The following is a 59571-nucleotide window of genomic DNA, read 5'->3' on the forward strand; positions in this document are numbered from 1 at the left end:
AAATTTCAAATGCATATGTAATCATCACTGATTGATTTTCAAATTTAATATGATTGACCATATATCCTCAGTTTGTTTCCTATAATATGGCAAAAAAATCGCACGCCTTAATAACAAGGTAACTAATATATTCAGTATCAACTTAGCATTACGAATTATCATAATGGCGATTTATGATATCGAATATACCCTGAACCTAGGCGCCTTGCATACATTGATGGTTTTTCTCAAATTGTCTTTGAGCCTAATGGTGTTCCAGAAATCGATGCTTTCAGAATGAGATAATACATTTCGTTCGCAGATTTTGTAAAATAATGTGTTTAATTTCGTATGGTGATATATATTTTTATTTCGCATAACAGGATTGCAAACGAAGAGTTCTGAAGACAATATTCACGATAGTTGTTTTTCTCAATTTTTATTTTAATTTTGTTTTCTTATATTTTGTTTCTTATATATTTTATTACTCTATTGCTTATGTTGCGTTTTATCTTATATTTATAATTTATTCTATGAAAACAAATATTCTATTGCCTATGTTTCGTTTTATCTTTACTTTATAATTTATTTTATATTAGCATTTGCTTACTCTTATTGATTCACTTCCATGAACTATACTTCAATTAAACAAAACTAATACACATGTTTTAAATAAAAATTGAAGCTTAATTTATATTCACATACTCAATTTCGTTTAAACACTTATTTTATAACATGTAGTATTTCTTTCTATCACTCTACTTTTATAATGTCTATAAATTCAAAGTAATAATCTATTTAAATCTACTCACTCCGCGCATGGCGCGGATTATCACCTAGTAAATTACTCCCTCTGTTTTTTAATGTTGCATATTCTAGATTTTTCACACATTTTAATAAAACACATTAAATTTGCATATTTTTTTGTGTTTATCTTTGTTTCATAATTTTAAACCAATAACAATTCAGTAAATGCAATTAAGTTTTTTGAAATTTGCAATTATAAAACATGTCTTGAAAATGTAAAAAATTGATCTTTTTAAAACAATTTTTTTTTTAGAATATGTAATATTAAGGAACAGAGGGATTATTAATTAACTTGATTTATCAGCTAGTACTAGACCGCTGGCTTGCTATTTATAATCTACAATTATTACATTTGGACCATCGCTGAACAGATATCAATAAGAGCAAGCTTTTGTCCAAATACACAAGCTTTTTCCTATTAATAGCCCCAATTTCTGTCTTTTTATACCTTTTTATATCACGTGTAATATGTATATAGAAATCTACCTTCTTCACACCAGTTTTGCGGTAGTATCCCCTGTGGGCCTGTTGCGTGTGATCCACATAGCTATCCTACACCTTCGTTGGTTTTTCGGTCATCCGTATTTACGCATGATGAGTCGTTAATTGGACTTTTAAAAGAACTGTAAAATATGTTAGGGATTTTGAGTAATACTACTTTTTAATAAATTAGGGATATATATATATATATATATTAACTTTTATAATTTTGGGGATCCAAGAATAATCCTTCACTTAGCTATGTCTCTAACCGGCCATGGTTACGGAAGAGACCAAAGATCATACCAACCAGATCTTATAAGTTGTTGAGCTTGATAGGATCAAGAAGTCTTGGTTGTATTTGGTTACAATTTAATTGCATCACACATGCTCAAAGATTCTAGCATGAGATTCTTTAGTTAAGTAGTTATATCGCATTTCAATGTAACCTAGCTGACGGATTAGATTATAGTAAATGGATTACAAATGTCTAATATGTCTACGTTTATCTTTATTATAATTAACACTGGACGATTTGTTGTTTTAATATATTAACCATAAGAAATTAAATCTATTGCTTTTAAAAAGACTTTGCAATTTGAACCAAACATAATCAAATCGAATAATCTTAATTAAAATAAAGTTGATAGAATTAAAATTTTGAACCAATCCTATATACTAAATATAAAATCAACCGAAATGAAAAGAGTTACAAAATACATTTAAAATTTATTAATTAATTAAATTAAAATTTAAATCGAAGAGACTGATTTAAAATAAATTTTGTAAAGTGATCAGTATGAATATACATATATCCTTGAAACAATCCTAAACTAAATTTAAATCACTGAAATGTTTTTTTTTTATCAAATCCATGTAAAATGGTTTATTGACTATATGAAATATATTTAAGTTTTCTGTTTTATAAATATAAGAGAAAAGAGATTATAAATCTATTAATAAACCATTTTATCATAAATAAACCAAATTTCAATTCAAACATATTATTTCAATTATTTTTACTCTTTTCATTTTACATTAAGTGTCATTGCAGAATAAATTTTTGTTACAAAATAAGTGTTATTTTTAGAATTTCAATGCAATTTATATCATTAATTTATCTATTTTACATTATAAATTAAGAAAAAAAAATTCAAAAATTAAGTAAGGGAAAAACAGAACATTTAACTCTTTTCTAATTAGCGTGAAAAAATCTAGAAGATATCAAATTTGAAATGGACAGAGTAGTATTTATTATGAACAAGATAAAATGAGAAAAAATAAAACCAAATGTCTAATCTCTTTGTTGTAAGCCTATAGCTATTCTCTTTTAACAAAAAAAAAGGCCTAGATATTCTTCAATTAAATAACTTTTTGTGGTATGTTACATGAAAGCACGATGAACCATTCCATGATAGATTCCACAACAGAATGTGATATACGTAGCAAGTTGAATATTCAATTAATGCGTTCTGCTTTCACAGAGCAGAGAGTATTTACTTCTCTTATGAGGATGTCATCTAAATACTACAGCGACTATAATTCCCGGTTAATTAGATCCTAATATTTAACCAATCCTATATGCAATCACACTCATGCTGGCGATACGTGTTTCGACATAGACCCTAATATTTATGTCTTTAAAGCCGCCTGTTATATTAAAAAAAAAACTAGTATGTTTGAGATTAAATACACTATCTCAGTTGTTTTCTACGATTAAAATAAGTACTCAATCTACTACATCTAAAAATACTTCAATAAACTGGTTAATCCTGTCTTGTCTGAAGTCTACCACAAGTCCACAGCATCTCCACCACGCAATGCATATATATACATGTGTGTTTGTCTATATATGAACATGCCTGATGACATAGAAGAAAAGTTTATATAATTTTCTCTCTTTGTCTTGGTTCAAAGCAAACATTTCTTATATTAAAATCTTCTTTTATTTTACGTTACAATAAAGCAAATATGAAAGACAATACAAGCTGGTATTGTTTTTGCTTTTCACGGAAACTATGCTTGTTGTCCGTTCTCTTTCTCACTGAGACACTCGTCGCCATAAAGCTGCCGCCAAACTTGACGTTTCCAGCGCTAATAGCTTTCGGTGACTCCATTGTCGACACCGGAAATAATAACAATGTCAAAACCGTAGTTAAGTGCGATTTTCAGCCTTACGGTATCAATTTCCAAGGCGGCGTTCCCACCGGGAGATTTTGCGACGGACGAGTCCCTCCCGATTTGATTGGTTCATTCTCGTGATTCTATTAATTTCTAAATATTCTACTCGTAGTTTTTTCAGCTCTAATGAAAAAAAGAGATGTCAACTGAAACATAGATTTCTACATTTATATTACGACTTATTCGGATATGACCGGGTTTGAAATTTTGAGAACAATAAGCATTTACTAAAAATTTAATAATTAAAAAAAAAAAATTAGAAGTCTATACTTATTATTTTCAGAAAAAATTGGAAACCAAAACTGACTGAGCTATGCCGAGATTTGATTAGGACACAAGTGATGTACATGTTAGTGATGCCTGCAAATCATTTGAGCAATCATTTGTTTTTTCTTTTTGTTCATTTCTGGACAGTAGTTAAAGACAAGGCTAGAAACATTCACTCAATATGCATACCAACTTTTGTTAGGATTAGGAAAGCTAGTGTTCCACGGAATATTGTTTTTCTTTCTTTAAAGTTGAATGGCGCTATTTTTCTTTATGCTTTCTTCTTATTTGCAGCCGAAGAATTGGGAATAAAATCAGTTGTACCTGCATATCTCGATCCAAATTTAAAGACTGAAGATCTTTTAACCGGTGTATCATTTGCGTCGGGAGGTTCTGGTTACGATCCCTTAACACCCAAACTCGTGGTAATACTATATATTATACGTAATCAGACGATCATATAGTGTTCTTTTTAATAATTGTAAGCTAACTCCTATAATATGGAAATATTTGATTTGATATTTACCTATCTAACTTGGTCTTGTTTTGTATTTATTGATGGTTTTAGGCAGTAATTTCATTAGAAGATCAATTAAAATATTTCGAGGAGTACATAGAGAAAGTGAAGAATATAGTTGGGGAAGAAAGAAAAGGGTTCATATTAGCCAACAGCTTATTCTTATTGGTCGCAGGCAGCGACGACATAGCCAATACTTACTATGTTCTCCGTGCAAGACCTCACTACGACGTCGATTCGTACACTACTCTTATGGTCAACTCTGCCTCCGATTTTGTGAACGTAAGCTAGCTTCTCTCATATTTTAGGTATTTCTACATATATATGTAGTCCACTATTCCACAATATATGTAGTATACTGTGGCTAGTTTTATTGAAAGAGTAAACAAAATAACCATTTACAGTTTACTGCATGAGTCAAAAATAACGTAAAACATAACCTAAAAGTAGTAAGAATCTAACAATGTGTTATTATTCAGTGACTAATAATTCTATTTATGTTATGTAATCTTTTATGCGACGGCTCAGAATATTTGTAGCGTACGGTCTTTTACAGCATGTGTAGTGTTTTATTTTTTCAAAGAACAGGATGTATAATTCGAAAGAATTATATAACTATGAGCATCTTACACTACAAGAAAACATAATCTTAACGAGAGCGGTTTTCCTCGCTAATTCGTCGTAAAAAAAGCTTTACGACGAATTAGCGAGGAAACGCGTTTGCTCGTTACACGTCTGTCGTAACACATATTTCCTCGCTAATTCGTCGTAACTTAGCGAGGAATATATTTCGTCGTAAAGACGAAGTAGGACGATTCGTCGTAAAGACCACGTCAATATTCCACGTAAGGACGTCGCTATAATACCTCGTAAATACCTCGAAAATAGTTCCTCGTAACCTACACGTAAATACCTTGAAAGAGTTTCCTCGCAAAATACACGTAACAACCACGAAATGATTTCCTCGTAAAATGGTCGTAAACTTTTCCTCGTTATTTCCTCGTAAATGATTCCTCGTAAACTACTCGTTAAATGTTTTTCGTCATTTCCTCGTAAGGTTTCCACGTAAAGACGTCGTACATTGGCTACGAATTTACTTCGTTTTTATTATTTTACAGAATTTAAAAATATAATTAAAAAATATTTAAAATTATTATAAATTAAAATTCATAATAAAAATAAATCAATATGAAAATATTTTATATATAAATAAGTTTTGAATTTATATAATACAACAACCAAAAAAAAAACTAAGGGTCGTTCATCGCCCGGTAGAATTCATCACTCCTCCTCGTAACATCCGCCTCGTTATGTACGTCGGATGACTCGCCTTGAATGAGATGTTGTTGTCGCATGTTCCTCAACATGGACTCCCATTCCGGATTTGTGGCCGCAATAACGTCCAAGAAGCCCTCGACTCCACCCATACGAGATTTTGTCGCGGTCAACTCGTTACGCAGCTGAGCGGACTCTCTACGCAGCTCCGTGACTTCATCATCCCGTCGCTGACCATAAGACGATGTCGCTCTCGGAACATCGTTGACGGAACCAATACCCAACGTCCGTCCCTTTTTTTAGGGACAACCTTAAAAACAAAAAATAAATATTGTAAGTAAAAATTTAAAGTTAAATTAAATGAATAATTAAAAATTAATTTTTTTGAAAATTTACCTCCTCGTAAATCTTATCCACTTCAAGTGTGGATAAGGTGACGGGTAATCCGTCGGTAGACTGCTGGGTCAGCTGAGTCTGGCGGTCTTCAACCCGAGCAACTACGTCGTTGTAGATTTGCTCGGACTTGCCATCTACAAATACGCCCGCCTTGTTCTTGTGGGTCCTCTCGTAAAGTTCCATAAGAGACGGGAGATGTCCCGTCTCTTTGGCCTAAAAAACAGTTAAGAAAGTTAGAATAAATTAATATATGTATTAAAAAAATTATTTAATAAAATATTTAATTACCATTTCCAAACGGACACCGGCGTGGGGTTTTTGGCCCGTAGTGTGAAGCATCGGCCCGTTCCCGTGCTCATCGACCGTGTTACGGGAGTTAGAGCAAGCCTGGGCGATTCTAATGGAATCAGGAAGGCGCCAATAACGGATGAGGCCATCCCACACATCCGTGGTGAGCTCAGCGGGTTTGCCACGCTCATACCCCTTCACGATCCAGTCACCCTTCCAGTTGGAGACCGTGTCCAACAAGCGAACTTTCGCTTTCGCGTTAAACTTCTTCCTCACCCTCTCAGTGATCCCCAAGGCCCAATTATATTTTTGCTGTTGGAAAAAATAAATTAACAATTAGTTTTTTAGAAAGTATATATATAAATCATGAAAAAATTAAAATATATATAATTAATTAATAGAAACTTACAGCGTAAATTTTGAACCACGTCTTTCTGACGTAGTGAGGCGTCTTACTCCAGTTTGGATGTGCCATGGAGAAGTAACCCTTGATCGTGTCGGTTACGTCCGATGCAAGACATCCGTCAACCCCCCACCTGGAAAATACAAATTTAAAATATAAATTATTTTAATGTTATAAAAGAAATTTAAACGAATTAAAAAAAAATAATGCAACATATCACAACGTTCCGTCCGGTCGGTCTGGGTCGATGACTGGTAAACCTTCTCTGCCTGGCAGACTGAGAATGTCCTCTACAGTGTACTGCGAGTAAGGAGCACTCGGAGGCACCATCAGATCAGGATGAATATCGGCGACCATCGGAGGTGCCATCGGAGGAGGCACAGGAGGAGGCATCGGAGGAGGCACATGAGGAGCCGATGGTGCACTAGAAGAAGTAGACCCAGAGACTCTCTGAGTGTACTGAGTCTCGGGGACAGTCTCCTGGCCCGAAGAACTGGGAGCGGAAGAAGAGGCCGGGTCTAAACGACTACCCGGCTCACCGAAGATCTCTCTGTAATGGGCAGTAAGTCTTCCTTTTCGAACCTGGGAAAAAAATGAAATTTTTAAAATTAACATCAACAATATATTTTCCAACATTATCCACCTAATCAATACTAAATAACATAAAATCCGCAAACCTATCTAAATTCCCTATACTAACCACCTAATCTATCCTAAACTAACCAAATTAGAGAGGAATCAGAGACGGTTTGCCATTGCTACGAAATGGAGAGGAAGTAGAGAGGAAAGAAAGAGTGAGCGCTCGGGTGTATATATAAGATTACACATCGTCGCAAATTCGTTGTAAGTTTACGACGAAATAGCGAGCAGTTACAAATGCCCGTGTTTTTTTTTACGAGGAAATTGCGAGGAATCACAAAGGCCCGTGTTTTTGTTTACGAGGTATTAACGACGATTTTGCCTACGTGAAATTAACGAGGCTTGCTTTCCTATAAATATACCCACAACTCTCATTCTCAAACCACACATAAACTCCCAAATCACACACCTATCTGAAATCACATTCCTCAGCAAAATAATATTCAAATTATAAATATTTGAAAAAAATAGGAAAAGGATAAGTTATTAGAATTCATGTGGGCGAGACTTACGTATTATAATTGCTGGAAGTCTTGCCACATGTTATTCTGGTATTTTGATCCTTTTCCCTTTTTTCTAGTTTTTACACTACGAGGTATTTACGACGATTTATGCTTACGTGGAATTAACGTGTTTTATGTTTAAATCTTTTTACGTGGTCTTTACGACGATTTCTGGTTACGTGGTCTTTACGAAGATTTATGCTTACGTGGTATTTACGACGATTTCATCCTACGTGGAATTAACGAGTGTTATGTTTAAATCCCTAGAATCCGAAACCCGAAACCCCATACCCGAAATCCCATACCCGAAACCCCAAACCCCAATCCCCAAACCCGAAACCCGAAAGCCCAAACCCGAAACCCAAAACACAAACCCCCATCTTTAATTTTCTACTTCATATATTCCAAACCCCATATTTAATTTTAAGTTTCGTCGTTATTCCTAAACCCCAACCCCCAAACCCGAAACCCGAAACCCGAAAGCCCAAACCCGAAACCCGAAACCCCAACCCCGAAACCCGAAACCCGAAACCTCATACCCGAAACCCCAACCCCCAAACCCGAAACCCGAAGTCCAAACCCGAAACCCAAAACCCAAACCCCCATCTTTAATTTTCTACTTCATATATTCCAAACCCCATATTTAATTTTAAGTTTCGTCGTTATTTTTAACGAGTGTTATGGTTAAATCCCTAGAACCCCAAACCCGAAACACGAAACCCGAAACCCGAAATCCAAAACCCGAAACCCCAAACCCCGAACCCCTAAACCCGAAACTCCAAACTCGAAACCCCAAACCCGAAACCCGAAATCCAAAACCCGAAACCCGAAACCCCGAACCCCTAAACCCGAAACCCCAAACTCTGAACCCCTAAACCCCGAACCCCAAACCCCAAACCCCAAACCCGAAACCCGAAACCAAAAACCCGAAACCCCAAACCCCATATTCCTTATTTTCTACTTCATATATTCCAAACCCCATCTTTATTTTTAGGTTTCGTCGTTATTTCCTCATTGTCTTACGTTGCATTTACGACGATTTCATCCTACGTGGTTTTTACGACGAATTCATCGTACGTAGTATTTACGACGATTTTGTCCTACGTGGAATTAACGAGTCCCGCGTTCTGTATTTTTATATTTCCTCGTTATTTCCTCGTTGACCTACGAGTCCTTTACGACGATTTTTTGTTACGTGGAATTAACGAGTGTTATGTTTAAATCCCTTGAATCCGAAACCCCAAACCCCATATTCCTTATTTTCTACTTCATATACTCCAAACCCCATCTTTATTTCCATTCCAAACCACAATTCCCACATTTGCTTATTCATAAAACAAACTCCCGGCATTACCTTATTCATAAAACAAACCCCACATTATCTTATTCATAAAACAAACTCCCTCATCTTATTCATAAAACAAATACATCAATCGGATACATCGACATTCTCGTCATCACTAGAAACATCATCATTTTCATTAAACTCGTCTTCAACAGCTTCGTCTGTGGCATCATCGGTAAGATCTTCGTACTCGTGATTATGCGGATCAATGAGAAGGATGTCATCAATTTCTTGTTCAGGTTCCTCAACTTCATTTATCTGTTCTTCTTGCAATGGTGGTTCTTCTCCACTGATGATTCGTCCTCGAGGTGTAACTTTGATCACTGCTAACCAATTTATACCTGAATCTCTCATCCGAGGGTATGGAAGGAAGCTAACTTGGTCTGCTTGTGAAGCTAAGATGAAAGGCTCGAATTTGTTGTACCTTCGTCCACCGTTGACATCAACTACACCGAATTTGTTAGACCGAACACCTCTGTTGACGACGGGGTCGAACCATTCACATTTGAAGAGGACGCATTTCAGCTTCAGTATCCCTGGAAATTCGACTTCAATAATCTCCGTCAAGATCCCGTAGAAATCTGTTTCCCCTTTCACACATATTCCATAGTTACTGGTCGCCCGCTGTCTACCATAGTCATATGTATGAAAAGTATAGCCTCGTGTGAAATACATCTGTGATGTGGTGACCTTTACAAGTGGAGATTGAATTACTTCGTGTAACCACTTAGGATAATCTGCATCGTCGTCGTCATAATCAACCTGCAAAAATAAAGAGAATGTTAATGAAATACAGATAATGTATGAAAAAAACGTTTTAGTTAATACCTGATTCCGCAACCACTTAATGAAGTGTTGATCTTTCCTTTTGTCTACGTCACTTGTGGATATACCAGGAAATGTTTCTTCGACTTGAGAAACAAATAGGCTGTAAAATCACATTTTATAGGAATGAATCTCTCGCAATTATACAATTAATTATACTTATATGTGTTTCGAAGTGTCAATATATGTTACCTTTCAAAATAACGCATCAATGGATCTTCGCAATTGAGTAGAATATAGGTGTGTGCACTATGAGCGTCTTCTTCACTCGACCACCAAACCTCTTTAGACTTCCCACCGAGTCGCCCAATCTGGCTAAAGATGTCTGGAACACCAGCAACTGCATATGTTGGCGCAACACCACCATCATCATATCTTCTTGGAGCTCTTCTCCGTGTACGTACTTTTGACGCAAAGTAGTACGATGTGAAGTGAGAAACTTCTTCCGTCAAACTTCCAGCAATTATAGAACCTTCAACTTTGGCGAGGTTCTTTGCTTTTCCCTTCAAATATTTCATGGCTCGCTCATACTGATACATCCATCCGTAATGTACAGGTCCACGAAGCAATGCCTCATATGGGAGGTGGACAGCTAGATGCTCCATGACGTCAAAAAATCCGGGAGGAAATATCTTCTCCAAGTTGCACAATAAGATGGGAATGTTCTCCTGAAGCTGTTCCACAACTTCTTCTTTAAGAGTGCGTGTGCTCAGATCCCTGAAAAATGCTCCAATGCCTTTTATATTCAAAAAAAAATTAAACACATTGTTAGTCATATATTATTTTGTACGTACCTGCAAGTGCTTCATGTACGTTTGTTGGAAGTAGCTCCGTAAATGCAAAGGGCAGTAGTCGTTGCATAAATACATGACAATCATGACTCTTCATCCCGGAGAACTTTTGACCCTTTTCAACACATCTAGAGAGATTCGAAACATACCCATCGGGGAACTTCACTTCTGATGCCATCCAGTTGAACAACACCGACTTTTTTTCTGAAGATAATCTGAATATCGGAACGGGAACTTGTCCATTGCTTTTAATATGTAACTCGCTTCTTGAGCAAATATCCGGCAAGTCCAACCTCGATTTTATGTTGTCTTTTGTCTTCCCTGGGATATTCAATATTGTATTCATGATGTTCTCAAAGAAATTCTTCTCTATATGCATCACATCGAGGTTGTGGCGCAGAAGAAGATCCTTCCAATATGGCAACTCCCAAAATATACTCTTCTTGTGCCAGTTGTGATGAACACCGTAAGAATCTGGCATATTACGAGGGACATGCCAATTACCACCCCAACGAACTGTTTCGTTAGCTCCGTAGTAGTCGATTTGCGCTTCAATTTGTTCTCCAGTTAGATATGGAGGAGGAGTGTCTCTCACAACCCTTTTGTGCCTAAACAAATTCTTGTTTCTTCGGTAAGGATGGCCAATGGGAAGAAATCGACGGTGACAATCAAACCAACTTGTCTTCCTACCATTCTTCAGTTGAAACGCATCTGTCGTTCCATTACAATATGGACAAGCTAATCTCCCATGTGTAGTCCATCCAGACAACATCCCATAGGCAGGGAAATCACTTATGGTCCACAAAAGCATCGCTCGCATCGTAAAATTCGTCTTCGTTGAACAGTCATACGTCCTCACCCCTGTTGACCACAAATCCTTCAACTCTTTTATCAGTGGTTGTAGGAAAACATCCAGGGACCTTTTTGGATGGTTCGGACCAGGTATTAATATGGTCAAGAATAGTAACTCCCGTTGCATGCACATCTCCGGTGGCAGGTTGTATGGAGTAAGAAAGACTGGCCACAATGAATATTGTCTCCCTGACATTCCGAACGGACTAAATCCATCTGTGCATAATCCGAGATACACATTCCGGATATTGCTAGCGAAATCTGGATGTACTTTGTTGAAATGTTTCCAGGCTCTTGCATCTGATGGATGAGTCATCTCACCATCCGTCTGAGTATGCTCGGCATGCCATCTCATCTTTCCAGCAGTCTGCTCTGATTGATACAATCTTTTCAATCTGTCTGTAATTGGTAGGTACCACATCCTTTGGTACGGTACCCTATTACGTCCCCGTCCTTGCGGCTTGAATCGTGGCTTCTTGCAGAATCGACATTCTTCTAGCTTCTCATCATCTCCCCAATAGATCATGCAGTTGTCGATGCAAACATCTATCATCTCCGAAGGCAACCCAAGACTATAAACCAGTTTCTGAATCTCATAATAAGAATCAGCAGACACATTGTCTTCCGGCAAATACTCTTTAAACAAGTCCGCCCATTCGTTCATGCAACTTTCAGGTAGATTGTGATCAGTTTTAATATTCATCATTCTAGCAGCTAACGACAATTTAGAGAGACCTTCTCTACAACCACTGTAAAGTGGTTGATTCGCCGCGTTTAACATTTCGTAAAACTTTTTTGCATCTATATTAGGTTCTTCATCTTCATCATGAGCTACGAATGCATCAGCTACCATATCATGAACCCTATCATAATCTACCATCTCCTCCTGATGGTAACTATGTTCATTATGCAAATGATGATCAACCGGTTCTTTTTCCTGAAAATTGCTATTACTACTACTAGCTTCATTCTGATCATAATTAAAACCTTCTCCATGTTGAAACCAGATATAGTAATTTGCCGTGAAACCTCTATTTATTAAATGCTTCCAAACATTTTCACGGTTTGCCAGTTTCGAATTGTTGCATTTCCGACAAGGACAGAACATCTTACCACTTTCTTGGGCGAGCGGTGTTGAATCTGCTTGATGCATAAATGTCTCCAGACCCGCAAGGTATTCTTTCGTCACTCTCCCGTTAGCATCTCTATGCATATACATCCACTTCCGCAACTCGTAAATAGTCCCGGAGCCAGCCATTTTTTTTCTTTCACGTTTTTTGTTGTTGGTGTGTTTAAAATGATGTTCAAACATCCATATTTATAGGAAAATTCGAATCTGGTAGTTGTAATTTTGCTATGAATTTACGACGAAAATTAATTAGGTGGGCAAAAAAAACGTGTAACACCTATGAAGTTGGTGGATTCAAAAATTTCCTCGCTAAATACACGTAAACTATTCTCTCGTAAATACCACGCAAAGTTTACGTCGTATTTACGAGGAAATAGTTTTTCCTCGTAAAATACTCGTAAAATTACATCCACTTTACGACGAAACAGTTTTGTCGTTACGTTACGAGGAAATAACGACGACTTTAGTTTTTCACGTAAATTCGTCGTAAACTCGACGCAAATTTACGAGGATTGTTTTTCCTTTTTAATTTTCGTCGTTAAGCATGTGTTTTCTTGTAGTGTTAAAATTTAAACTATAATAAATTTTACTAAAAATATCAGATTTATGGCCACCTACTAAATACTCTCATATTTCATATCACTATTAATTTCTTTTAAGATGTTCAGACATTTTTGTTACCATGAAGGACAATCAGATAGGAAAAACAAATTACCAAACCAAATATTTTATATTTATTCGTGACGTATAACTTTCATGACATTAATACTGGCTGTACCATGTACAGATTGATCATGTGTCTAATTTTTTTCATTCTTTCATCTGTGCTAGAATATGTAAATATATGTGGATTGAGTTTTCTAATGTTATTTAATTCTTTTTGGATAAAAGTATAGTAAAGGGGTCATAGGAGAATGGAACCGTGAATCTTAGAACTAAGATGGGGCAATGTCACCCGTATGAGCCAAATAACTTGTTGTTAATAAAATTAATATTAGCTACTCACCAATCATAATGACAGAAACTATACGGATATGGAGTGAGAAGAATCGCTGTGTTTGGTGCACCACCACTTGGTTGCGTACCATCACAGAGAACCGTAGGAGGAGGTCTTTTGAGAGAGTGTGCTGAGTATTACAACGAAGCAGCAAAGCTTTTTAATTCAAAGATCTCCACAAAATTGGATTTGATGCATAAAACTCTACCGGGTATCAAACCGGCCTACATTAATATCTATGACCCTCTTCTCGATATCATCCAGAGTCCTGCAAAATACGGTAACACCTTACAATTTGTATTTAAATCTCTTGTACAGGATTGTTGTCTTTAGTAGAAAATATGTCTTAACTCTGAGTTGTTATAGGATTTGGAGTGTCTAATAAAGGATGCTGTGGAACCGGAGTCATAGAAGTTGCTGTTCTGTGCAATAAAATCACATCTTCTGTATGCCCCGACGTGTCTAGCCATGTGTTTTGGGACAGTTATCATCCCACAGAGAAAACTTACAAAGTGTTAGTCTCACTGTTGATTAGCAAATTTGTTAATCAGTTTGTCTAAATTTAAATCCAAAGTTCACTTCCTAGTAGTGATTGATTATATTTTATCATGTTTTGTCTGTATTATTCGGATAATGTATTCGTTCAAAATAAAATTAATATATATACTGGTGTTTCGTATTTTGGAGAAATCTGATAGCGTTATTCATAATAGTTAGCGCAGTTTCGTATATACTGCCGAGCTTCGGCTTCAGCTTTATCACCGGTTTGTTATCTTGCGTAGCGGTCTGTAAGGGGGCAGAAGATGCAACAGAAATTACCATGTGTTGTCTCGCAGGTGAGGGCTGTCCCTCAACGTCACATTATGTGACTAAGTCTCAGCTGTCCGACTCTATCGGATATGCCCCATCGACACATCCAAGCCTTGACTTGAATTCGCTGTCATCTTCCTTTGAAGATCTATCTTTCTTAGTTTGGTTTGTTATTGTATCTTATGCTTTTTATCAAAGAGAACGGATAATTTCCTCTCGTATTTGTATTCAAGAAAATTGATAAACGAAAGTAAGTTGTGTTTCAAAAAAAAAAAAGTTAGCGCAGTCATCTTAAGAGATTACATGCACACTAATGGAGAGGTTCCACATGTTTCCTTCCTAAGTTTGGTTCTGTTCCTCGGCATGATCGGCTCACCAACCCCGGCCAATGAACATGCATGCTCTAGAACCGAACATACCTTTACTCGTGCCAACTTCCCTAAAGGATTTCATTTTTGGTACCTCAACCGCAGCTTTTCAGGTGTCATACCTGATCAGATATACATTATATTATATATACCCTTGTACGAACTGACCAGTTCTATTAAACCGGTCCTAGCTACAAAGATTGAATACAAATCTCCCTTCCTAAAAAACAGCATGTACTTTTGAGAAAATATCAGTCATACAATCGTATTCACAGCGACATATGTAATACTCTGTTGTTAAGCTATTTTTTTTTCTAAAACAATTAATATATGTGCAAAACAGTTATTGAATGTTAGTGATTTTTGTGGTAAATAAAATAAATAGGTTCAAGGAGAGGATTTAGGCGAGCAAGACACAAGTCTTGTATTGGCGCTCGGATCACCATTCACCGCAGAACATACTATATTCAGAAGCATCTCTTGATCTTGCACCAAGCAGTTTGGTGTGTGGACAAACAATGTTTGTTTTTTAGTTTAATTTGATAGTTATGTAATTTGATATACCTGAAAATGTTTATTTGTTTTCCCATTTGTGCAACGATGATAAGGCAAACGTTACTGCATCGGTATTTTCATTGGTCGTTAAACGTTACTGAATCGGTATTTTCATTGGTCATTGATGGACAATTTTGAACGGCAAGATGGATACAAGGCGAGTTCGGGATATATGTACTACGTCAACCAAACAAATAATTTGACGCGTCACGAAAAATTTTCAGCAGTGGTACTCGAGTTTTCCTCTACGCAGTACTGAAAGATCTTGAGTTTGAGCACGATGACCACAATGAGTTGTAGAGAGAATTTTATGCAGACTTTGGAAACTTGAGTCGTAAATTATATCCACAAAAACTCTAACAACTTATGCAGTAGACTTTGTATCTTCTCTTTATATGTCTGTCAACCATCACGCGTTGAATTAATTTGTTAGGTTGACCATAGCTGTCCACAGATTATAAAATTAGTGTTGTATATTTCGGGGGTGTAACTACTAGAATTATAATTCCGAAACTTCAAACACGGCTTTCCAAAAGATTTCATAAGTGGTAACTTCAAACACGGCTTTCCAAAAGATTTCATAAGTGGTTAAAAAGCTATGATATTTTAATGCATGCAGTAATCAACACTTACCCTAAAAATTATAAATTAAAAACTATATAAATTAATATTTGATAAATTAACAAATATTATAAATTAATAAAAAATTTCAGTCCCAAATTGAAGCGGTGTAAAATATAACAATATTCCATAAAATAATAAGATAATAATATTTAGAAAACTCTTAAGTAAATATATGGTCTTGTTAAAATTATAAATTAATAATTATCATACTTATAAATTTTATATAGACATATACTTAATAACTCTATAAATCATATTTATTAATAACTCTATAAATTAATAAATTCTCATAGTGCCAACATTATTAATTTATAGAGTTTTTTTTATTGTACATTGTAAACCATATTAAGAAAATGGTTAAATTTTAATTCTACTATTATTCGATTACTGGAACGCAATAGTATCATTATTATTTAATTTACTTATTTAGGCGTAAAAAGACAAAACTATAACAAATGCTCTGGATCCATAAGAACAGTAATATAAAATTAATAGCAGTTATATAACATACTGAAAAAACTATAACAGTTATATAACATGCTAAAATGTAACAGTTATATAAAACTATAACAGTTATATAACATACTAAAATGTAACGGTTATATAAAACTATAACAGTTATATAACATACTAAAATGTAACGGTGTGAATATATGTAATGATGCGTATATAACATATCCATTGTCAAGGAATAAAATTCAAATAAAATCAATACTGTTTTCTATTTAAAAATAATAATTTCTGAATTAATTTATAATGTAAAAATACCTAATATGAAAAGATTGAAATCTATAAGCATCAGCTGTAGTAATCATAAGAAAATCATAATTTATAATGTAAAGATATTCACTAGTTTTCACGCTGAAAAATATAAGAAAATCGTAAAGTAATCTTATATATTAAAACAAAATTCACAATATTGATTTATGTGTGAATTTTTTTAAAAATGGACCTAATGGACATATTACTAGAAAGTGATGTTACATTTAATCTCTAATCTTATCATTTAAATTTTGGGTCAACCAGAAATTTTTATTGGGCTATCAATAATTCGATTTAAACAATATATGATCCAATGAATTTATAGATAGTGTAAATTAAATAGATATAATTTAATGTTGTAATACTATACTTCCATATGTTAATTATTTAAATATTTGTCGATGTTAACTTTTTAAATTATAAAAAAAAAATTTATTTAACAAAAATTATATTATCTAATAATGATTAATCTTTACTACCTTAAACCAATGAAAACAAATTTAAAACTATATAGTTTATTTTAAAAAATTAAAGAAAAACTAAATGTTTAATTATTTACTCGATAATATAAATCTATGAAGCGAAAAGTTTAATTTTTTAAAAACTTTCTAAATTTGTGAAATGTTACAATATCTTTGAATATGACAATAAAACAATATTTTACTAATCTTTATATATATAGTTACAATTTTAATAATGAAATAATAATCCAAAATATATATATAGAAGAAAATACAAACACATGTGAAGGTTTGAAACAATATATTAAATGAAAAAAATATACCGTAAACTTATTATGTTTTAAAGATTGATAGACATATATATTATAATATATACAAATTTATAATTGAAAACAAAATGTTTATATAAAAATAAACGAAAACAAAAACCCGCGAAGTTGCGCGGATCGAAATCTAGTTATGAGTGAAATACAAATATGATTGCATTCTCTCCAAAAATCTAAGTACAACGGATGAATTAATCATAACCTCCCAAAAAGAAGTTTAACATTAATGAAATTAGTATTATTTTCTATAGTTTTCCTTTATTTTCTTATAAGAAAAAAACACTTCCTTATTCATTAATGTGTATTTATAATATGAAAATAGGAAAACATATGCATCAATCTATACTATACTAAAAGCTCTATATACTCCACTCTAAAGCTGTCCACGTCATTTATTATATTCAACCAATCAGAGAGTATTGTTTGGTCACGTCACCATCAAACTTCTCAAAAAGCTTCGAACCTATTTCCATTGATCTTCTCATCTTTTTTTCTCTTGCAAAAACGTTTCTTGAAAGGACTGTCTTCTTATCTCTCAAACCTTCCTCTATCACTCATAATTATATATTGATTCAACTTATAAAGTCACTAATAATAGATTGATTTGTCTGTTTGAGTCGATTTCATCATCTCTCCTTCAGTTCTAAATACAATTTTTCAGTTTAAAATTCACATTGATTCGGGAACACTCAACCGACGAATACTATAGTTCATCAACCGCAGGCCATGTTCGAAAACGCGGCAACTCGGCCGAGTACACGGCCTTGCAACGCTCGGCGGTACAGAACCGCCGCGATTTCATCAAAATCGGACAAAAAATCGGATTCATCAAAAAAGTCCAGGCTTTTGAATTTTAAACGCTTGGAATTTGATGTTACGTCGCAAATCTACAGTTTTTATGCAAAAATTGATAAGAAAACTGCAAGAAAATGATGTTTTATGTTAAAAAAGTTCGAGGCGGCCATGAAAATTTCGCAGTAGAAGTGAAAACCCTAAAAGGAAGAAGACGAATTAATTACAAATTTGCCATTAATGAAAAAAAAAAATTCTAAAACAAAAAAGAAGGACCTGCGTTTTGAACCCATGACATCCTCCGTCATAAAACCGTCTTTTGCCACCGGACCACGTTGTCTTTACAAATAATCGTAGAAAATTATTTAATAGGTTATAGTTTTACGTAAATTAAAAAAAGAAAAAGATAACAAATGAATTGAAAAAATAAAAAGTGGAACCATACATACAAAATAAATATTATGGCCAAAACACAAAAAAAAAAAGATGAACCCAAATTTTTTTTTTTGAAACTAAGATGAACCAAAAGTTAAAAACAGAAACATTTAAAATTGGTTCAAATAAAGAATTTAGGCGACAATTAATGACAGCAACAAAATAATAAAACTACAATAAATATACTCCAAAAGTTAACACCAACAATTAACACAAAAATCATATAATCACATATTAATCATTGTTGTATCAATCATTCCCAAAAAATAATTACATACTATAACAACAAAGTAACGTTAATATACAAGTGAAACATTAAACAACGACATGTATCCACAAAAATCTGAATTATAAAACACATAAAACAATCAGTCGAAAAAGAGAGCTTGACAAATATTCTTATGTGATACATGAGAAATCAATATGCTAAGAAACAATTAACCGGCTGGTTAGAAGCGTTAATCCAACAATATAAAAAAAAATGAAATCCTACTATCAATTACATTACATTAAAAAAAACTATCAATTACAACACATTTAAAAATGAGAAATCAAAAAACTACTACACTTTTATAGTAGGAGCAAAATTCTACAAACAATAAGTTGTATCCGGTGGTTTAGAAGAATATGAACTTCAAAAATATAAATATCATATTTAAATACAATACATAACTGTACATGGACATTAACTTTAGAAGAAAATAAAATGTTACATTTATTGATTTCAAAAATGTATTTTCTCATATACATAAATATGTTATAGTATTCTTGCAACCAGAAACATATATTATTCAAATAAAAATAATACTCTTTGTTAAAATATATATTTCCTCTTTATAAATAAGTGTATGTTCTTTATTCACCAAAAGAAAAAAATTTAAAACGAAAAGGATAAACGAATATCTGACACATGAGAGAAAATGATTACAAATAATAATACATTGCAAACCAATATTACAACAAAGACACACACAAAATCTAATTTAATTTACCACCTACTACATATTTTAAAACCCATCGAAAATAGTGAATAAAAATTAGTATTCACCTGCAAAAGAGGGTGTGACTTCTTTTTGTTTCCATTAGTTAGCGCTAAATTTATATATAAATACACTTAAATCAAACATTAGTTACATGAAAATGGCTATATGTTACATATCAAATTTCTTTTTGTATTCGCTCCTCTATGACATAAAAGATAAGCTGATTTCAACACCATCTTCAGTGTGTTCATAAAATATAGACATATCATAAGACCAAAGCTAAGTGGTGCATATACCAAATTTTTTAAAATTTCTAAATTTATAGAAAACAAAAACGTAAAAAAAATAATAGAAAACTGCTAAAGATACTATCAAACATTAAAGTTAAATTTAATACAAAGTAAAAATATTCACATATTAATAATAATTATGAATAATATATTTAAAATTTATAATCCGCGCGTAGCGCGGACAGAGGATCTAGTTGCAATACTAATTTACCAATTCATTTTTTCTAAGAATTATAAGAAAATCATAAAATAATTATGAGTTGAACACAAAAAGAAGTTTTAACTTAAATGAAATTAGTAGTCTTTTCTATAATTTTCCTTTATTCTCTTATAAGGAAAAAAATAAAACAAATTTTCCTTAATTCATTAATCTCGCGATTACTTTCTATATTTCTAATAATCAACCAACTTAATCAAAATTAGGGATTCTAGTATAAATAGAGAGACGCATCCCTTCATATTCTCCTCATCGCTTCCCTCAAAAACAAATAAAAATCTCTAAAATCAAAAAAGATGTCGACGAAGAAGATTGTGTTGAAGAGCTCCGACAACGAGTCTTTCGAGGTTGACGAGGCCGTGGCTCGCGAGTCTCAGACCCTAGCTCACATGGTCGAAGACGACTGCACCGACAACGGCATCCCTCTTCCCAACGTCACCGGCAAGATCCTCGCCAAGGTGATCGAGTACTGCAAGAAGCACGTCGACGCCGCTGCTGCCAAGACCGAGGCGGCCGCCGATGGTGGCGCTTCCTCCGACGATGACCTCAAGGCTTGGGATGCCGAGTTCATGAAGATCGATCAGGCTACCCTCTTCGAACTCATCCTGGTTCGTCTCGTCTCTCCTCTCTTCGATTTTGTTTTCAATTTCGCGATTTTAGGGTTTTCGACTTGGGAAATTAGGGTTTGTGATTTGGGGGTTTGTTTCGGGAATTGAATCCTGGTTTGCTAATGATTTCAATTTTGTTTCTTTTGATTTGGGGGTTTCGTTCAGAAATTGGATCCTGGTTTGCCACTGATTTCAATTTTGTTACTTTTTGTTTCGATTTTGTGATTTTGTGATTTTAGGGTTTTCGATTTGGGAAATTAGGGTTTGATTTGGATTTGGATCTAATGTGTTTACGTTTCTTGGATCGTGCAGGCTGCTAACTATCTGAACATCAAGAACCTTCTCGACCTCACGTGCCAGACGGTGGCTGATATGATCAAAGGCAAGACTCCAGATGAGATTCGCACGACCTTCAACATCAAGAACGACTTCTCGCCTGAGGAGGAAGAGGAGGTGCGCAGGGAGAACCAATGGGCTTTTGAATGATCTCACCAAAGAGAAGCCTTGTTGAAGCTATAGCAGAACCTGCAAAGCTTTCTTCCTTTATCTTATTTGCGTCTTTATGTTCTTAGGAAAAATTAATGACTTATGTTGGTTCCGTTCCTCCTAGTGCTTTTCTATTTACCGATTAAGAACCAATTGTTGGATAATTTGTGGTTATAATCAGTCTTTGGTTATCTTGTTTCTGTTTTATCCAATCTACGAGTATGCAAGATGCATTTAAATAACATTAGTCTATAAATGACTCTAGAACTGAACTCTGGCTTTCTTTCTCCTGCGTCACTCACTCGGTAACATGTTGTGAAGTGACTAAAGTAATTAATCATATGATGTTTTCGGATTCCGTTGGGTTTTTGGTTTTCAAGCTTTTTAGGTTGCCCCCGTCCAGATTCGGTTATTCACATACGTTTCATACCATTAACAAAAATATGACTTTTGCCATCGTCATTTGTCATACATCATTTTCCATTATTTAAGTTGATCTATTAATCTATAGTAAGCTTCACACGCATATATAGTTGATGACTGCACAGCACGACACACTCCGCATACATCTTGCTATTCTCTAGCACGTTCTTTTTTTTTTTTTTAAGCGAAAATGCTCAGCCGTCTGGAAAGTGGAGATCATATTCCATCAAAGCAATAAATGTCCGACGAGCCACCGAAAAAACACAGTAGCCACCATCCTCCTCCGCCGCCGTCGCTTTCTTCACTGCCCGAAGAAATCGTATTGAGATGCTTAGCCTTTGTCCCAAGAAGCTATCGCCTAAGCCTCTCTTGGGTCTCAAAAGAACTAAGATCCCTCCTTCGCTCGCCTGAGCTCAACGGCTTGCGACCCGACAAGAACTCCCTATATGTATGTTTCCTAAACAAATACAACGATCCGACCACCGTCCACTGGTTTACTCTTCGTCCCAATGAGGAAACAACAACAACGGAGTATGTGCTAGTTCCAAATCCAACACCCTTCCCTCCTCATAAGTACGGCTCCAACAAAAGGTTTCACGAAGAGATCCAGGTGGAAGTCTTTGATCCAAAGTCTGGAACCTGGGAGCTGGCAGGGGTGGAGAACGTGCGCAAGACGTTACGGTGCGGCGCCTCGGTGGATCGGAAGGTTTACATGGTGGAGTCCGAGGAGACGGGTGTGTACAACCCGAGAGGATGCGAAAGGGAACGTATGGTAAACGAGAGACTCTCCTCGGAACGTGGAAGAAAGGAAGCTTTAGACGATACGGTGTGTCGCGCGTGCGTGGTGGAGGATGTTCTCTTTGCTTTCTTTGTTAGGAGTGGGGTTATGTGGTTTAATACAAAGTTTAATGCGTGGAGTAGTTTGGTCGGTCCCGATGGGAAGGAACTGTTTATCTCACGCGCGGATGCGATGTCGGAATACGACGACGACGGAAGGCTTGCGGTTTTGTACATGTTGGGTGAAAATGAAGTTGATGAGACCTTTACCAAGAGTGTTGGTTGTATGTTGGTTAAGCTGGATAGAGCTGGAGAAAAGATTTGTGGGACGATTGATTGGTCTGGTGTTGTGGGTGCAGTTCCGTATTGGTTTAGTTTTCTTCATTGTTTTACCTGTTTATGATTGGTTGAGAGCAAGTTTGTTGCTGCTACATATAAAGAAACCAACTCAGAAAATAATTAACATGTTTTAAGTTTGTGGAATGAAGTCATATGTTTTTTTTTTTTTTGTAAAACTGAAGAAAATGAATAAACATGTAACAGAATGTAGATTCATAAACTATGTTCTCCTGCTCTGCTCTTAGCAGTGAGCAGTAAAAGAAACACATGCATCCTTTTAACTGTGACACATCCTCATCCTCTTAGCTATAGACTCTTGGCACATCTCTAGAACAAAAGTTCCTTGATGAATCCATGTTAGAGCACAAAAAAGCTCCGTTGCCGGGAATCGAACCCGGGTCTCCTGGGTGAAAGCCAGATATCCTAACCGCTGGACGACAACGGACTGATGTTATTAGTCTTTAATTGCACTTATCTAATCATAACAATATTTATCTTTTGATATCATAAGCCTTTTGCATGAACTTATGAACGCCATGAAGGAAAGAATTATGCTTAGTGTGTTAGACTGAAACTTGGAAACAGCGGAAGATTATTCGATTATTTCAATGCATACCAATCGTTAATGATGCCAGTTTTTGTAGTTCATACGATGAACTAGTTTGGGTTGTCCTATATTTTCTGTTGCGTTATTAACGCCAACATATAAATAAACTGAATTTAACACAAAAACATGAGAAGGAAAGCCACATTTTTTTAATAACCATGAGTGACAAAATATTCCAGATATATAGACACTGTAAACAAGCTAACAATATTTCAATTAAATCGTTAATCACTTTTCCATCATCGCTAATGGTATATGGAGTCGCTTCATGGAAGTATCCACCTCTCCCATCCATGACGTTTCCTTAATCTTAAAACCTACACAACTTTTATAAAAAAATCTATATATGATTTTTTTGTTTCCATCTATATACAATATAAGTTTAAGACAAGTAATAAAGTAATCATGAATTTACCTGGACCTCGACGGTTGTTGATGATCCCATTGAACGCAATATCAAGTCGATATCATCGGTCAACGCTTTGATCTGATTGTCAAAACAAGACACAAAATTGATATTTATATAATTCTCTAACATCAAATATTCCTATTATTACAAACTTGAATATTACTTACTCGTCTAAATTCTGCAATGAAGAAAACATCAACCCATCCTTGATTATCCATGAGAGATTTCAAGTAGTCATCGCTCACTAGATTTTCATCGCTGTATTATTAACCAACCATATATTAATATCACAATAAATCTAAAAGAAACAAATTAATAAAGGACAAAAAATATAAAGTTTAATTTACCTGAAATAATATTCAATCTGGCTGACAATTCTAGACGATAAATCAGACACTAATGCCAACCTCCTCAAATGAGGAATATCCGAAAAATCTGTAACATCCAAATAAAGTTAATGAAACTAAACTCAAAATAATTTAGTCGTAGAAACCCAAAACCTTTTGTACAAACAAAAATTAACTTATCAGGCACAGTCATTAAAGAAAACTGCGGAAGAGGAAACCACTACGGTTAGCTGAGGTTGCACTTGCTCCACTCTTGGCCAATTTCGTTAGTCAGAGGTGGAGTGATCAAATCGATTCTGATCTGGGTTAGTTCACTTATTCACCGTTATTAAAAACTTTAGAGAACTAAAAAGAACTTCTGAACAAATTTTTGGGATTGATCAAAAACAAAAGATAATACCAACGCTTAGGGTAAATATATAGCATGATGTTCTTCCTAGTCCGGTCACACTTATAAAAGTTAGATTGCACCCAAAACAAAAACAAATAAATAAATACAATCCTTTTCCTATTTAGAACTAAAATCAATTGAGTTCAGATATACTTTGACGAAGTCAAAGCTTCAAAATTATATTTCCTTTGTTTCTAAATAAATATCATTTTGACATTTTTCACGCAGATTAAAAAAGTGGATGAAATATATGTAATTTGTTATTAATTATACATCCCTAACCAATAGTATTTGAGATAAATAAAGTTATTTATAAAATCAATGTAGTGTGCAGTTAATTTTCAACTGAAAGTAAGTATAATTTGCATTGGAATTGCAAAATGACATTTTTTGTGCAACAAAAAAAAATGTTAGAATGACACTTATTATAAAATATAGAGAGTATATTGTACCAAGTTTTATATTATAAAGTACTTTTTGTTAGAAATATAAATAAGTTATATTTATTGGACATTTGTGTAACCAATTATACTCAATCATCTTTAATAACTCATAAATTATACTAAATATATATATTAAGTAGTGCTTATTAAAAATAAAATTTAATTATATATTGAAACTGTTTTCACGAAGAACATCCTAGACCAAAAAGATCTTTGCTACCAAAGTTTTCTTGTCAGGTAAAAACACAACAGCTTTATGAATACTGTTGAACATAAAAGTTCTAATCTGACTTAAGCCTAACCATCAGCTTCAGAGTAGACACGGTTCCAGTAAACCGTCTTGTTTCTTGTCTTTATACTCCTCCAAGGTGATCAGTGATTCCTTGTTTTTGGTCCAATCTACAGGTCTTGGCATGATTATCGCAATATATCCTTCTCGATCAGCCTGAAAATCAGATTTTTTTTTTTGTAACAAAACATATGTAACTAAAAATACATTTTGACTTATTATTCAGTTTAGGTCTTTCTTTCATAAGCTAGTAACACTAAAGCACATTGTTATGGACTCTCAGAACTAGAGATTCATTTGCATAAACATTGAAGAATAACATCATGTTAAGACAATAATACATAATTCAATTGTTTCTTACCGATGAATTGAGAAGGTGAGGTTGCTTGATTAATCTCTCGTTCACCTCCAAGAGAGAACCTTTAACGCAACACCTAGAATAAACCCAACACATAAACAAACAAACACACAAACCAAAAGTTTAAATCTTTCATAACATCTACAAAAGTAAAGCTTGTGCACCTGACAATATAAGAATCAATAGCAGTGGAGACTTTGCACAATGCTGTATTCGATTCAGACCGCATAGCATTCTGCACACAAGAAGAGCATTTTGAACATGAACACACAACTTCTAGCTATAACAATCAGCAAAAAGACTGAGGAAAGCAAACCTTTTTACGCTTGCCAGAGACTTTCAAGACGCTACGATCAGACTTACCGACATTGAAATCAATGTTAGTGATCCCACCTTGGTCCTTAAAAGCTATATGAGTAGGAGCTAATCCAACCACACACAAACTTGAACAAAACAAAACAAAACACACACACACACAAGTAAGAAAAAAAATCCAAACTTTATTACATCAAACAGTGAAAAGGAAGAGACTTTAAACATACCCATTGGCGTGACGGTAGATGTAGTGATCATGACCCGGTTTAGTAAAATCTGCAAAAACATTGAAAACGGTTTATTCACACACTATCACAAAGGGTTGAATAGAAGATGAATGAGTGTGAGAACCTGTGATGAAGTAAGAAACGAAGTTGACTTGTGTAGCTGAGGGAGGAGAAAGAGGAAGCTCCCCTATATCTGAAAGCAGAAGCTTTCGCAGTTCGTCTTCGTCTTCTTCTTGCGCTTGCTTCTGCTGCTGCTCGTCGCAGTGATGTTCTACTTCTTCGGGTTGCTTTTGCTTAGATGATTCGATTGTATCTTCGACTTCTGGATTCTTTGTTAAGTCAGTGTTCTGAATCTCCTCCATTCTCCGATCAAACACACAGAACAAATCGATTTATTTCAAAGTTTTTTTTTTTTTGTTTAACCTTCCGACGGGACTTACGTTGCCGATCGGAGTTAGATCATTACTGGGCCTTGTCACTGTTTAAGATTCTAATAAGGTGAAAGCTCATTTAGATTTCTTCAAAGGTAAAAAAAAAAAGCCCATTTAGATTTTTTTACAAAGGTTTCTAAATCATTGTATAAAACATTGCGTTGGATACCTATTTAGATTTGGTTGGAGTTTTTGGATTCAGCCTACTAGACCACAATTGCATTTTATATAAGTTCAGACCGGATTTGGTTAGTACTATTTAGGACTTGTATATTTTATTTTTATCTAAGATTTTTTAGATCAAATATAAAATTCATTTTTGGATCATAACTTATTTAACTATTCGAATAATTTTAACGTCAAATCATGAAATTAAGTAGTTCAAGTAATTGTTTAGGTTTTTGGAAACACATTTCAAATATCAATTCGATTTTCAGATACTCACCTCAGGTTCGGATCAAATTTGATGTTAACTCGATTGAAATAACTCGATTTTCAGTTTTTTTGGTATTTAATTCGTTTTAGATCTCGTATTCAGTTGCAAATGCCTAATGTCTAATCATGTTTCTGAAACTTGAATTCTTCTTCGGTAAATGAGTTCGTGAAAAATGAAAACTAGTAAAACCATTGAGTTCTGTTTCTCATAAAGTAAAAGAAAACAGCAACACAAAAACGTCAGATAATTTCAAAACAACAAAAGAGACAAAGATACGCTAGCATTTGTATCAAATCTAGAAATCGTCGTCATCCTCCTCAGCCATGTATTTAGCAAGCTCCTCTTCTTGCTGCTTCATCTCCCTCCTCTTCTCCTCGCTCTCTTTCTCCCTGTGCGTGTTCGGCGGGAACCTCAGCGCCCTCACCGCTTCGTTGTGCATGTTCAAACAGAAGGCAATCCTCGAGTTAAACGCGTTCTGCGGCTCGTTGGTGGAGTAGATGTCTCCTGTCTCCTTCGAGACCATGTAACCGTTCTTGTGGTCGATGGTCGCGTCGATTGCTCCGTCTCTTATGGCTTTAGCCACTATGCTCTCTGCATCCGCGACAGGGTTTGCAGAGTTCAGCCTTAGCTTCTGGGCGACGTCTGTGAGAGAGATTCTTGAGTAGGAGATGCTGATGTTGCGCAGTCCTGTCCTGATCACGTTGTGTCGGAGTCTGACAATAAGGTTGTGAGTCCTGTCTTCGGAGAATGTCTTTGCAAACTTCTCTTGGACGTTCCTGAAGAGTTCCAAGTCACCAATCCTCACAGCCTGTCAAAAATCCAAACATAATTAATATAAGATCCTTTGGTATGTGTCACAGATGCAAGAGTTACTGAGATTGACACTCACATTGGTAAGTTCGAAGTATGGCCTAAGAGCCTTCTCCATTCCTTTCTGCATGAAGATGGATCGCTCTGGAATCTCACCCAAGAGGAGACGAACTAGAATCGCCCACTTGTTGCACTGGACTCTGAAGCCTAGAGCAGCGACAGGTGCTTTTCTAGCCGCCTGGAGGAGGCTCTCTTTTGCATCAGTGTACTCGAGTTGGATCGTACGGATCTTACCGAGGTAAAACAAGTACCTACAGAACTGTAACAACAAATTGTGTGAGAAAATGTCAAAATCTATACACTTTACAACACGCCAGAAGGCATAGAGATAAAGCAGAGAAAAGAAACGCAACGTAGATTTAAGAAAATATTGGGCCTAGCAGGAGGAATACATATAAACGCAATAACCATAACTGAGCCATCAGAGAAACGATATATAAACTATAATCTACTAGAAAGGCACAATAAAACCATAAGTGAGCCACTAGAGAAACGATATAAACTAAAATCTAGAAAGCCACAATAACCAAGTGTAATAAGAATAACTACTAAAGGATACCTGTTGGTTGGAATGTGCCTCAAATCTTGGAGCTTTAGATCTAAGCTTCTCAGCTTGGTCATAAAGGTTGTAGTGCAGGTAGTTGCGAAGCAAGAGATTCAGAAGTGTTTCCTGCACTCACGAAATGGACATACTCAATAACCAAAACAAAAGAGCTAAAGCAAGAGCTTCGAGTGTTCTACATCATTTGTTAAAAGACGTACCTGACCCAATTCATCATGTCGCAGTGTTGCAGAGTGGTGCAAAGACAGAAGAGTACTGCAAACCAAACCAGTAAATTACCTAAGCCAATATGATAAACTGAAAACAAATCGTCATTGAATTAAAAACCCACCCACGAATCTCAGCAAGATCACCAGTCATCTCATAACTCAAAGAGTAGTAAAAATACAATCTTGAAGCTATCACATCAATGGTTCTCTTGTTCAGGCTCTTGAGACGAGCAATGCTAGCTGAAGAGCAAGCTTTGGCCTAACAAAAAAAACTTCGGAATCAAAACCACATCAAGATTAATAAACAAAAACCTCACAGAGAGAGAGAGAGATAAGAGAATCAACCTCGTTGTACTTCTTCTGATCAATCAGAAAAAGCAAAACAATGAAGTAGCAGTAAACCTCAAGCTCCACAGGCACGTGCTTGGATGCAGCTAAGGGAATGGACGAAGCAGTATCAACCTCCATGTCATGTTCATCACTCTGAAAATTAAAAAAAAAAAAATCAACACAGATCCAAATTAAGTATTCAACGGAGATAAAGAATCAAATCAATCACAAGTATACCTTGGGAACGAACGAAGAGAGACGAGCGTGGGCCTCAGATCCATGGCCCAAAGCGAAGTCGAGGAACGAAGAGACGACGGAAGCGGTGAGCTTCTGCCGTATCCCGACGGTGAGGCGCACGGCGCGAGCGACGCGGCGGACTTCTTTGGTGTAGGAGCCGGTATCGATCAGAGCTGCGATCTCCTTCAGATCTGTTTGGGGGAAAACATTCGAATTTTCAAAAACCCTAGCGAGAGTAAAAAAGGATGAGAATCGAGATTCGTTACGCTGGAGAATTGAGGTGGTGGCGGAGACGATGGATTGAGGTGGGGTTTGGTTGTTGTCTTTCATCTCCACGTCTTGAGTCGTCGTCGTCATCTTCTCAGCCGCGAATCTCAGAGATCTTCTTTAGGTGCTTTGCTTTCAGACGGAGGAGAAGGTATGTGTAAGTAAGTAACCTTTTCTTTTTCTTCAAGACAGATTTGATTTTTATTTTGAAGATGAGATATTAATTTCATTTGCAGTACAACAGAGTCGTTGTAGTATAGTGGTAAGTATTCCCGCCTGTCACGCGGGTGACCCGGGTTCGATCCCCGGCAACGGCGTTAAACTTTTTTTAATCCTAACTGTTTATTAATACGCTGTCGTTTTGTCCTGGACCTTTTTGGTCGTCGGCCAAGTCACAAAGAACATGGTCTGCACTGAAGCCTTCTCGTGTTTAGAGACCTCATCAAGTCATTTGAGAAATCAGTGGCTTCTGCCTCTTGCTTTCGTGTGAATCAAGTATTTCGTCAATGTATTGTCATCATTATATTAGAGCACACAAGACTAACAGAATCAACTCATATATTGCAAATGCAAGAACAAGTTCTTAGAAAAGACTAGAACAACTGTTTATCACATTAGAACCGGTACGCAAAGAACAAAAAGAGTATATTTTGTCCCAGCTTTCTCTCACCTAAACAAAACTGAAGAAGAGATGCTAACTGAAGGAAAAAAAAAAAAGAGGATTCCTCGGTAGTAGTTGTTCTTCTTTGTAATATATGAAGAACGTGTATGTACTTGTACTGTTTTGCAGATAGATGAAGTCTATGCATAATGCATTGGGAGACATTTTCAATTATTTTACATTTTTTCTATAAGAAGAACATTTCAAATATCATACAAGTATTTAATACATTTAGATATACATTGTCTGCTGACAAAAAAAAAATGATATACATTGTCCATTGACTTTTTGGTATGCAAGTAATGCTTCTTTGAAATTTCAATAAGAAAGCATAATCTTTAGCTAAAAGATGGAACGATAAAAATGTTGTAAGCATTCGACAACCAAACAAAAGAAAAGTTACGTGACAAAAGTGTGGTTGGGAGTATCGACCCACCAAACGTGAGAAGCAAAATCATAATTAATTAATAATGAAACCATGACAAGACAAGTAATACTTTTGTCTTATTTAAATCGAAACCCAACATGTCATTCAATGAAGATGTTTCATTGTACAATAGACAGGTTTTGACCAAGTATATATATACAGTGCATATTGTCACATCACACAGCAATAGCACTATTATTTTTACATTATATGGATGTGAAAACAGGTTAAGTACTCGAGATCGTCAAATAAAGGAAACGAGATCATCTTGCATCTCTAGCTACCTTGTACCTTTTGTGGATGAATCAGAGAATCAATAATTTTTTTCCATCCTCCAAGTTCAGAGGGAGTATCAGCATCCGGCAATTTGAACCCATTCACGTAGAAGGTTGGTGTTCCATAAACACCTCTTGAAGTGCTATGCTGCAAAACACATTAACGCCACAAAAGCAAACACATGAGCTAAATATGAACCTATCAATTCAAGTAGTATAAATTTTTTACCCGTTCAATATTTGAACCTATCAAGTACATTTGTTTTTTTGCCTGAACCTGAACCTATCAACATGGTCAAATATTCAACTTGATAGGTTCAGATCCATGGCACTAAAACACACAATATTCTTGTATTTGCTAGTTAATACACACCATGGCAAGTGAAAACAACCCGAAACTGAAGATATATACCTTAAATGAAACTCTGGTTGCACGTTCCGACTTTGTGTCGTTGAAGCCGGATTTGAGAACATGTCGATATGAGTTTCCCAACGTAGCTGTTCCAAGCTTGACAATTCTTCCCACAACTTCAGGTCTAGTCAGGAGTTGTGTTTGCGCACCGTAGAACATTGCCTGCCAAGAAACAGTTACATTTTAACCATATAAACATAGACATACGCATAGATGCAAACAATATCGAACAAACCTGATGCTTAAAGAACCCTTCCAGCAAACTGAAGGTAGCATTAGCGTTGTGAGTGTTCGCTATATGTAAAGCACGAGAAGTTACATACGCATTGTCATGGTACCTGCACGATCCAAAACCCAAGAAAACCAAAACAGTTTCATTACAAGACTGAATCTTTTGAACATATCTTAAACAGAACCATTCCTAAGCTACTCGTCTACTATTCTATTTATAGTAACTAACGGTAACGGAAGGAGAAGGTAAACAGAGTACTAACGGTAACGGAAGTAGGTGGAGGAGTAAGGAAACGCGAGATCCATAGTGTTTAGGAGCTTGCTTTAGCGGCGGCCAAGAGTCTCTACTGTACGGGCACACCGGGTCATAAAACGCCTCGATTAGTATTGTATCCGGGTCAACACGGCGACCCGGTGGGTATACGAAACCATCGGGCTTCGATGGTGGAATTAGCTGCGCGTGGACTTGCGTCCCGATGATGAAGAAGACAAGGAAGAGGAAAAACGCTCTGATCATTTTCTAGCTCTTTCGATTCTTCCTAGGATGGCAGGGGGTTATTAAGACAAGAGAGTCAGAGACTGTCGGTGAATGTAAAGCAACGGCTGAGATTGCTCGGAAGTGAAGTGAGACACTCTCTTTTATCTCTAGCCGTAGAATTTATTCCCACGTGGTAGAATCTGGTTGCCATTCCACATGGGCGTTTGGGTTCGGTTTGAGTTCAGCTTTCCACCTTTTTTTTTTTTTTTTTTGTGCACAACCTTCCCTACCTTTTTATTCATGTTTTATGTATGTTTGCCTGTTTGGATCCGAGACTTCGTGCTTGGATATATCGTACAGTTTTGTCTAAAACTTATTTTTAGATCTGAACTAAGTTCAGGTTGGAGCAATATTAATTATTGAATAATGCTTTGGGTTCAAGTATTTTTAATTTTTTTATAAAACTGAAAAATTTAAGCAAAAAAAAACATTTAAAAAAATTAAATTGTGTATTATTTTAAGCATCCTCAGTATTATATATTTTGATGAATTTCTAGCTATTTAAATAATAAGTATTGTCACGAAAAACCAATGTAAATTCTCTGATGAATAATAATGAATAATGATACAATTCTTAGATTTTAAACTTATTTTGAACTTTGATAAAAAAAAAATCTTAGGTTATTCAATTTTTTTTATATGTGTTCAGATTTAAATCAAGTTTGAACGAATTCTAGCTTGCTTGGCCTCTCTAGAGATGAAGTTTCCTGAATTGATGAATTTCCAGAAATCATTGTGTTCCGGGAAGTCAGGAACACAAGATTGACGTCCTTTCTCGAACCCAAAGACGTCGCACAGCTGAAAGATGGCCATGGAGTGGAACTGCCTGTTCACAATGAAGGAGAACATCGCCTTATTAGCTACCGGGTTGTCCTCGTCAGGATGGTAGAGGCGGGCTGATGCGAGGAACTGCCTGGTCAAATCAGCATAGCAATCACAGTGGAGATCGAAGATGTACCCCAGGCCAATCTTCTCTAACAAGGCTTCAATATCCTCGGTTATCCCCAATGCATCTGTAGTGTCTCTGTGAGCGAAGCGCGACGGACATATTTCCACTCCCCTCATCTGCTCGTAGAAATCATCATCATGTATATCCCACTGCTGGGTTATCTCTCGATTCGCAGGATGAGACCTATCTGTCTTTCTGAAATTGCCCTTTGTGCTGAGCCTAGCAGTCTGTACCGAGGAACTCCCACGCTCACCCTTCTTCTTCTGTCTCTTAGGCATTATTTGCAAAATTAATTCATCAAAACCCAAGTAAGAGACAAATAGAAAAACACTCTTATAAAATCAATTCTGATCAATCCCCTAAACATGTAAATATTTAGCACACATCTCTTCTCAAAACTCAAGATAACACATCACACTCCATTCCAATTTTCGTTTTTCAATTAAACTCCAAAATTAAAATTTTTATTTTTCAGTTCCAAATTCATAATTGCTTAAAGAAATCATGCTGCAAAGTGTTAATCATCATGGATATTCAAGTATTTCATTCAAACAATTAGAATTTCAGTTTTAATTTGAACTTTTATCAACATTATGACCATTGGAAATTATTTCTCTAAAATCTCAATTCAACCCACGAAATTGGCAATCAAGGTAACCCATGAGTATAATCATCACAAATAAACCATCCTAGATGCCATTCCATTTAGAATTCGGAGATTCCCCAACATCAAACCCTAGGGCGATTTTAGATTCCAAAATTAGAGAGTCATACCTGTGTCTTGATGAAAACTGATGGTAGAAACGGATATAGCTTGAAAAACTAATGAGTTTAGCACCAAGAATTACAAAAATCGGATGAGAGATGATGGAAATCGAATTTGGTGTTCTTAAGAGGTTTGAGAGAGTTTGAGAGGAGAGGAAGATGAAATATTATGTGTTTTGATCGATATTTTCGCGAGTTGGGTGTTTTATGGGTGTTTTCCGGTTTAAATTAAGTGAAATCAAACCGGGCAATACTTACCTTAGATCGACCGATCTATACTAGTCGGATCGACCGATCCTCTTCCGAGATCGACCGCTCTTCCTCACACGGATCGACCGATCTCTTATATGGATCGCCCGTTCTGTTTCTGTTGGATCGATCGATCTCTGCCTGATCGTGATACATGCCTGAAAATCATCTAAAAACACAACCAAAAATCAATTCACACAAGAAAACATAATCACAAAAGAGAAAGAAAATCAAACCATGTGTGTTGCCTCCCACTCAGCGCTTGTTTAAAGTCGCGAGCCTGACTATTTTGTTGTCCTTAGGCGAGATCAGGTTCCGATAAAGGAATGTTGGTTCCTTCTTCGGGTTTTGCATCTGTGAAGTAAGGTTTTAGCCTCTGGCCATTGACTGTGAACTTCCTCCCATTCTCTTCCAAGACAACAGCTCCATAAGGTCTAACCTCTGTGATGGTGAAAGGTCCGGACCAACGAGACTTAAGCTTTCCAGGAAATAGTTTGAGTCTAGAGTTGAACAGAAGGACTTTGTCTCCAGCAGCGAAGTCTCTCGGGATTATCTTTCTGTCATGCCACGCCTTATTTCTTTCCTTGTAGATTTTGGTGTTCTCATAGGCGTTCAACCGAATCTCGTCCAGCTCGTTCAACTGAACCATCCTCCTTTCTGCAGTGGTTTTAATGTCGAAGTTCATCAACTTCGTTGCCCAAAAACCACTGTACTCCAATTCCACAGGTAGGTGACAAGACTTTCCATAGACCATATTAAAAGGAGTGGTGCCCAAGGGAGTCTTGTAGGCGGTTCTATACGCCCATAAGGCGTCATCAAGCTTCACAGCCCAGTCTTTCCTTGTTTTGCCTACAGCCTTCTCCAAAATCCCCTTGATTTCTCGGTTCGATATTTCAACCTGCCCACTTGTCTGAGGATGATAAGGTGTAGCTACCTTATGCTTTACTCCATGTTTCTTCAGCAGTTTATCGAACGTCTTGTTGATGAAGTGAGAGCCTCCATCACTAATAACCACTCTCGGGATCCCGAATCTTGGAAAAATGACTGTCTTGAACATTTTCTTGACAACACTAGAGTCATTTGTCTTGCTGGCTACTGCTTCCACCCACTTGGAGACATAATCAACCGCAACCAGGATGTACTCATTTCCATAAGAAGATGGGAAAGGGCCCATAAAATCAATTCCCTATACATCAAAAACTTCAACTTCAAGGATGAAATTTTGGGGCATCTCATTTCTCTTACTGATGTTGCCCTTCCGCTGACATGCATCACACTTTGAGACAAACTCATGGGCGTCTCTGAAAAGTGTAGGCCACCAGTAACCAGCCTGCAGGACCTCAGAAACCGTCTTGAATGTTGCAAAATGGCCTGCGTATTCTAAACTGTGGCAGTGGAAAAGAATCCCTTGCATCTCATTCTCCAGAACACATCTCCTGAATAAACCATCTGAGCATCTCTTGTAGAGGAAAGGATCATCCCAGTAGTAGTGGTTCACATCTCTCATGAACTTTTTCCTCTCATACCCCTTCAGGTTCGGTGGTTCAATTCCAGCACATAGGTAGTTTGCAAAGTCTGCAAACCATGGTAGATCATCCTGAATTTGTCTCATGACACAGCAATCAGCCTGATCCAAATACTCATCCTCCAGCAAGGTGATCACATAGACATTATCCTCGGGTAATGTATCATCCAGTGGTGTTTCAGCTTCCACTCTCATTCGCGAAAGATGATCTGCCACTCCATTTTCTGCTCCTCTCTTGTCTCTGATCTCAATATCAAACTCCTGTAGCAGTAAGATCCACCTTAAGAGTCTCGGTTTAGCATCTTTTTTCGTCATCAGGTACTTCAAGGCTGCATGATCTGTGTGCACAATTACTTTCGAGCCCACCAAATAGGACCTGAACTTCTCGAAAGCATAAACTACTGCCAGCAACTCCTTCTCAGTGGTAGCATACTTGATTTGAGCATCATCAAGCGTTCGGCTGGCATAATAGATCACATGGAGTTTCTTGTCTTTTCTCTGCCCCAAAACAGCTCCAATCGCGTAATCACTTGCGTCACGCATTATTTTAAATGGCAAGTCCCAATCTGGTGGCTGCACAATGGGAGCACTGACTAGAGACTTCTTGAGAATCTGAAACGCAACGAGGCAGTCAGCATCAAAAACAAACTTCGCTTCTTTGCACAGCAGACGGGTGAGGGCCTCGCTATCATAGAGAAGTCTTTGATAAACCTCCTGTAAAAACCGGTATGTCCCAGAAAACTCCGAATATCCCTCACTGTCCTAGGAGGCTGTATGCTGGTCATAACTTCAATCTTTGCTTTGTCAACCTCGATACCCTGCTCTGATATCCTGTGACCCAAAACAATGCCATCTTTCACCATGAAATGGCATTTCTCCCAATTTAGCACCAAGTTCTTCTCCTCGCATCTTTCCAGCACCTTGCACAGATTAGCAAGGCAGTCGGTAAATGAAGAACCGTAGACTGAGAAATCGTCCATAAAAACCTCCATAATGTCCTCAATAAGATCAGTAAAGATCGACATCATGCATCTCTGGAAAGTGGCAGGAGCATTGCACAATCCGAAGGGCATTCTCCTGTAGGAAAAAGTACCGTATGGACAGGTGAATGTTGTCTTCTCTTGGTCCTCTGGATGAATGGGTATCTGAAAGAACCCGGAGTAGCCATCGAGAAAACAGTAGTAGGGGTGGTTGGCTAGTCTTTCCAGCATCTGGTCAATGAAAGGAAGTGGGAAGTGGTCTTTCCTTGTGGCTGAGTTTAGCTTCCTGTAGTCAATGCACATCCTATGCCCTGTGACTGTTCTGGTAGGAATCAGCTCAGCCTTCTCATTTGTGATGACAGTGATGCCACCCTTCTTAGGAACCACATGAACCGGGCTCACCCAAGTGCTGTCTGAAGCTAAAGAACCTTGTTGGGGAGTTACATGTGAGATTGCCATTCGTTGAAGCGGTGAAGATGGTACCTTCTCTTAAAAGGTACATGAAGGAGATTCTTACCGATAAGATGAGCCTAGAGCGTGGTGTGTTGATGCTCAATGAGGAATGTAGCGCAGTTCTACAAAATGTCATTCCTAAAAAACGTGAAGATCCCGGAGCATTTGTTCTACCATGCCGCATTGGATCACTTACCTTTGAGAAGAGTCTCTGCGATCTGGGTTCAGGAGTGAGCCTAATGCCTTTCTCCGTCTCTGAGAGGCTAGGCATGACGAACTACAAACCTACAAGGATCTCCTTGGTCCTTGCTGACCGATCGGTGAGAAGACCAGTCGGTGTACTAGAAAACATCCCTCTTGGTGTTGGAAAGGGATATGTGCTTACCGATTTTGTAGTTCTGGAGCTGGAAGAGGAACCTAAAGATCCTCTCATTTTGGGCAGACCGTTTTTAGCTACTGCTGGAGCCATGATTGATGTACAGAATGGGCATATAGACTTACGTCTAGGAGACATGGCGATGAGATACAATGTGGAGAAGGTGCCGAAAAATCCGACTATTGATGGACAGACTTTCTGGGTTGATACATTGACTGAACTGGTGGAGGAAATGGATGAAGAGTTGCACACTGATGATCCTCTACAAGTCGCATTAACCAAAAGGGAGAATGAGTTCGGGTTCATGAACCAAGAAGTGGTTGGATTTTCTGAGATTTTGGATTCAGCCTCACCGATTGAGAAGCATGTCGCCTATGTCAGCCTTGAAGACTCAGGCACCGATAAAACCGACAAACCGTCATCCTCCCAACCAGATTGGAGTGAGGAGAATGCTCCAAAGGTGGAACTTAAAGCCCTCCCAGCTGGGCTGAGGTATGCATTCTTGGGACCGAATTCCACATATCCTGTTATTATTTGCGCTAACCTGAATAATGTGGAGACCGCTTTGCTTCTTTCAAAATTGCGAAAGTATAGAAAAGCATTGGGGTACTCTTTGGATGATATTACAGGTATTTCTCCAGATCTTTGCATGCACAAGATTCACTTGGAGGATGAGTCAAAGACGTCCATAGAGCACCAGAGAAGACTGAATCCCAAACTGATGGAAGTTGTGAAAAATGAGATTCTAAAGCTGTTGAGTGCAGGGGTGATCTACCCAATTTCAGACAGCACTTGGGTGAGCCCGGTTCATGTGGTTCCTAAGAAGGGTGGCATCACTGTCATCACAAATGAGAAGGCTGAGCTGATTCCTACCAGAACAGTCACAGGGCATAGGATGTGCATTGACTACAGGAAGCTAAACTCAGCCACAAGGAAAGACCACTTCCCACTTCCTTTCATTGACCAGATGCTGGAAAGGCTAGCCAACCACCCCTACTACTGTTTTCTCGATGGCTACTCCGGGTTCTTTCAGATACCCATTCATCCAGAGGACCAAGAGAAGACAACATTCACCTGTCCATACGGTACTTTTGCCTACAGGAGAATGCCCTTCGGATTGTGCAATGCTCCTGCCACTTTCCAGAGATGCATGATGTCGATCTTTACTGATCTTATTGAGGACATTATGGAGGTTTTTATGGACGATTTCTCAGTCTACGGTTCTTCATTTACCGACTGCCTTGCTAATCTGTGCAAGGTGCTGGAAAGATGTGAGGAGAAGAACTTGGTGCTAAATTGGGAGAAATGTCATTTCATGGTGAAAGATGGCATTGTTTTGGGTCACAGGATATCAGAGCAGGGTATCGAGGTTGACAAAGCAAAGATTGAAGTTATGACCAGCCTACAGCCTCCTAGGACAGTGAGGGATATTCGGAGTTTTCTGGGACATGCCGGTTTTTACAGGAGGTTTATCAAAGACTTCTCTATGATAGCGAGGCCACTCACCCGTCTGCTGTGCAAAGAAGCGAAGTTTGTTTTTGATGCTGACTGCCTCGTTGCGTTTCAGATTCTCAAGAAGTCTCTAGTCAGTGCTTTCATTGTGCAGCCACCAGATTGGGACTTGCCATTTGAAATAATGCGTGACGCAAGTGATTACGCGATTGGAGCTGTTTTGGGGCAGAGAAAAGACAAGAAACTCCATGTGATCTATTATGCCAGCCGAACGCTTGATGATGCTCAAATCAAGTATGCTACCACTGAGAAGGAGTTGCTGGCAGTAGTTTATGCTTTCGAGAAGTTCAGGTCCTATTTGGTGGGCTCGAAAGTAATTGTGCACACAGATCATGCAGCCTTGAAGTACCTGATGACGAAAAAAGATGCTAAACCGAGACTCTTAAGGTGGATCTTACTGCTACAGGAGTTTGATATTGAGATCAGAGACAAGAGAGGAGCAGAAAATGGAGTGGCAGATCATCTTTCGCGAATGAGAGTGGAAGCTGAAACACCACTGGATGATACATTACCCGAGGAGAATGTCTATGTGATCACCTTGCTGGAGGATGAGTATTTGGATCAGGCTGATTGCTGTGTCATGAGACAAATTCAGGATGATCTACCATGGTTTGCAGACTTTGCAAACTACCTATGTGCTGGAATTGAACCACCGAACCTGAAGGGGTATGAGAGGAAAAAGTTCATGAGAGATGTGAACCACTACTACTGGGATGATCCTTTCCTCTACAAGAGATGCTCAGATGGTTTATTCAGGAGATGTGTTCTGGAGAATGAGATGCAAGGGATTCTTTTCCACTGCCACAGTTCAGAATACGCAGGCCATTTTGCAACATTCAAGACGGTTTCTAAGGTCCTGCAGGCTGGTTACTGGTGGCCTACACTTTTCAGAGACGCCCATGAGTTTGTCTCAAAGTGTGATGCATGTCAGCGGAAGGGCAACATCAGTAAGAGAAATGAGATGCCCCAAAATTTCATCCTTGAAGTTGAAGTTTTTGATGTATGGGGAATTGATTTTATGGGCCCTTTCCCATCTTCTTATGGAAATGAGTACATCCTGGTTGCGGTTGATTATGTCTCCAAGTGGGTGGAAGCAGTAGCCAGCAAGACAAATGACTCTAGTGTTGTCAAGAAAATGTTCAAGACAATCATTTTTCCAAGATTCGGGATCCCGAGAGTGGTTATTAGTGATGGAGGCTCTCACTTCATCAACAAGACGTTCGATAAACTGCTGAAGAAACATGGAGTAAAGCATAAGGTAGCTACACCTTATCATCCTCAGACAAGTGGGCAGGTTGAAATATCGAACCGAGAAATCAAGGGGATTTTGGAGAAGGCTGTAGGCAAAACAAGGAAAGACTGGGCTGTGAAGCTTGATGACGCCTTATGGGCGTATAGAACCGCCTACAAGACTCCCTTGGGCACCACTCCTTTTAATCTGGTCTATGGAAAGTCTTGTCACCTACCTGTGGAATTGGAGTACAGTGGTTTTTAGGCAACGAAGTTGATGAACTTCGACATTAAAACCGCTGCAGAAAGGAGGATGGTTCAGTTGAACGAGCTAGACGAGATTCGGTTGAACGCCTATGAGAACACCAAAATCTACAAGGAAAGAAATAAGGCGTGGCATGACAGAAAGATAATCCCGAGAGACTTCGCTGCTGGAGACAAAGTCCTTCTGTTCAACTCTAGACTCAAGCTATTTCCTGGAAAGCTTAAGTCTCGTTGGTCCGGACCTTTCACCATCACAGAGGTTAGACCTTATGGAGCTGTTGTCTTGGAAGAGAATGTGAGGAAGTTCACAGTCAATGGCCAGAGGCTAAAACCTTACTTCACAGATGCAAAACCCGAAGAAGGAACCAAAATTCCTTTATCGGAACCTGATCTCGCCTAAGGACAACAAAATAGTCAGGCTCGCGACTTTAAACAAGCGTTGAGTGGGAGGCAACCCACATGGGTTGATTTTCTTTCTCTTTTGTGATTATGTTTTCTTGTGTGAATTGATTTTTGGTTGTGTTTTTAGATGATTTTCAGGCATGTATCACGATCAGGCAGAGATCGATCGATCCAACAGAAACAGAACGGGCGATCCATGTAAGAGATCGGTCGATCCGTGTGAGGAAGAGCGGTCGATCTCGGAAGAGGATCGGTCGATCCGACTAGTATAGATCGGTCGATCTAAGGTAAGTATTGCTCTGTTTGATTTCACTTAATTTAAACCGGAAAACACCCATAAAACACCCAACTCGCGAAAATATCGATCAAAACACATAATATTTCATCTTCCTCTCCTCTCAAACTCTCTCAAACCTCTCAAGAACACCAAATTCGATTTCCATCATCTCTCATCCGATTTTTGTAATTCTTGGTGCTAAACTCATTAGTTTTTCAAGCTCTATCCGTTTCTACCATCAGTTTTCATCAAGACACAGGTATGACTCTCTAATTTTGGAATCTAAAATCGCCCTAGGGTTTGATGTTGGGGAATCTCCGAATTCTAAATGGAATGGCATCTAGGATGGTTTATTTGTGATGATTATACTCATGGGTTACCTTGATTGCCAATTTCGTGGGTTGAATTGAGATTTTAGAGAAATTATTTCCAATGGTCATAATGTTGATAAAAGTTCAAATTAAAACTGAAATTCTAATTGTTTGAATGAAATACTTGAATATCCATGATGATTAACACTTTGCAGCATGATTTCTTTAAGCAATTATGAATTTGGAACTGAAAAATAAAAATTTTAATTTTGGAGTTTAATTGAAAAACGAAAATTGGAATGGAGTGTGATGTGTTATCTTGAGTTTTGAGAAGAGATGTGTGCTAAATATTTACATGTTTAGGGGATTGATCAGAATTGATTTTATAAGAGTGTTTTTCTATTTGTCTCTTACTTGGGTTTTGATGAATTAATTTTGCAAATAATGCCTAAGAGACAGAAGAAGAAGGGTGAGCGTGGGAGTTCCTCGGTACAGACTGCTAGGCTCAGCACAAAGGGCAATTTCAGAAAGACAGATAGGTCTCATCCTGCGAATCGAGAGATAACCCAGCAGTGGGATATACATGATGATGATTTCTACGAACAGATAAGGGGAGTGGAAATATGTCTGTCGCGCTTCGCTCACAGAGACACTACAGATGCATTGGGGATAACCGAGGATATTGAAGCCTTGTTAGAGAAGATTGGCCTGGGGTACATCTTCGATCTCCACTGTGATTGCTATGCTGATTTGACCAGGCAGTTCCTCGCATCAGCCCGCCTCTACCATCCTGACGAGGACAACCCGGTAGCTGATAAGGCGATGTTCTCCTTCATTGTGAACAGGCAGTTCCACTCCATGACCATCTTTCAGCTGTGCGACGTCTTTGGGTTCGAGAAAGGACGTCAATCTTGTGTTCCTGACTTCCCGGAACACAATGATTTCTGGAAATTCATCACTTCAGGAAACTTCATCTCTAGAGAGGCCAAGCAAGCTAGAATTCGTAGCCCTATCTACTTATAATTTTTTTTAATGAATTTGATGAATGGTATCTTGAATTTTGGGTTCAAACTTGATTTAAATCTGAACACATATAAAAAAAATCTTAGGTTATTCAATTTTTTTTATATGTGTTCAGATTTAAATCAAGTTTGAACCCAAAATTCAAGATACCATTCATCAAATTCATTAAAAAAAATTATAATTAGATATGGATTCGGTTAAGTACTCGAGATCGTCAAATAAAGGAAACGAGATCATCTTGCATCTCTAGCTACCTTGTACCTTTTGTGGATGAATCAGAGAATCAATAATTTTTTTCCATCCTCCAAGTTCAGAGGGAGTATCAGCATCCGGCAATTTGAACCCATTCACGTAGAAGGTTGGTGTTCCATAAACACCTCTTGAAGTGCTATGCTGCAAAACACATTAACGCCACAAAAGCAAACACATGAGCTAAATATGAACCTATCAATTCAAGTAGTATAAATTTTTTTCCCGTTCAATATTTGAACCTATCAAGTACATTTGTTTTTTTGCCTGAACCTGAACCTATCAACATGGTCAAATATTCAACTTGATAGGTTCAGATCCATGGCACTAAAACACACAATATTCTTGTATTTGCTAGTTAATACACACCATGGCAAGTGAAAACAACCCGAAACTGAAGATATATACCTTAAATGAAACTCTGGTTGCACGTTCCGACTTTGTGTCGTTGAAGCCGGATTTGAGAACATGTCGATATGAGTTTCCCAACGTAGCTGTTCCAAGCTTGACAATTCTTCCCACAACTTCAGGTCTAGTCAGGAGTTGTGTTTGCGCACCGTAGAACATTGCCTGCCAAGAAACAGTTACATTTTAACCATATAAACATAGACATACGCATAGATGCAAACAATATCGAACAAACCTGATGCTTAAAGAACCCTTCCAGCAAACTGAAGGTAGCATTAGCGTTGTGAGTGTTCGCTATATGTAAAGCACGAGAAGTTACATACGCATTGTCATGGTACCTGCACGATCCAAAACCCAAGAAAACCAAAACAGTTTCATTACAAGACTGAATCTTTTGAACATATCTTAAACAGAACCATTCCTAAGCTACTCGTCTACTATTCTATTTATAGTAACTAACGGTAACGGAAGGAGAAGGTAAACAGAGTACTAACGGTAACGGAAGTAGGTGGAGGAGTAAGGAAACGCGAGATCCATAGTGTTTAGGAGCTTGCTTTAGCGGCGGCCAAGAGTCTCTACTGTACGGGCACACCGGGTCATAAAACGCCTCGATTAGTATTGTATCCGGGTCAACACGGCGACCCGGTGGGTATACGAAACCATCGGGCTTCGATGGTGGAATTAGCTGCGCGTGGACTTGCGTCCCGATGATGAAGAAGACAAGGAAGAGGAAAAACGCTCTGATCATTTTCTAGCTCTTTCGATTCTTCCTAGGATGGCAGGGGGTTATTAAGACAAGAGAGTCAGAGACTGTCGGTGAATGTAAAGCAACGGCTGAGATTGCTCGGAAGTGAAGTGAGACACTCTCTTTTATCTCTAGCCGTAGAATTTATTCCCACGTGGTAGAATCTGGTTGCCATTCCACATGGGCGTTTGGGTTCGGTTTGAGTTCAGCTTTCCACCTTTTTTTTTTTTTTTTTTGTGCACAACCTTCCCTACCTTTTCATTCATGTTTTATGTATGTTTGCCTGTTTGGATCCGAGACTTCGTGCTTGGATATATCGTACAGTTTTGTCTAAAACTTATTTTTAGATCTGAACTAAGTTCAGGTTGGAGCAATATTAATTATTGAATAATGCTTTGGGTTCAAGTATTTTTAATTTTTTTATAAAACTGAAAAATTTAAGCAAAAAAAAACATTTAAAAAAATTAAATTGTGTATTATTTTAAGCATCCTCAGTATTATATATTTTGATGAATTTCTAGCTATTTAAATAATAAGTATTGTCACGAGAAACCTATGTAAATTCTCTGATGAATAATAATGAATAATGATACAATTCTTAGATTTTAAACTTATTTTGAACTTTGATAAAAAAAAAATCTTAGGTTATTCAATTTTTTTTATATGTGTTCAGATTTAAATCAAGTTTGAACCCAAAATTCAAGATACCATTCATCAAATTTATTAAAAAAAATTATAAGTAGATATGGATTTGGTTCGGATTCAGATTAAATCTTTGCATGTATTTTTTGCCAAGGCCACAATAATATCCGGTGTGATTTATTTGGTCATGGACAAATAAATATCACTAAGTGCGAGCCTGTGAAAAGCAGTTAAAAGAAAATAAAATAAAATAAAATTAATTGAGATATGGTCCAGTACACGTCCACAGTCACAGAGAAGAAGAAACTCTCTCTCTCTCTCTGCGTTCGAGTCGAACCGTTTACAGGTACGCATCTTCTTCTCGATTCAATTATACGATTGGATCGAAGTTTCCATTGATTGTTGTATATTGCGAACCACGTCGTTGCTTTGCTTTCAGTGTAGGAATCGTCGATAGGTTTTGGCTTGATTTGGATTTGACTTTGATCTGTGAAAATGGGAGCGAATGATATCGACATGGAAGAAGGAACTCTAGAGATCGGCATGGGTAAGCCACTAATCACAGATCACACACTATACTCAGGGCCGGCTTACAAGAAGGGGACAAGCGGTGCGACCGCCCCGGACGAAGCCCGTGTCACCCGTATAATAATAAATAAGAGCCCAATTTTTTTTTGCCTTAGGGTCCCTAATAGTGTTGAGCCGGCCCTGATTATACTGAGCTTCACATTTCGAATCGTATCTCTAGGCCTTGAGTTAGAAATCTCCGTGAACGTTTCCCTCGCTAGCTTGTTGATTTGATTTGTTGTGATCTGCGTTTTTGAATTGCAGAGTATAGAACTGTTTCTGGCGTTGCTGGACCATTGGTCATTCTTGACAAAGTGAAGGTATGTATGTACATCATCAAGCGATGCTAATCTCCACTTGAAAACTAACTGATTAAGACTTCTTTGTGTACTTGGTGTGATTTAAAATCTAGGGTCCAAAGTACCAGGAGATTGTTAATATCCGCTTAGGTGATGGATCAACGAGACGTGGTCAAGTTCTGGAAGTCGACGGGGAGAAAGCTGTTGTGCAGGTTTTGGGATCAAACACTGAATCAATACAATGCCATAGAGTCACTTCCTCAGGGACTTAGTTTGTGCAATTGTGTTTCAGGTTTTTGAAGGAACGTCTGGAATCGACAACAAGTTTACAACCGTACAATTCACAGGAGAGGTCATTAGTCATTACCATTCACAAGTTTAATTGGCTGATTATTGTTTAAGCTAGTCCTGGGCATTCGGGTTTTCGGTTCGGGTTGGTTCGGTTTTCGGATTATTCGGATTGGGATGTTTAGGAACCGTTTAGGAACCGGACATTTTTCGGATCGGTTCGGTTCGGATATTTTCGGGTTCAGGTTTCTAATTTTTTTATAAAACCCGAAGTGGAACCGTATTACAAATAATTCGGGTTTGGTTCTGGTTTAAAACCCAAAAAAACCAAAAAATCTCGAAAACCCGAGTTAAACCCGGAAAATATTCGGGTTATTTGGGTAGTTCAGATTTTTTTTATATTTTTTTTATAAATTATATTTTATATATATTAAAATTTAAAATAATTAATATTTTTAATATGTTCAAAATATTCGGGTACCTGTTCGTTTCTGGGTTCTGTCCCAGTTTGGTTTTGGCTTTTTAAATTTAGAAATATAGGAACCGTTCGGTTTTTGTAACTTTCGGTCTGGTTTCTGTCTCGGTTTTTCCGGTTCGGTTCCGGTTCAGTTTTCGGGGGTTTCGGATAATATGCCCAGGACTAGTTTAAGCCTCTCTCTTTTGTTGTTTATTCAGGTTTTGAAAACACCTGTGTCCTTGGACATGCTTGGGCGTATTTTTAATGGTTCTGGAAAGCCGATTGATAATGGCCCTCCTATTTTGCCAGAGGCGTACCTTGATATTTCAGGTCAGTTTCAAATAAGATGACTGATCCATTGTGTGCGTTTTTTTTTGCCTTTTTTTATTAAATGTGTCAGTGGATTGTGTTGATAGGGAGTTCAATCAACCCCAGTGAAAGGACCTATCCCGAGGAGATGATACAGACGGGGATCTCGACCATTGATGTCATGAACTCCATTGCTCGTGGACAGAAGATTCCTCTTTTCTCTGCTGCTGGTCTCCCTCATAATGAAATCGCTGCTCAGATTTGTCGTCAAGCTGGTCTTGTCAAGCGTTTGGAGAAGACTGCTGATCTACTCGAGGTGATTCTTTGTAACCAGTACTACAAAGTGTGTTTGTATGTCTAATAAAATCCTTTTGATTGGTTCCCTTCTTGTGTTTGTTTCAGGATCATGGAGAGGACAATTTTGCGATTGTGTTTGCAGCTATGGGTGTGAACATGGAGACGGCTCAGTTCTTCAAACGAGATTTTGAAGAAAATGGATCAATGGAGAGAGTTACCCTTTTCTTGAATCTGGTAAAATTACTACTTGTGGCTGCCTCTAAAGTTCATTGCCATACCTTTCTGCTTACATTAAAATGCATTTGACACCTTCCATTATTCTAATAGGCCAATGATCCGACCATAGAGAGAATCATCACTCCTAGAATTGCACTCACAACAGCAGAATACCTGGCTTATGAATGTGGGAAACACGTCCTTGTTATATTGACTGATATGAGTTCTTATGCTGATGCTCTTCGTGAGGTAAAACGAAATCTTCTATACCGGAGTAGTTAGTTAGCCCCTTTATTCCATACATGTGTGTAATACGATCGAGAAAACTGTAGGTTTCCGCTGCAAGAGAAGAAGTCCCTGGAAGACGTGGATATCCAGGTTATATGTACACTGATCTTGCAACTATCTATGAACGTGCTGGGCGTATTGAAGGAAGAAAAGGTTCCATCACCCAAATCCCTATCCTTACTATGCCCAACGACGGTAAGAGAATCATACCCCTAAGGCATTCTATACGTTAAGAACCTTAATAGTTACTCATTGTTGTCTTTAATCAGACATCACACATCCAACTCCGGATCTTACTGGTTACATCACCGAAGGTCAGATATACATCGATAGGCAACTTCACAACAGACAGGTAAAAAAAAAAAATTACCTTTAAGTAGGGATGTTAATATGGGCTCAACCTAACAGGGTTAGCCCTAACCCTGCAAACCCATTTGTAACCCTAACCCTCATTTTTTAAATAGGGTTTAAACAGGGTTGGTCCTAATAGGACCAGGGTTTAAATTCTAACCTTTTTATTTTGATTCACACAACTATTATACAATATTTAATAATGTTTTTCACCAAAAGAAACTTAGAGTCGAGTTTTCTCGCCTAAAACTAAACAACGAAATTTTCCGTCGAAACCGCAAAATCGAGTTTTCAACAAAAACAACAAAATCGAGTTTTCTCTCCAAAAACGCAAAATCGAGTTTTTCGTCAAAACTTTAAAATCGAGTTTTCCCGCCAAAAAATCAAAATCGATTTTGCGGTTTTGGCGGAAAAACTCGATTTTGCGGTTTCGGCGGGAAAACTCGATTTTGCGGTTTGGGCGGGAAAACCCGATTTGCCGGTTTCGGCGGAAAACTCGTTTTTGATGTTTCGGCGGGAAAATGCGATTTTGTAGTTTTGGCGGGAAAACTCGATTAGCCGGTTTCGGCGGGAAAACTCGTTTTTTGCGGTTTTGGCCGGAAAACTCGATTTTGCGGTTTTGGCGGGAAAACTCGATTTTGCGGTTTTGAGGGGAAAAACTAGATTTTGCGGTTTCGGCGGAAAAGTTGATTTTGCTGTTTTGGCGGGAAAACGCGATTTTACAGTTTTGGCGGGAAAACTCGATTTGCCGGTTTTGACAGGAAAACTCGATTTTACGGTTTTTGCGGGAAAACTCGATTTTGCGGTTTTAGCGGGAAAACCTGATTTTGTGGTTTTGGTGGAAAAACTCAAATTAGGTTTTGGCGGAAAAAACACAATTTTTGTTTTTTGACGGAAAAAACTTTATTCTTAGTTGTGGAGCAAAAACTCGATTTTGCGATTTTGGGAGGAAAACTTTTGATTTGATGCTCAACAAATTGGCGGAAAGAATCATATCATATCTTAATTTTTCTAGTTTTATCTTTAAAATTTAAGAACAAAAATAAATAAAATATTTTTTTCAATTAAATGAGTTAACCCTGGTACCAGCCCTAACCCTTTGATTATAATAGGGTTAAAATAGGGCTGGGTTAATATAGGGTTGGGTTTATAATAAACAAAAGAGGGTTGAGCCCTAAGCCTGTAGTTAACATCCCTACCTTTAAGCCACGATCTTACTGTGTACCGGGCTCTTAATCAAATGTGTCTCTGTTTCTTAGATATATCCACCCATCAATGTGCTTCCATCTCTTTCTCGGCTAATGAAGGTTAGAAATCAATTTCATTTTGATGCATTCTCATCACATTTTGTCTTTCTGGGTCTTATTAACTTATTGTTGTGTTAAAGAGTGCTATTGGTGAGGGCATGACTCGGAAAGACCATTCGGATGTGTCGAACCAGCTATACGCAAACTATGCTATCGGGAAAGATGTGCAAGCCATGAAAGCTGTTGTTGGAGAGGAAGCACTTTCTTCAGAGGATCTGCTTTACCTAGAGTTTTTGGATAAGTTCGAGAGGAAGTTTGTGATGCAAGGAGCTTATGACACTCGAAACATCTTCCAGTCGCTGGACTTGGCTTGGACATTGCTACGTATCTTCCCGCGCGAGCTACTTCACCGTATCCCTGCAAAGACACTTGACCAATTCTACAGCCGCGACTCAACAACAACGACCTAAGGCTGAACTCCGCTTGTGTTTGTTTCCTTGTCAGGCAAGTTAAGGAAATTATCGTATCCATAGTTGAAACTCTTGAGATATAGATGGTGTTTTGTTGTGTGATGTTTTGTGTTATATCTTTTCTTTTTTCGATCTGTAATTTATTCAACTTGAAAATAATAAACTATATAACGATGTCGTATACTTTTGCTTTTATGTATTTTCGGCGCAAGTTTTTTGCACAATTGAATAAATTAATTATTAGAAAACATAGTATACAACCATTTTGTGGAATATAAAACGTAGATGCATACTAACGATCAAACTCAAATCAAAGGACAAACAGCCGCAACCGTGAACTACGACAACGAGTTTAGCCACCATGATACACCTGAAGCAGTGACTTGATCGCCAAGACGCACCAACGAGCGTCTCGCGCCCCCTAGCAGCTACTTCAGGACAATCCATGCTTAAAGATCAACAAAACACTACAAAAAAACACGCCGAATTCCGACGGAGGTTCCGACGGACATCAATGTCGTCGGACGTTTGTGACAGATTACCGACCAATTTCCGACGAAATCCAAAAAATTGAAGTCGTCGGAATTCCGTCGGCCATTTCCGACGGAATTCCGACGAAACAAAGGTCGTCGAAATTTTCCGACGACTTTTTGACGACATTCCGATAAAAAATGTAACCGTTGTAGTCGTCGACGACATTCCGATTAACAGTAAAGTCGTCGGAATTCCGTCGGAATTTTCCGACGAATTTCCGACGAACCATGTGACCGTTGCCGACAAATATATATGACCGTTGTATAGCCGTTTGAGATTGGACAATACCGACGGAATTCCGACGGACTGCTTTACATCCGTCGGAATTTCGTCGGAAAGTCGTCGGAGGGCCGTAAGCAATTTTCTATAAATACAACCCCTCCTCATTCAACTCATTCACACTTCATTCTCTCTTCATTCTCTTTAGTCATAACAATTCCGTGAAAATCAAGTCTTCAGAAGTTTATTATCGTTCGTGGATGGATAAACCTCATTTGGATCCGAACACCAATTTGCTTACGGAAGAATACGTTCAAGGGATTGGAGAATTCATGAGGCTTGTTCAACAGCAACCGGATGCAAAAAGTGGTATGTTAAGATGTCTCTGCTCTTCGTGCAATAATAATAAGGTTATAAAAGAATTTGATGTTTGGACTCATTTGTATATGAAAGGGTTTTCACGTAATTATAAAGTTTGGTACCTTCATGGTGAAACTGGTTATGAATATGGTAGTACTAGCGAACCTCAGCCTGTTAGTGAACTTCAGCCTGATATTAGGTTAGAAGAATCTAGAACGGATATAGATTATGGTGTAGGTACTGAGCAGATGGTACATGATCATTATAGAGGGGAAGAACCAAATCCCGAATCTAGGAGATTTTTTGACATGTTGGATGCAGGAAAACAACCTTTGTATCAAAATTGTAGAGATGGTCATTCAGTCTTATCATCTGCAACTAGATTAATGGGTATTAAGACAGACTATAATTTGGCTGAAGAATGTATGGATGCGATTACTGATTTTGTCAAAGGTATTCTACCTGAGGATAACCTTGCACCGGGTTCATACTACGAGGTTCAGAAACTTGTTGCCGGTCTTCAACTACCGTATGAAGTGATAGATGTATGTATTGACAACTGCATGATCTACTGGAGAGCGGATGAGACACGGAATGTATGCAAATTTTGTGGGAAACCTCGTTATCAGGAGACGAGGGGAAGAGTTCCGATCCCATTCAAAAGAATGTGGTATTTGCCTTTGACGGAAAGATTGAAGAGGTTGTATCAGTGTGAGCGCACAGCAAAAGCAATGAGATGGCATGCAGAGCATTCCACAAATGGTGAGATTAGACATCCTTCAGATGCGAAGGCTTGGAAACATTTCCAGTCAACATATCCAGAATTTGCGGAAGAGAGAAGAAATGTTTATCTTGGATTATCTACTGATGGTTTCAGCCCATTTGGAAAGCATGGAAGACAATATTCTCTATGGCCAGTTATTGTGACACCGTACAACTTACGGCCGAGCTTGTGCATGCGACGAGAGTTTTTGTTTCTCTCAATTCTCGTCCCCGGGCCAGATCATCCTAAAAGATCACTAGATGTGTTTCTTCAACCACTGATATATGAGTTGCAACAACTATGGGCGCATGGTTTTGAGACATACGATGTTTCGTGCAAAGAAAACTTTCAGATGCGGGCAGTACTTATGTGGACAATAAGTGACTTTCCAGCATATGGTGTGTTATCTGGATGGACAACACATGGGAGGCTATCATGTCCATATTGTCAAACACAGATGCTTTCCAACTAAAGAACGGAAGGAAAACGTGTTGGTTTGACTGTCACAGACGATTTCTACCACCTGATCATCCATACCGCAGGAGTAAGACTTCGTTTACGAAGAACAAGCAGGTGTTTGATGGTCCACCTGAGGAAGTTAGTGAGAAAGATTTGTTGAAGCAGTTTAGGAATTTTGATGCAGAAAGGACGCCAGATGTAGGTGGACATGAAAACATTCGAGTCGATGCGGTTGGAGAGCTACATAACTGGCACAAAAAGAGTATTTTCTGGGATCTGCCATATTGGGAGAGTCATCTATTGCGGCATAATTTAAATTTCATGCATATTGAGAAGAACTTCTTCGATAATCTGATGAACACAGTCCTTAACATCCAAGGTAAAACGAAGGATAATTTGAAGTCAAGGTTGGATTTAGTCGATATTTGTAATCTGAACTTCACGTTGATGAGAACGGTACGGCCCCTTTTCCCATTTATCGGCTGGATGGTGCTAGAAAAGAAGAGTTCTTTGATTGGATTACAGATAAAGTGAAATTTCCTGACGGATATGCATCAAATTTGGGGAACTGCGTTGATAGAAGCGAAGGAAAGTTTACTGGCTTGAAGAGTCATGATTGTCATGTAATTATGCAGCGCCTCCTTCCGTTTGCTTTTTCAGCATTATTGCCACGTAATGTTCATAAAGCAATTGCAGGTATATCATATTTTTACAATTTAATTTATTTTTATATTTAACAATTATGCTTTTAAAAACTTAATACTTACGAAAATTATGTCTTTTATCTATGTAGGGATTAGTGTTTTCTTCCGCGACTTATGCAGCAGAGTAGTGACTGAAGAGGGTATTAATAATTTGAAGACAAACGCACCAGTCAGCATGTGCAACCTTGAGAAGATATTTCCTCCATCATTCTTTGATGTAATGGAACATCTTGCTATTCATCTCGCAAGAGAATTGGAACTTGGTGGTCCTGTGCAGTACAGGTGGATGTATATTTTTGAGCGTTATATGCATCATCTGAAAAAGATGGTCAAAAATCAAAGCAGGGTGGAAGGATCTATAGTGGCACAGGTGATCAATGAAGAAACTGCAATCTTTGCTGAAAATTATTTTCCACCAGAAGTGCATACAAAACACCGAAGACCTGCTCGGCATGATGATAGAGGGGAGAGAGCAACATATCATGTTACTGTCCCAAGCATGTTCAAGGAAATAGGACGACTTAGTGGAAAATTCACGAAGCGGAGACTTACAGACACTGAACACGCTCATTTGTAAACATATTTGCTCACCAACTGTGAAGATGTTCTACAATATGAGAGGTAAAAATATTTATTCATTTATTGTTAGATTAATATTCAATAAATTTATTTCATATTGATAATATTTTTGTATATAGTGTATATATGGCGGAGTTGCGTATGACTCACAGGCATGCAACAGAAGATGAGCTTCGACAACTTAGAGATAACGGATTTGCTGCGTGGCTTCGTAGTTATGTGAGTCATATATCATATTACCCTATGCAAATGATTAGTTTAAATTTAATATAAACTAATTAACTTTTCAATCATATATGTTTTTAATTTATAGGTGAATGATGGTTTGGCCAGAGGTCTTGTGTTCGATGATTGGATACGCAAAATTTGTGCAGGAACCAAACTATGTGGTCAAATCATATCCTAAATTTTGTACGCGAGGATATGCATTCACAAGGAAAGGTCATTCTATGACAACATATGATGCTGGTGTTTCATCTTCTTCCGGTGACGATGTCTACTACGCCAACATAAAAAAAATATTGGAAATCCAATTTCCTGGAATGGTTGGATTGCGTTGTGTAGTATTCTATTGTGATTGGCATGAAGATAGAGGAGTGAAGATTGATGCGTTTGGTGTTACATCAGTTCATTCGCGGCGGAAACTTCAATATTATGATCCCTTCATTCTTGGTTCGCAAGCTGATCAGGTATGTCAATCTATTCATAATTTTTTACCAATATAATTAATTAATGTTATATATTTTACTAATACTTGTATAATTGATATGTAAAGGTGTGCTACATCAGTTACCCTCGGGTGACGTACAGAGACGATCCATGGGTTACTGTAACGCAAATCAACCCAAGAAGACGAGTGGATGGAACTTCTAATGATGATGAACCATTGCAACCAGAGTCTACCAGCAACGCCCAGGCAGTTGAAGATTTGGAAAATGTTCAACTCGTTGAGAATTTGACTGTGTTTGGACATGATGCTGTCGTACATTCGGAGCCAGAAGCCGAGGTTGGGGAGTTTGATGAAGATTCAGAAGATTCAGATTAGTTTTTTTTTTTTTTTATTGGTCCGTCGGAAATCCCTCACAATATACCGACGACATAGCGACGACATTGGGTTTCATTGAAATTTGGAAAGGTCGTCGGTAATTCGTCGGAATATACCGACGACATTCCGACGAACTGGACAAGTTCGTCGGAATGTCGTCGGTATATTCCAACGAATTACCGACGAATTACCGATGACATGTGTTTCTAAAAAATTTCAATCATAAAAATCTATAAATTTAGATGCCAAAACTATGAAAATAACGCATAATAAGTGTTTAGTGTAGTATTAGATTGCAACCGTTCAATATATAACAACTCATTAAAATATTTATGTATGCATATCATTGTTTTCATAACATCTCATCTTAACATTATATACTTATACAATCATATTCATATAAGCTTACACTACAAAAAATGTTGTTGTGTAAAATCGTGTTATAAAACATTTTTATTGTTAAATCTTTATGCAAATACTATATATATTATCAAAGATTTGGATTTTGCATTTAGAAACTTGAAATCAACACCCTAAACACTAAGTCGTCGGAATATACTGACGGACACATTCCGTCGGAAATTCAATTTGCCCGAGAGAACCAAACCGCTTGAAAATTTTCGCGAATCGGCATTTGGTATATTTTAATTATACCGACGGAATACCGACGAACCCATGTCCGTCAGAATCTTCAGATATAATAACCCTCCTTCTTCCTTCTTCGTTATTTCCGCCTCTCTCTCTCTCTAAATTCCTCTCTCTACACAGGCGATTCCTCCCTCTACACCGGCGATTCCTTCCCCACCCTAAATCATGTAAGAGTCATCCCAAACCTTCTTTAATCTCAATTGTTTAGGGTTTTGGAAGTTAGATCTCGGATTTTAGGTTGTTTGATTGATAGTTTAGGATATATAAGTTAGGATTGTTGTTTTAGTTTTTTTTGGAACATTTTGGGATTTTTAAAAACGTTTTTTGATTTTTTAAAACATTTTTTTGATTTTTAAAAACGTTTTTCAAGTTTCCAGTAATGAAATATATATAATAAAACGTTTTTAAATTTTTTAAAAAATATTTAACAACATTTTTCTATATTTATAAAAAAAATTTATAATTTTGTATACATATATATATATATATAAATCATGTATAATAAAAATTTTAAATTTTTTTATAATTTTTTATAAGTTTCCACTAATAAACTATGTATAATAAAACATTTTTTTTAAAAAAATTTATAAATATTTAACAACAGTTTCTTCATTTATAAATTTTTTATAATTGTGTATACATATATATATATATATATAAATCATGTATAATAAAAAATTTTAAATTTTTTTATTATTTTTTATAAGTTTCTAGTAATAAACTATGTATAATAAAAGGTTTAATAGTTTTTTTTAAAACGTTTATAAAACCTTTTGTAAATATATAAATGAAAACATTAAAAATAGAAATGATTTGAAAATATGTTTGATGTATTAATTTTTTTTTTTTAGGGCCGAGGATGAACCCCGCCCCGCAGCCCGTCTTCGACGTAGTTTGGTGAGCAGTTCCCGTGCATCGGGATCGTCTCATGACTCGGTTCCCGCATATATTCCCGCTCCAGCTCCCGCTGCCCCTCACGCTGCTGCTCAACAGGATCCAGGGGTTATGCCGGTTCATCTATTGGTTCAACAACCAGGTCGAGAGCATCTCCCGGTTCTCCAACCCAACCCACAACGAGGCCATAACACTTGGTTAGTATTTTTTTTATTTGTACCGTTATGTTTTTTTCCTTTAATTAACTTGCTAACTTGTATTTTTTTTAAAGGTTCACCAAGTCGAAAAATGGCATTAGCCGGAGCATCAACCAGATGATGTACTCCATGCTCCGTTTTGGATATCCAAAGTGGAGTGTGATCCCTTCCGACGAACGAAAGTTGTGGTTTCGTCAGTTTGCGGTATAGTAACTCTTCATTTTTTTTTAAGTTTTTACATTTTTTTAAATATATTTACTTATTAAATTGTGTTTGTTTTGTAGCAAGAGTTCAACTGGCACTCCGATCTTACAGAAACAGTCCGTAAGAAATTCATCGAAAAGGCCATGGACTCTTATACAAAGCAGATAAACGCGTGGAAGAAAGTTTGGCAGAAGAACAAGAGGCCACGGTTCATCAACGGGACGGTGTGGGAGCAGTTGATAGCTCATTGGGAGAAAGAAGAAACTGCAGAGACGTCTTCTAGGAACTCCAAGAACCGTAAGAGCGATCGTAGCGGGAAAGGTATGTATGTGCACAACCTCGGCGCTTGCTCTATGTCTACTAAGGAGGATGAACTTGTAAGTTTTTTATTATTATTTATCTTTATATTTTTTAAATAAATATTTTATATATTCCTTGGCTAATAATGACGGTTTTTTTAGATCGAAGCAAATGACGGTAATCCCGTTGATCGTCTCCAACTCATTAAGGTGGCTCACACTAACAAGACGACGGGTCAAATTCAGGACCCCGTGATCAAAGGTGTCGTTGATTTGGTGGAAGCTGAAATAGTATCTCAATCTCAGCCTCTCTCTGATGACGGCGACTCTACGGGAGCTTCAACCAACTTGTCTCTATTGCAAATAAATGAGATGGTTGAAAAGGTAATTTTTTTTATTAATATATTTTTTTTTATAATGTCGATTACTAACTTGTCCCTATTTACTAACTTTAAATATTTTTGTAGGCGGTTCCTAAAAGGAAAGGAGGCCGTTTAGTTGGGTTGGCCCGCCGTGCTTCTTCGTATCCGGCATCTTCTTCGCAAACTTCGTATGTCGATCCCATGATTCTCGAGGAGCTACATGACAAAGATGAACGGATTGGGGCATTGGAGGAGCAGAACACCACTATCCTTTCGGAGAATACCACTATCCGTTCGGAGAATGCCACTATCCTTGCTGAGTTGGCATCCCAGAAGAAGTTCAACACCGAGATAATGCAGAAGCTAGATCGTTTGATGTCTTCGAGTTAATTATAGTTTTTTTCGGCTTTTTAAAACTTTCTGAATGTTTTTTTATCTATTTCGGTTTGTATGAATTTTAAACTTTCTGCATGTTTTTTTTTATTTCGGTTTGTATGAATTTAAATTATATAATATTATTAGTTTTAAATTTCTGATTTTTTTTAATTTATTAATATAAAAAAATATATAAAAATGTAAAATTAATTCGTTTTTAAAATTGGTATATTCCGACGAACTTTGGGCGTCGGAATATACCGACGGACAAATATCCGTCGGAATTTACCGACGAACCAATTTCCGTCGGAATATACCGACGAACAAATATCCGTCGGTATATTCCGACGTCCAATGTCTGTCGGTATATTCCGACGAACCAACGTCCGTCGGAATACACCAAGGAATCCACTACGTCGGAATTGTCCGAGGAACGTTCTCCGTCGGTACATAGTTTTTCCGATGAACTCTGGTCTCGTGTGTCCGCATCGTAATATCGTCGGAAGTTCGTCAGAATGACGTTTTTCGGTATTCGTCAGAAAGTCGTCGGAAGTTCTAACGAAATTCCGACGAATTTTTTTTTCCCGACAAAACGATACCGACGGACAGGTTCGTCGGAAATTCGTCGGAATCGGTCTATTCCGACGAATTTCTGACGATTTCGGCCATCAGAATCCTCTGTTTTCTTGTAGTGAAAGCCCTATTTCAAGAAACAAAATCAAATACATTGGGTCAGCAAGGCGCAATAAACCAAATAGGGTTACTGAATTTGGCAACGAGTCGAGAAATTGATTTTTATCATGGACTAACTAAAAGATATCTCGCCAAAGGCCTATTGCGCGAAAAGTTCGGCATAGGAGATCGAACATGTTACTGTTGCAATGAAAAAACACCCTTCACAATAAAGATAACTGAGGTACAAGTTCAACACTCATACAAGCTCAACCTTCATAGAAGAAACGGATCCAGACGATCATATGACCGTGTTCAACATAGCAATGAGACGAGCATATTTTACTGATGAAGAGAAGGATAGATGATACTTCCAGATGTTTGGGGAAAGTCTTAGTGGACCTGACCTGCCTTAGCATGGTTTTCGAGACTCAAGGTTAAAACTATATTTAATTATTTATAATGTGTATAGAGAATATTCTGTTAATCTATATAACAGTTAAAATGCTGTTTAATCGTTAAAACATTGTTTAATCTGTGTTCGGTATGATTGTTAGGAGTGTTTTGAGAATGATTTGTAAGTTTTCAAGAAGATCTTTTATTGATCACTAGATTTTTTATTCGCGCTACGCGCGAATCTGCTTTAATAATATAATTTAATTTTGCAATATTTTTTAAGAAAAAGATAAATTTCGTAAAAAATATTTTTATTAATATTATTAAAATATTATTTGATTTCCTATTTATATTGTTTTTATAAATTTGTTATTTTTGAACTTAGCTATTTATTTGTTTGTATTATAATAGTAAAATTACTGTTACTAAAGTATTTATAGTTTTTTATAAGTACATAATTTTAATATCACAAAGATTTCTCAGTACATATACACTACTATACTATGCTATACACTACTATGAATACTTTATTAATAATTAGTTTTATTTTTTAATAATATTAAGATAATATAATAGAAAATTGTTTTATATACATTTTTCTATGAAATTTATTTAAAGTGTGCTTTATTATTTTTCATAGTTAAGTTTTTATACAATTTTACCATTTAAATAATTAATATTTAAATATCAGTTTGTTTGTATACGTAAATGTATAAATGTATTTATAAACATGTGTATATTGTTTCTTAATAAAAAAATTAAAAGCGTCATATAGATTGTTTCATACTTATTAACTAATACAACACTGTTATAAATATTTTATTATAATTTTATATGTATTTCTATTTGAATGACATAAAAGATTAATCCTTATGCAATATATCTAACTTTTTTGTATTTACCAAATTTTTAGAATGAATGTATTATTATATACTTATTTTATGCATATTTGTATTTAAAATACTCTTATTTAATTCTTTTAAATGTATATCTAATAGTTTTATATGTATATTTATGTCTAAATCATAATAAATATTTTGATGAAATTTAAATAATAGTAACTATCTGTTTGTTAGATATAAGAAAAGGAGAATATATATATATATATATATATATAATTTATGCTAATATTAAGCAATATTTTATTTATTAAAATAAAAAATAAAAATCTAAAAAATTAAATATATCTCCTACTTGATATAGTTACAATATAAATTAGTGGTGGGATTATGATGTTTTAGCGGTTCACAAAATGTTTTCCGATTGAGAAGTTACTTTTCTCGGAAAAGGGTTACAATGTACTTCGATTTATTATTATTAGTGACCTAATTTAAAAAAAAATATTTTAGATAATAAAAAAATTAGGTATGTTTCATAAAAACATGTTTGGTTAGTTAAATGAATATTTGGATTATGACTTTTTAAAAACAATTGTCTCAAAATTTATTAAAATCTAATTGTTGATGAGTAAATAACTATGTTAATTTATTTAATTGATAAAAGGCAATTC

At 36.9% G+C, this 59571-nt stretch overlaps 8 protein-coding genes and 2 non-coding genes across 14 annotated transcripts; 5 read left to right on the top strand and 5 right to left on the bottom strand.

Moving 5' to 3' along the window:
* Window positions 1-3020: 3020 nt before the first annotated feature.
* On the top strand, window positions 3021-14353 carry LOC106406821 (GDSL esterase/lipase EXL3-like). The gene is made up of 5 exons (XM_013847560.3): window positions 3021-3514; window positions 4009-4139; window positions 4283-4513; window positions 13699-13954; window positions 14041-14353. Exons 1-5 carry the CDS (start codon window positions 3238-3240, stop codon window positions 14232-14234), a joined length of 1089 nt encoding a protein of 362 aa, XP_013703014.1. The 5' UTR covers window positions 3021-3237; the 3' UTR covers window positions 14235-14353.
* A 6153-nt stretch (window positions 14354-20506) lies between these two features.
* Window positions 20507-21582, top strand: LOC106406745 (SKP1-like protein 1A). The gene is made up of 2 exons (XM_013847465.3): window positions 20507-20905; window positions 21218-21582. Exons 1-2 carry the CDS (start codon window positions 20594-20596, stop codon window positions 21389-21391), a joined length of 486 nt encoding a protein of 161 aa, XP_013702919.2. The 5' UTR covers window positions 20507-20593; the 3' UTR covers window positions 21392-21582.
* A 135-nt stretch (window positions 21583-21717) lies between these two features.
* Window positions 21718-23283, top strand: LOC106403209 (putative F-box/kelch-repeat protein At2g41360). The gene has a single exon (XM_013844058.3). The coding sequence runs from the start codon at window positions 22053-22055 to the stop codon at window positions 22992-22994; it is 942 nt and encodes a 313-aa protein (XP_013699512.1). The 5' UTR covers window positions 21718-22052; the 3' UTR covers window positions 22995-23283.
* Window positions 23284-23303: 20 nt separating this feature from the next.
* On the bottom strand, window positions 23304-23375 carry TRNAE-UUC. Its single transcript has one exon. It is a non-coding gene; the product is annotated as a tRNA-Glu (tRNA).
* A 1889-nt stretch (window positions 23376-25264) lies between these two features.
* On the bottom strand, window positions 25265-26740 carry LOC106404819 (protein Abitram). The gene is made up of 6 exons (XM_013845484.3): window positions 26441-26740; window positions 26317-26365; window positions 26091-26217; window positions 25939-26009; window positions 25778-25850; window positions 25265-25572 (listed from the first exon to the last, which is right to left on the bottom strand). Exons 1-6 carry the CDS (start codon window positions 26676-26678, stop codon window positions 25438-25440), a joined length of 693 nt encoding a protein of 230 aa, XP_013700938.1. The 5' UTR covers window positions 26679-26740; the 3' UTR covers window positions 25265-25437.
* Window positions 26741-27341: 601 nt separating this feature from the next.
* LOC106406159 (26S proteasome non-ATPase regulatory subunit 3 homolog B) lies at window positions 27342-29859 on the bottom strand. Its single transcript, XM_013846764.3, has 8 exons — window positions 29658-29859; window positions 29392-29582; window positions 29170-29307; window positions 28947-29083; window positions 28816-28870; window positions 28613-28723; window positions 28073-28312; window positions 27342-27991 (listed from the first exon to the last, which is right to left on the bottom strand). Exons 1-8 carry the CDS (start codon window positions 29746-29748, stop codon window positions 27479-27481), a joined length of 1476 nt encoding a protein of 491 aa, XP_013702218.1. The 5' UTR covers window positions 29749-29859; the 3' UTR covers window positions 27342-27478.
* Window positions 29860-29903: 44 nt separating this feature from the next.
* TRNAD-GUC lies at window positions 29904-29975 on the top strand. Its single transcript has one exon. It is a non-coding gene; the product is annotated as a tRNA-Asp (tRNA).
* A 786-nt stretch (window positions 29976-30761) lies between these two features.
* Window positions 30762-32209, bottom strand: LOC106405838. Its single transcript, XM_022705207.2, has 4 exons — window positions 31928-32209; window positions 31669-31771; window positions 31434-31595; window positions 30762-31169 (listed from the first exon to the last, which is right to left on the bottom strand). The coding sequence occupies exons 1-4, from the start codon at window positions 32179-32181 to the stop codon at window positions 31023-31025; spliced, it is 666 nt and encodes a 221-aa protein (XP_022560928.2). The 5' UTR covers window positions 32182-32209; the 3' UTR covers window positions 30762-31022.
* Window positions 32210-32717: 508 nt separating this feature from the next.
* LOC106405837 lies at window positions 32718-44121 on the bottom strand. 4 transcript variants are annotated; one of them, XM_048761475.1, is made up of 5 exons: window positions 43670-44121; window positions 43411-43513; window positions 43176-43337; window positions 42780-42911; window positions 32718-33420 (listed from the first exon to the last, which is right to left on the bottom strand). In XM_048761475.1, the coding sequence occupies exons 1-5, from the start codon at window positions 43921-43923 to the stop codon at window positions 32854-32856; spliced, it is 1218 nt and encodes a 405-aa protein (XP_048617432.1). In that variant the 5' UTR covers window positions 43924-44121; the 3' UTR covers window positions 32718-32853. The 4 variants fall into 4 exon arrangements, with proteins under 4 accessions (XP_048617432.1, XP_048617433.1, XP_048617434.1 ...); XM_048761476.1 differs by having other exon boundaries at window positions 32718-33414; window positions 43670-44120; XM_048761477.1 differs by lacking the exon at window positions 32718-33420 and adding an exon at window positions 33437-34334 and having other exon boundaries at window positions 43670-44101.
* A 619-nt stretch (window positions 44122-44740) lies between these two features.
* Window positions 44741-49572, top strand: LOC106405836 (V-type proton ATPase subunit B1). 2 transcript variants are annotated; one of them, XM_013846384.3, is made up of 13 exons: window positions 44741-44908; window positions 45002-45109; window positions 45394-45449; window positions 45542-45640; window positions 45721-45780; window positions 46392-46503; window positions 46590-46798; window positions 46885-47013; window positions 47107-47244; window positions 47328-47478; window positions 47553-47635; window positions 48894-48941; window positions 49022-49572. In XM_013846384.3, the coding sequence occupies exons 2-13, from the start codon at window positions 45058-45060 to the stop codon at window positions 49349-49351; spliced, it is 1467 nt and encodes a 488-aa protein (XP_013701838.1). In that variant the 5' UTR covers window positions 44741-44908; window positions 45002-45057; the 3' UTR covers window positions 49352-49572. The 2 variants fall into 2 exon arrangements, with proteins under 2 accessions (XP_013701838.1, XP_048617436.1); XM_048761479.1 differs by having other exon boundaries at window positions 44821-44908; window positions 45007-45109.
* Window positions 49573-59571: the final 9999 nt, after the last annotated feature.

The sequence above is a fragment of the Brassica napus genome, chromosome C6 (assembly GCF_020379485.1).
Source record: "Brassica napus cultivar Da-Ae chromosome C6, Da-Ae, whole genome shotgun sequence".
Taxonomy (NCBI): domain Eukaryota; kingdom Viridiplantae; phylum Streptophyta; class Magnoliopsida; order Brassicales; family Brassicaceae; genus Brassica; species Brassica napus.

Bases quoted from the DNA above. Each gene is read 5' to 3' on its own strand.
- LOC106406821 (XM_013847560.3), top strand. From the start codon at position 3,238: ATGAAAGACAATACAAGCTGGTATTGTTTTTGCTTTTCACGGAAACTA. The intron at 3,515-4,008 runs GTTCATTCTCGT...TCTTATTTGCAG, and splicing joins AGTCCCTCCCGATTTGATTG to CCGAAGAATTGGGAATAAAA. The intron at 4,140-4,282 runs GTAATACTATAT...TGATGGTTTTAG, and splicing joins CCTTAACACCCAAACTCGTG to GCAGTAATTTCATTAGAAGA.
- LOC106406745 (XM_013847465.3), top strand. From the start codon at position 20,594: ATGTCGACGAAGAAGATTGTGTTGAAGAGCTCCGACAACGAGTCTTTC. The intron at 20,906-21,217 runs GTTCGTCTCGTC...TGGATCGTGCAG, and splicing joins CCCTCTTCGAACTCATCCTG to GCTGCTAACTATCTGAACAT.
- LOC106403209 (XM_013844058.3), top strand. From the start codon at position 22,053: ATGTCCGACGAGCCACCGAAAAAACACAGTAGCCACCATCCTCCTCCG.
- LOC106404819 (XM_013845484.3), bottom strand. From the start codon at position 26,678: ATGGAGGAGATTCAGAACACTGACTTAACAAAGAATCCAGAAGTCGAA. The intron at 26,366-26,440 runs GTTCTCACACTC...ATGTTTTTGCAG, and splicing joins CGTTTCTTACTTCATCACAG to ATTTTACTAAACCGGGTCAT. The intron at 25,573-25,777 runs GTAAGAAACAAT...TCTGATTTTCAG, and splicing joins CTCACCTTCTCAATTCATCG to GCTGATCGAGAAGGATATAT.
- LOC106406159 (XM_013846764.3), bottom strand. From the start codon at position 29,748: ATGACGACGACGACTCAAGACGTGGAGATGAAAGACAACAACCAAACC. The intron at 28,871-28,946 runs GTGGGTTTTTAA...TTTGGTTTGCAG, and splicing joins GATCTTGCTGAGATTCGTGG to TACTCTTCTGTCTTTGCACC. The intron at 27,992-28,072 runs GTGAGTGTCAAT...GATTTTTGACAG, and splicing joins CATACTTCGAACTTACCAAT to GCTGTGAGGATTGGTGACTT.
- LOC106405838 (XM_022705207.2), bottom strand. From the start codon at position 32,181: ATGATCAGAGCGTTTTTCCTCTTCCTTGTCTTCTTCATCATCGGGACG. The intron at 31,772-31,927 runs GTTAGTACTCTG...TGGATCGTGCAG, and splicing joins CTCCACCTACTTCCGTTACC to GTACCATGACAATGCGTATG. The intron at 31,596-31,668 runs GTTTGTTCGATA...GTTTCTTGGCAG, and splicing joins AAGGGTTCTTTAAGCATCAG to GCAATGTTCTACGGTGCGCA.
- LOC106405837 (XM_048761475.1), bottom strand. From the start codon at position 43,923: ATGATCAGAGCGTTTTTCCTCTTCCTTGTCTTCTTCATCATCGGGACG. The intron at 43,514-43,669 runs GTTAGTACTCTG...TGGATCGTGCAG, and splicing joins CTCCACCTACTTCCGTTACC to GTACCATGACAATGCGTATG. The intron at 33,421-42,779 runs GTACAAGGTAGC...ATAATGCCTAAG, and splicing joins CTCTGATTCATCCACAAAAG to AGACAGAAGAAGAAGGGTGA.
- LOC106405836 (XM_013846384.3), top strand. From the start codon at position 45,058: ATGGGAGCGAATGATATCGACATGGAAGAAGGAACTCTAGAGATCGGC. The intron at 45,641-45,720 runs GTTTTGGGATCA...ATTGTGTTTCAG, and splicing joins GGGAGAAAGCTGTTGTGCAG to GTTTTTGAAGGAACGTCTGG. The intron at 45,781-46,391 runs GTCATTAGTCAT...TTGTTTATTCAG, and splicing joins CCGTACAATTCACAGGAGAG to GTTTTGAAAACACCTGTGTC.